Genomic DNA, 72,089 nt, shown 5'->3' on the forward strand with positions numbered 1-72,089 from the left:
ATGATTGTTTTGCTTCTAAATTCCCTTTTCAACAGAAACTTTTATCTTAAACTAAAGTAGTTCAGGCAAATCTTATGTCTGCTTTGCATTGATATTTCTACATATATCTGTGAGAGTTAGTAGCATACTATTGAATGATGTGAATAATTATATAAATTAGCATAATACCCGATTGGTAGGGTATGCTAAATTGATTGCCTTGAAGGCCCTGCTAATGGCCTCACTCTGTTCATACCCTTTGTAGTGTGATTTTGCTGCTCTCTCAATTGAGAGAACACATCACCTCCCTGAATCTATACAGGTCTTTTGACATGCTTTGGCCACTGGAATGAAATAGAAGCTTTGCCATTTTAGTCCTAGGAACTGTAGTGAATGCCTGGACTAGACATGTAAATATTAAAGACCCCGCTGAGAAGAGATGAATATTTTCAACGGACACAATCCTAGTCCAGCCAGTCCCCAGTCATACACCAAACTGACTGCAAGTTCCTGAGCAAGTCCAGTCCACATCAATCACATGAACTGTTTCAGCAGAACCTCTGACTAAGTAATAGACTCAGCAGAAATAAAGGTCTATGTTTACTGCCACTGACGTATAATGGTTATCTATTACATAGCACTATTAGGGAGCTAAATAAGTAATACAGCAATTTTCTTTCTTTCCATGAATAGTATACACTTTCATTCATCTAATTATTCCAAACATCTGTTGATCACCATAGTGGATAAGCACAGAGGTAAGTTCTAAAGTCACAGAAACAATTCTCAACAGTCCTTTCTCAGCTGATATGAGATACAGAGGGAAAAACTAATCAACACATTATAATAGACTGTGGTGTGTGATGTCAGAGGCGCACAGGACCCATGGTGTCCCCATACAGGTATTTAATTCAAACAGGAACCAAGTGGCCTTTCTGGCAGTGACTGACATATTGGAATCTTGAATTAGGATGAGTAGGAACTGGGTTGGTTAAAAAGATGTGACAGAAAAACATTCTTGGAAGCAGTAAATTATTTTCTACATCATGAGAGAGCAAAGGATATTGCAAAAAATGACAAGTACTTAAAATAATGACATATGTGGGTTTAGAAGAGATGATTCTGGGAATTTAAGCAAAAACAGATTCAAGAATAAATAGCATGTGTTCCAAAAGTTCGATCACTACCCTGAAAATTATAGGAAAAAAAGAAGATTATTAAGAACCACAGTTGATATCATTGTTGCCACTTTGCAACTGAAGAGCTATTTATGGCAGCCATGGAGAAGAAAGAGAAGGTCCAAGACAAAAGATAGGGCATAGAAGACCACTGCAGTAACTTAGTACCAGTGAGGCCCAAGTGTATCTGGAGCCATGGAGACAAGACAAAGTCAGAAAGAAGAATGATAACAGAGGCCATAGTTGTGCTAATATTCAAGGAAGGATGCAGGAACAATGAGAGCAATTGAAGGGACTTCTAGCAGACTCAGAGCAAAATGCAGATCCAATGCAACATGACTGATGTTTAATATCCCTGTGTTTATGATAATTTTTCTTAAGCCATGAAAGCCAAATGATGAACTCTTTCTAGAAAGAGATCTAAAATATCGTGGTTTTCAGTTGAAACCAAGATATGGCTCTTGCTCATGGTCTACATTCTTCAGCAGTATCTGCCTGTTGACCTTGTGGCATATGGATGCAACAGCAACAAAAATGAAGTAGGGTAGAAAGAAAATGATGACTTTCTATTTAACTAGGTAGAAATAAAATTGATAAACTCTATGGCTTGAATTCATGAGTCCATTTTACCCTCAATTTAGTTTTATGTCTTCAAAAGCATTGGTCCAATTTTACAGATTTCATAAAAGAAATGTTTCTTTTGAAATTTCAGAGTTGCTTTTTGCTTCAATTAAACCTTGATACCCGGACAACTAAAGCTGTTACCAGTTACCAGGACTAAAGCTGTCCTGCATATCTTGGCCAAGTGGATGCATTCTGCATTTTTCCTTTATCTGTCTTGGATGAATTATTCATTGATTGAACTCACATTTCCAGGAACACAGATGGAAAATGGTTTTAAAAATGTGCCCTTTAATAGAGTGTTCTATTTTTTTTCTCATTAAATGTCTTTGTATAGTCAACTAGGGCTTCTAACCAGCCACAGCTATACTCTGGTGGCTCATTATCACTTTAGGTTCTTTTACTCTCCCATGATATTTTTCTTCTCTACTTGAGTTTGCTATTCCAGTCTCATATTTGAAATCATATTTTTATGTTCTTTCCTCTGGCAAATGAAGAACGTAGAGTAGAACAGTATTTGGGCCTGAGCAAAAACTCAGCTTCTTTCCTTATTTCCCACTATCTTTGCTCTGTTTCTATTCTCCCCCTTCCTTTCATTTTTCATAACACTCAATTATTATATGCCATGTTGTTTAGGGTTTTGTATCCAATTTATTCTTGAGTGTGTATCTCTTGTAAGTGTTTCATCTTTTGAGCCCATAAGAGTACTGCTTTTTTTCATCTTTAATGAAGGGAGGTAAAGCAGAAAGCAAAACATTTTGAAATCCTATACTTGGATTTTAATCCAGACAGCATGTTCTTGCTAAGAAATGAGTCAAATGATCTAAACTATTTTTACTGTTACCAATAAAGTAAGGTAAATAACCCCATTTTAAAAGTGTAGTGGGAGCATAACAGTAACTGTGCATATTTTTAAAAAAGCTTTGTGACATAGATAGCACTTTCCAACACTGTAGAATTGTGTGGGAATGTCAAGGAGTAAAATGAATAGTAAATTCCTAAAATGAACTGAAGTAAAGAAAGGATTTCCCCGCACTTAAAATTTTAAATGACACTTGAAGGATTATAGAAATTGATATTTTTAGAAAAGAGAACTGTTCTAGGAAGAAACTTTCCTTATATCTGGACTCCTAATGGTGATTTATATAGTATTCTTGATATTTAAAATGGAAACATTTTCATTTTTATGATTACATAATCTCTATCTAATATTCCTAGCCTAAGATCATTCATATGTGTATAAACTCTTAAGTAGTAGCAAAGGTTATTTGCTTTCATTATGGTATTTTTACTTTCATAATAGGAACTGTCCTTGCATAAGAAGACTGTATTTTTAATAAAATATCCCTAGTTTTCTTACATCTTCCTCTATTTTTAAACACGTTTTTCACTTCATAAACTTGGCATATATCTTATCCAAGAAAACAGAAAGAATTAGCTATATGTTGAATGAGAAAAAAAGATTAATTTGCTATTTTGTCAACACCATTCTCCAATTTTCTCTTATTTCGTTGTATTCTCCTTGGGAATTAAGAAAGACGATTAAATTATGAAATATGGAAAGGTCTCATTACCTCCTGAAAATAGGTGTAATGACTCAACCTGCCCTACTGGTTGTGCTACCTTAGATATTATTTATCGCAAAGATAAGAGACTGTTAATTTCAAAATTGTGGCATCAAAATGTGGTTACATGAATCATTTGGCTTGCATTGTCCATTCCTGGCCTCCAGAGGGCAGCATCCATTCTTTCAATACCATAGAACATTGATAATAGCTGTTTATCTACCCATCTGTCTTTTTATCCATTTCCTTTAGAGTTTATCTGTGTTCCTGAGTAGGGGCCAAGTACATTCCCACCAACAAAGAAGATTCATGAGAAAAATAAAAAATGCATTATGTAGATATATACTTATTAGATGCTTTCTTTTTATTTATGAAAGAACAAGCTCATTGGGGCCAACTAAACAGGATCCTTCTCTCTGAAATTTATAATACTAAATATCAGCTAAAAATGATCTTATTTCACCAGAAATAATTAAGCATTCCAAAAGATACTGAAAATTACAATAGGTTTTATTTCAAAACTAAGAAAGCAAGAATAAAAAGAAAAACTACTTTTACCAGAACAAACAATACATTTTTCTGAGTATAAAGAATGATATAGGGGCACGGCTTGGATAATACTCAGATGGCCAGAAGTACAGCAAGGAAAACTATGATGCATTCCTTATAAAAGACTCTCTTACACATTTACATGCTTGGAGTTAATCTTTACAGGCCGAGAATTAAATATTTATAAACTGCTGATATTGTTCTAACTATAGAAGGAGTATGTGTTATATTTCGGGAGTAGGGGGGGCCAAATAAATTCAATGAATGAAATTCTTAATGACCTCTCCATTGGACAAGTCATTCAAAGGACAATTCAGAAAGAAAGTGAAGAAGGAAAGGAAAATGGAACAAAATGATCCTTTTCACAAACACATTTCAATTTATGGGATAGGAAGGAACATCAACCTAGAATGTAGCATTGAACACCTAGAGAAGATTCTGGTTCCAGAGGGAAACAAAGACAATGAAAGAGGACTATGTAGAAGATAAAAGTACAGGCATGTTATGAGTAATTATGTATAATCATAGTGATTTAATTTATTCCCTGTTACATTAGAGAAAATAATGTTATTTATGTTTAAAAATATAGGAAATGGAAAACTTTTGAAATGCTATGTTTGCCCACTCACATTTGTCTTCAGTTGTTTGCAAGACCTGCCATATAAACTGTCACAATGATACATTTTTTTTTTTATGGAAGGGGTGCCCAGATTCCTAAAACCCACTTGCAAGAAAATTATTACTAGGGGGAAAGTGGAGAGTGATTGAAAGATGTTCTTAACATTCATGACATTTTCCTTTCCACCCTTAATAAGTAGGAATGAAGCCATGTTTTTGGGATTTTTCTTTAACATGAACACTATATTTTACACACGAAATAAATTCATGTAGAGCCATTCGGGCAGCCTAGGTGTAACAGGATCACCATTTGTCAGAGATTATTACTCTAGAAGGCTCCCTGGGAGAGACATAAATTTGCCCTGAAATAACACATCCCATAATAACAGCAAGGAGCTGTGTCTGCACTCCTCACAGGCTGCACACCTGCTCACAGGGACCTTCCTACTGAGCCTTCAAAGCAGTCTGCTCATTCATGTGGCAATCGCAGCCCTTAGTTAGGAAGTACCGGTGTGAAACCAGATCATCAAATCTCCCACTAGCATCTTATCTTTGATGCATGGAGAGGACAGGTCTCAGTTTTTAATTTGGAAACCTAAATGTTTTAAGACGGCCAGAATGGCCACATGGAAAGACAGCAAGTACTGACTGGAGTCAAATAATCTCAGTTAAAAATCCCATAGTTCAGTCAATGCATTAGCTGTGAAGATCAGTGTCCTCATACAAAGATTGGAAATAATGAAGCCCTCCTTATAGGGTTATGGTGGAAATGATAATTGCCTAGGCAAAGTGTCTAGTGCAGTGCCTGGACAGATTGAGACTTTCCTTCTGTGTTAGACTCAGGAGAACTTTTAGGGCCCAATTTATAGATGTTGTCCTCATACAAGATGACGTAGAACCCCACAGGAGACATAACCCAATGATCTGTGCCATAGCGCTGATCCCCTCCCGTAATGTGTTCCTGCTCACATCGAGTTCATGGGTTGGGGTTATTAAAGGCTGGGCAGAATATAGGGTGATTCTCACCATGGGACTGTAAAGAGCTAAGTGGTCTTTGATGGGGGTCACACCTTGTGTTCATTCAATAACAAGTTCCAAATGACACCTTTCTATCTAGTTCTTGAGCCACTTGTAAGGAGACATGAAGACAAAGTTGTCTCTTTGAAGGTGGAAGAAAACCTTCTTGTTGTTGGGTACTGTTTTAGTTAATTGCATTAATTCTTGGTACCTTTACCCATTGATAGCTCCACTGTCATGTTGTCATTTTGGAAGAGTGATGTAAAGGAGTATACTCATTTACTAAGCTTACATGAATAGTTGGTAAATGCAGTTTTGCTAAAACTTAAATGAAAAGCTAAACTCAGCAATTTAATCCAAATAATGAGCTACCAATTATTTTCAGGATCTTAGAGCCCCTTTGGGTTATAAATTGCTGTTTGAAGATAGCAACTAGTCAATCATTTTCACCACAAAGCCTCTTATTATGTAAAATGGTTTTAATCATTAAAAGTGTTTGGAGTTTCAGAAAGTCAGACAGCACTAAAATACCTAATAATGCAATGTAAGCCAGCTACAATGAATTTCAACTTTATCTGATTCCAAAGAGAAAATTGACTAAAAATATTTTTGGTGGATGAGGATCAGTGGGTTTCCACTGCATATATTATTTCCAACAGGGATAAGCATATGGTTAAGTAGAAAGAGAACTGACTGAGTTGATTAAAATTTTTTTTCTTAGAAAACCATAAATAGAGCTCATGTGGAGAAACATGGCAAGATTTTTCAGGACACTATAATTTATAGAATACATGTGATTATACATATGTAGTTATACATAGTTACATATATAGTTTATATGTAACTATATGTATAGTTCAAGATATATATGTGTATATATATTAAATACCCTAAATAACAAAAATTTAAAACAGAACTATGTCTATGCAGATAGAAAATAATTGGGTAATGGTTTGAAAAATATTGTAATGACACTTTATGGATTATATCTTAGTTAATAAAAGCTATATTTTATTTTGTTAAATTTAAAATAATAAAAGGATCATGAGATAAAACAGAAGAAATTACAACTTTTGGTAAGTGCTTTTACACAGAAGATAAGTAATTTCCTAAAAGATTCCACTAAGATTTGGAAAAGATATGACAAACACTGCAAAGCTGAAGTTACCATTTTTTAAGATCATGTTTAAATTAGACAAGTTATTCCCCACTGAAAATGATTAGAAATTTTATTTTTTTTACTTTTCTGCTCCTGAACATCCCCAAATATTTAAATTTTATTGTACTATTTTATGTTAACATTTGCAACATTTATATTATATGTTCTGTTAACACACTGCTTCTTACTCTCACTTTTAAATGAATTTAACACTAATTGCCAGTCTTTTTTTTTTTTTCAACGAAAGCTTGTCAGTTTATGAAGTGTTTTGATTCATATCATGGATGGCTGGATGTCATCATTGAGTGATATTTTTAAGCAATATTCATGAGTTATATACTACAAGTCCTTGCAAAACTGTGCATTTTATCTTTATTTTGTATAAAATCTCATTTGTATGTAATATTCTGAAAGTATATTAGCTTGTCTTCAATAGACAGTAGACATTATTCCAATGTATTCTAATACTAAATGTTCCTGTGGAGAAAAGATAACACCAATAGGGATTTTTCCCGTGCAACTGACTAGCATTTTCTACACACACACACATACACACACACGTGTGTGTATGTGTGTGTGTGTGTGTAATTAAAATGTTTCCATCATTTAAGTAATTTATTTAAGTAAATTTACTTGGTATCAACATGTGAGACTTTTGTCCCTTGTGATAAGAACCCTTTCAAACTGGAGGCTACAATTTTTCAACTAAATAAATTTTTTTTCCTATGGTAGCTTTAAAAATGCTTTTGTTAGGTGTTATAGACAAACAATTTCCTAGTTGTGTTATCCTAAAAAAGCTGTTTTATATGATTTGTCAACTACAAAGTGAAAGAAAAATGTGAAATTATAAATAAATTATGTTTGATGGTTAGAATATAGCATATAAGATATCTTGGATCACAAACATTTTATTCCAATATACTGAAAAATTTAAATAAAATAACAAACTTACTATATATAAATTAATTAATTACAAATTTAGGGTTTATTCTCTCCCAGAGAGAAATGCTAGCTTTTGCACTGAACTTTATTCAATGTTTTATTTCTCCTTCATTATGAGACTCTAGGGAAATTCCTATTTAAAAATAAACATTATTTCTTCAAGTTTATGACAATAATATGACTTTTTTTGTGCGATGTCTGTAATTATTTTATGAGCATTCATTAACAATCACACAAAATTAGGATTAATTAAAAAAGTTGCAAGTCTTTGGCTGACATGGCGTCATAATTGTATTTGTACCCAACCCATCTATTTTTATTTTTATTGACTGATTTCCTCTGAATCACATAAAGTATTGTAAACTAATGTTACCTTCATAAAATGTCAATAAATTAATAATTAAAAATTTCTTGAAACAACCTATTTCTGAATTTACCAGTTATTTTTATATAATAGCCAATGAAAAATTGTCAATAACAATAAAAACTTTCTTTAATAGAAAACCTAACAAAAAGTTTCCTTTAACTAAATGTATCTGTATTTATATGTTGGGGGGCTGGGGGAAGTCAGGGCTTTCTCATACCCAAGGCATTAGAGAAATCTCACCTTTCAAACCATACTACAGTAGGCCTTGAAGTCATATATATATATTCTATATAGTTTCTATATATATAATTATGTATATAGAAAAAGAAGATACAGTGTAGATGCTTTTTAGTTACAGCTATGTAATGTTCAGTGTTTCTCTGAATATTTGTAAAAATATGCTCATTAATTCCAGAAGAATAAAAGGAATAAAGCATTCAAATCCTCTCTTCAAGGGCATTACCTAACAAACCCAATGTCAAATTAGATGGTGTTTTATAGTTCCTAGAATGAAATTGGAGGATACAGGAGAGTGTCCGGAGCCGTCCGGAGTATGTGCCGTGTTGCATATGCGTGCCATGAGTTCGCTTTACCGTTTCGCCTTCGGAGAACCACAGGTTTTTCCTGTAAAGCACATGAGACTGGGAGGTACGGGGGGAGGAGCTACGAGGGTATAAGAGGAGAACGCGGGGGAGAGAGAGGGGAAGAAGAAAAGAGATTTAAGAGGAGAACCACGAGAGAGGAGAGTGCTGCGAGAGGAGCAGAGAGAAGGCCAGGGAAGTAAGAAAGACAGGGAAAAGTAAAAGAGAAGGAAAAGGAAAAATAAAGAAGCAAACGCTAGCGTCAAGTTGTCAAGCCCCTCATTTCAATCCTCAGCCCTTCTCTTTTCGTGCCTCCGAATCCCGCGGGTCGGGACAGAGAGGAAAAGACAACAGATTTTTACAGTTAATTCTAGACCAGAATATAAAAAGAAAATAAAATAGCAAAGGATATCCTACATTGCACTAACATAGTTTCTTCTTTCATATCTAATGAGCATCTATTTTTATATATCCACTAGTAATTTGAGTATATTTCTTTTTTATTTTTAATTTTAAAGACTATTGCTTAAATGAAAAAGACTAATATGTAACATAAATTTGAATAATCAGAGCAATGGTAGAGAATCAGTTTCCACCAGTTTCTGGGATAATCCTAAACACTGATTTTAAGATATGTTCAACACATCTATCTGCCATGACTGACATGAGTTGGCTTTCTCATCTGGAAGATAATCAGTGATTGATGATTTATACTGCTAATATGAAAAGATAACCCGGAAAATCAGAAAGTCAGTTTCTTTCATGTTCTCAATCTTTCACACAGCAATATGTTTAAGAACATGAATTCTGGAATGTGATGGCTGCAGATTTCAATATCAGTTCTTCTGTGAGTTACTTAGCCTTTCAAAGTTTCATCAGTAAAACAATGATAATAATAGCTAGATCATACATGCATTGTATGAGTTAAGTAGGACAGTGCATGTAAAACACTTAGCCAAACGCCTCACAATTAATATTAGTTTTCATTGGTTAGCTCATAGTTTGAAAGAAGTGATGGATCCTGATTGTGCTGGGTGTTTATCTTTAGGGAACCAAGGCAAAGGATGAGAAAGAGCTGGTCAACTGTTAAGATAAATAGGAAGAGGAAGCCAGCCAAGGCAGGAGAAAGTAACAGATGCTTTAAGAAGTGGAGATACAATGAGAAAAGTATGCAAAGCAATTAAAGAAAAAGTAAGAGATTTACTAAAATCTGGTTATTCATTTTTCTGACTTTAAATTGAAGAATAATTTGCTTATAGTAAAGTGCATAAATCCTACATGTTGAATCTAATGAATTTATATATATATATGTTTTATCCAGGAAACTACAAATATCCAAATCCATGATGCTTAAATCCTTTAGCTAAAGAACCATAGAAATGACATATAATCCATGCACATCTGTATTCTTTAAGTCATTTCTAGAGTATATATAATACCTAATATATAATATAAATAAAAGGCAAATAGTTTTTATGCTGTATTTTTTCAAGAATAACCACCAGCAAAAGAAAGTCTTTAACTGTTATGTGTACGCAACTGTTGTATACTTAACTACATAGAATATATTTTAAATCTGCAGTTGGTTGAAGCAATGGATATAGAGAGCCCACACTACCTCTATAGCTGTTATACACATCCATATGCAAGACATTTCCAGCCCCCCAGATTACTTTCCTTGGTGTAGCCCAATCAAAAACCACCTTTGAAAGGTAGAGTATTTTAACTCCTATCTTGAAATTCATACAAATGAAATAAAATATTAACTCTTTTTTTTTTGGTCTGGCTTCTTCATTCAATGTAGTGTCTATGAGAATTGTCCATGTTCTTGTCAGTTTCCATTACTATATTCCATTATGTGAATATCCCACAATTTATTTATCCTTCTTTGGATGGACTTTTATATCATTCCTCCTGTTTCCACTCCCATTTTAGTTTGAATTAAGCAACCATAAATCATTAGACATATTTGTTTGGAAAATATCCATCAGTGGAATAGCTGAGCTAAGGTGCATATGCATTTCTATTTTTAGTTAGACATTTGTCAAACAATTTCATAAGTAATTGAAACAATTTGCACTCTCACCTACCAATGTCAGAGGTCTGATTGTGCCACAGTCTTGTCAGCACTTGATACTGACCAACTTCAAATTTTAGCCACTTATTTGATTTTGATATATATTATCATTTTAATTTATACTTTCATAATGGTCAATGAAATTGAACAGTATTTTATATTAATCTTGGGTATTTGGATTTCCTTTCTGAGGTGATTGTTGAAACACTATGCCCACTTTTTTAGAGAATTGGGTTACTTTTTGTTTATCAGTTATTTATCATTCATAATAACCATTTGTAATCCATCTCAAATATTGTGTGTGCTATTAAAATGTCTATACAGATACCCCTTGGATATAGCACCATTTCTTAAATTGTATTGGTGCCTTTGCTGTATATCAGGACTGTTGGTTTGTTTCTCAGCTCTTTATGCTAATTCACTTGACTATATATTCTTGTGCCAATACAGCACCGCCTTTATTTCTATATCTTTATAGCAAGTCTTGATTCTTGATCACTTAAACCCACCAATTTTATTTCTCTTCTTTCAGATAACTTAGCTATGCTTTATTTCTTTGATTTTGATAGAGATTTTTGAATCAACGAGTCACATTTCCCAAATCCATTTCTCTGTAACTGTGAGAAAGAGGTAGTCACTGATACAATAGAGATTTACACTATAGTGAAAACTTCCTAGGTTATTATTTAAGTCCCTTAAAATATGCTTCAAACATGTTTTTCCAGTGTTATTTTCCAATTACTATTCTTCATTAACCTCTCACCGGCCCTCACAAGTTAATTTACATCCCCTGCCCCTGTCATTTGACAGCTGTTTCCCCAGCTGGAGTACTCACTCGTCAAGTCCCTTCTACCCATGTAAGCTTCATTTCTGTTTCTGAAATTTCTGTTTCCAGATTTAAAAGGCATTTCCCCAAAGTATTTTTCTCTTCTTCCTCTAGTTTGCACTGAACTCTGGCGCTTTGAATCCCACTCTACTTTTTCTTGAACCAATTATATTTTGCACTAATAACCTATAGCCTTATATTTTTAGGTACTATTTTATGGGATGACTTTTGGAAGAACTCTTACTTTCAAATTGTTTCACCCTTCAAAACTCTTTACATATACTGCTTTTATGTAGCAGGTACTGAATGAATAACTGAAGAAGATGTGGCTGCAGAGCTTTTAAATAAGGATAGTATAGTCCACATTTGCACACCATTTTAGACATCACATTGTGAAATTGAAAACATATGAGACCACTTGTATGACTTTCCTTTCCAAGTGCCTGTTAGAAACTGGGTTGGATGATTAATCTGTGCATCCTTGCCTTGCTATGACTGGTCTCCTCACACACATACGGTTGAGAAAATCAGCCCTTTATGAAGAACTGCAGCTTCATGTGGAAGCACGGGAGCAGGGCTTTTACACTGCAAACTAATCTAATGCAAAGAAGAATGTCCAAACCATTTAAAAACATAAATGGTACATTAAAGAGATACTTCAAGGGTTTGGTTTAAATGTACTATATCTGCTTTTAGAAAAGAACATGAATTATGAAGCCTGGATAAGTCCCTTGAAAATTGACTGAACATTTTGGAAAAAAATACTTTATTTAAAGACCTGGAAATGGAGCCCTCATTATCAACAGACTCGATGTAAAATCTACTTGTTTCCTTTAATTAATAAGAATCTCTTAAAATTTAATTTAAAAACAGACCATGGGGCTCTAAACAGCGTGCTGCATGTGCACCAAATAATATGCAAAAGAGGAAAAATAATCACTTTATACTGTAAGGCTATGATTCACCAGCTAAAAGAAGCCCGTCTTTCTTGTGAGTCTGAGCTAACGGTGAGAGCCTTCAGTGCATGATCCTGGCCAAGTGCTGCTGTGTGTGTCCTATGGTGGAATGATTCTGCTTTGGAAGTTGGCCTTCGTGGACTCTTATCTGTCTAGATAGTTTCCAATCCTTCATTTTAAATCACCCTAATTTGCTCCATAAAAACATTCCAAAAATCATCTTAAAATTAAGTGACTGAAAAATCTCTCTTTTTTAGGATGGTTGAAGACTATATTATTCATCCTGCTAGACTCTAACAACAACAATTCTCTTCCAATGGAAAAATTGGCAGGCATTATGACAGGCACTAGGGATACAAAACCTCACAAAAAAAGTCCATGTCACCATGTGACTCACTTTGGTATTGATTTAATTTCAAAAATCCTCTGGACTGTCTCATACAGCCAAGATAGCCGCTAGGAAAATGTCCTCTGTTACTTTACTCTCCTACATTTTTCATGAATTGAGACTCACCGAACAAAACAATTAGCTACAAACATTTATTAAATTATGTATCAAACACTGCTAGAAAATATGATGAACTTCCTCCCTTCAGGGACTTTATTATCTGTTACCTTCTTAGGATTAATGTAAGACCCATGGCATTTCATAGTGTGGTGTGAGTGATGCCCCTAATTGTTGGGCCGTGCTGACTAAGGACAATTTATGGTTCAACCAAGAGAAAACAGTTTCAAGTTTATTTGAGGTACTCAGTTTGGTACAGAGGAAAAGTTCTGTTTTGGAGTGTAGACATAATGAATAGTTGCATATGTCATAGTCAATTTGAAAGATAGATATTTGATCTAACATCCTAGAATCACAGATATTGATGACAAAGCAAGGGGTGCCATGAAGATCTACAGTCAATTTGGGATCCATCACCTCAAAAATAAGACCTGATAGAATTGAAAGAGATATGTTTTCAGCATAATTTCCACCTTCCTATTATAGTACTCCAGTAAAAGATTACGTACGGTATACCAGTTAGAAAATATTTGTCTTAATGATTGTTTATTTGCATGAAATCTTAGCATTCTGGATTCTGTAAGTGCTCAACTTCCTCATGAAAATTGCCTATCTTTACTTCCACAGAAATATAATATGACTATAGTTTTGAAAAAATATATTCCTCTAATATCACTAATTACAGACTTATTACAATCTTGCTTGCCAAGATAATGAAGGAAATTGTACATGGACCATTCTTAACTTACTTATTGGTGAACAAAAATTCTTTTTCTATCAATGCTGATTTTTCCCCATTGCACTATTTATGGCTCCATTCATTTCCCTGAATGGTTTTTCTATCTCTGGAATATTCAAATTTGCCAGAGAGAATTGTATAGACTTTAGTTAAGGAGAAAGAATAGTGTTTCATATATTTAATATGTATTAATAAAAATGCATTGAAGAGGTCACTGCTAATTAATTTATTGAGGTTATTCCAGGGTAAAGAAAAACAATGGGGTTGGTCAAAGGGGAAAATCATTATTTCTGTTTACTCACCCAGATCATTGTGATAATTAAATACAAGTAAAATGAAACAGGTCATTCCGATTATGTGGAAATTTCACATGACCCTTTTCTTAGGCATCCACAGTGCAAAGACATCTTGAAGAGCTGTCTCACACTCCCTCCAAATAAAATAGTCAGCACATTCATCCTTGTAGGCCCGGAATGTTCTGGGATAACACATATGGTGATAAGTGGCACACCACATTTTCCCTGTGTATTCTCACAATCTCACACTCAGGTCCTAAAGGTTTGTCCTTGTTTTCCACAAGATCCTGTGCAGCTCTTGAAAGCAGAATGTATTTTAAACTCTTGTGATTGTTTTAGTGCCCAGGGTGACAGCCGTGAGAGGAGGTATCGAAGAAATACTCGAAGCTCTGAGAGCTCACTGAGATGCCCTGTTTTGTCTCCTGGTGTGGTTTTCTCCTCCTAACGTGGATCTGACAATGAGCCAGCTGTCTACACTGGTATGTATTTCACACGCCAATCGGCTTATGCCTATGCTGGCATCCTCTCTCCCAAGATCTCTGTTTCCAGTCACGTACACAGGTTGCTTCCTACTAAAACTTGTAGAACCCACAGATCTTGGGTGTCTTTGCTCATCTCTTCTCTACTTTGAAGCAGATTTCACCATTGGGTAGAATTATTGTGCCTTTTAGGATTTCTGTTAGATTTGCAGCACCTCTTATTACTCCTGGAGATACATATTTGAAAGGGTCACTATTTAAAATTGTTTCATGGGAAAAAGCAAAACTCATTTGTATTTCAGAGCTTTCCTGTTCTTGCATCAACTGGATCACAATTGTGGGACTACATGAAATACTACATTGGAATTAAATTCTCTTCAATGACTCATGTGGTTTAACATAAAATAGACTCTAGAAATCAATACACAGCCTAAGCAAAATACTTCCCCAGCTCTTTCCAGGTCCCATCTATTTCAGGTTCCAGAGTAAATAGGGTGAGAAAGTTGTCTACGTAGGGGAAGTGCAGAGAGAAACTGTTACCTTCTATGTATGTGAGGAGGCAAGATATTGGCTCTGTACTCGACCGTGATTTGGGCTGGATGATTGGTTCTGTAGTCATCTTAGTAAAGAGTACTCACTGTGTTCAACTGATCTGAATGGGAAAACCTTTTCTATGTTTGGGAAACCTTTCCTGCTACATGTCCTGTTGTAAGGACAAGCCACCTACAACTATCAAAGACAACAATGCCAGTTGTGTGTCCTCCCTGTCTCCTCGTGGCTGGGATACAATCGCTTGGATGCTTTCTTATCAGATTTTTAATTTGTAGTTGGTAATATAAATAACTATGGTTGATCTTATGGGTTCTAGAAATTTTAGTAGGAAGCAAGCTGGGTACATGACTGGAAACACAGATCCTGAGAAAAGAGGATGCCAGCACAGGCACAGAATTTGCTACATAACAAATCCCACCATGATTTAGTGGCTTAAAATGTCATTTATCTGAGTTGCTGTGGATCCAGTCTCCAGGCACAACTTAGCTGGGTCTTTTGCTTCAGGATTCCCTCCAGGCTGCAAGCAAGGCATCCACCAGGGCTACAGACATCTCAAGGCTCACACGGGGAGCATTTGCCTGTAGGTTATCTTGAGGTTGGTGTGAGGATTCAGTTCCTTGAGGGCTGTTGGACTGTGGACCTAAACACCTTACTGCCTGTTTGCTGATAACTGCATACATTTCCTTACTTCCTTACCACATGGGCCTGTTCAAGGGAGCATTGACAGGCTTCATTGGAGTGAGCAAGAGAAAAAGAGAGAGAAAGAGAGAGAAAACAAAAGTCACATCTTACAAAACTTTATAATAGAATGGCCCACTATTTTTACCATATTCTGCTCACTAAAAGCAAGTCACTCAGCTCTTCTCCCACTAGAGGGAAAGGTATTACATGAGGATGTGAATAACAGGACCTGGGATGGTTGGCAACTTTCCGGAAAATGCTTATACAGAAAGTATAGAGTTTATTCTACTGTGTATTCTGGCAAAGGCAGTCACTTCATCCAGCTTTAAGACTCCAGAAGCTCTAGCAGCAGAAATAATGGCAATTTTGTCCTGAGAACCATTTCTGAGATGTGATTTTAGGTATTATTCCTGGCTAAGTAGTTTTCAAGCCTGATTCTTTGATCTTTTCAAAAACTCCATGTGTTGCTACATCCTTGAATAATTTCCTTTCACGGAAAGTAGCCCATTTGTTTCTGTTGCTTGTTTCTAAGAAACTACATTGATACGGTGAAGCAAGGAGACCCTAGAGTAAGGACAGACTTAATCCTATCCACTTGTCTATGCTGGGTACATGCCTGGTGGAGAGGAAGCAACAATATATATTTATGGAATTATTATTTATTGAATACATGAGAAGTCATCACATTAGGAGGACAAACTGAGCCTGGAAATGGGATCTAAGGTGCACATGAAGGAGAGAGTGTGGCTTAGGACTTGGTCAGGGAAGCTAACTCAGAGTAAATTCCATGACAAAGTGAATTCTTGACAGATCAGAGCTTCCTTTAAATGATACAGGACGTTGGCAGGCCAGATTTAAGCACGCTTTAAGCAGTTAAGCTGGACAGTTTCCTACAAAACTGCATCATGCTAGCAGAGGTAAATTCTATGCAATGAAAAAGATTTCGGCAGAACACCAACAAGTACATTAAGTGAGAAGAGAGGGAGCAGACAGATTGCAGCAAAAGGGACCGCTGAAAGTGGCTCTTGGAGAGATGATAAGAACTTCCACAAAAGCCTGGACACAGAACCCCAATGAGCATTCTAAAAACTCCTCATGTCATTCCGAAGAATGATCTCACACTTGGCATTTGAGTTAGTTTGGATCTTCCTAAGTAGATCCCGAGAAACAAATTCAAATGAAAGTCATTATTTAAGAGGTAATCCCTTGGAAGCACCACAAGAGGAATGGAGAATCCAGGCAAAGGAAGCAAGCCAATAGAGGACGCCATATGGAGCAGTTACTGCGTGGGAAACTGAAGCTTCATCTCACCAGGGAACTCAGGGAGCCAGTGCAGAATAAACATGTTCACATAACTCCACTTGAAGGGTGATTGAACTGGGATATTTATATACTGACCCCTGTTGGTCATCGCTCGAAGTTGTCCCAGAAGACAAAAAAAGCAGATCCAGGTGGCTGGAGAGAGCTGCAGGCAACAAAATGCAGCTTGTACATGATTTATGTGTGTAGGTCATGCCAAGCAATTACTATGTTGCAGCTACCTTCAGAGTTAGAGACTGTTATATTATGTTTGGAGAGGAAAAAATATGGCTCAAAAACAGGGTCTATTTTCTTTCTTTTTCTTTTTTTTTTTTAGGGTCTATTTTCTTAAATTCTAAAATTTCATTAAAAAGAGTGGCACATGGTCACATTATGGAGAAGATACAGAAGAAGGGATAAGAAACTGCCAGTGGCATGTTGTCAATGCAATACGATGCTATAAATGAGGAAAGACCAAAACAGGACTTTAGTGCACCAAGTGCATATTTTGTCTCTAAAGAGATTTGATACGTACAGTCAAGGATTAAGTATAGGAAGATTAGTACCTGGATTCCTGTGGTCTTAAAAATTCACATTTATTCTCTTTGCATGTAATCTTTCTATTTCCAAAATGAGAAAAAAATACAAATTTAATTGTGAGATATTACTTATAAGAGGGAAGATGAACACCGAACTTATATTCGGAGGTTTACTGGGTTGAATAGCATCCTTCCAAAATCTATGTTCATTTAGAACCTCAGAATGTGACCTTATTTGAAAATGAGGTCTTTGTGATGCAGTTAGTTTAGATGAGGTCATACTGGAGTAAGATGGGTGCTAATTCCAATGATCGGTTTCCTTACAAAGGCCATGTGAAGACAAGGAGGGAAGACCAGGAGGTTGGAATGAGACAGATACCAGCCAACAGGGTCACCAGAACCAGGAACCACCAGAAACGCAAAGAAACGTGGCAAGAGTCTTCCCTAGAGCCTTCAGAGGGAGCATGGCCTTGTGACTACCTTAATTTCAGATGAGTCATTTCCAGAACCCTCTGTGAAAAACTCTGTTATTTGAAGTTATCTAGTTTGTGGTAACTTGTTACAACAGTCTTAGACAAACCAATATAACCAGCACCTCAGAACATGACAGTATTTAGAAACAAGACTTTAAAGAGATTGTTGAAATAAAATTAGGTCATATGGGTGGGGTTTCATGTGCTATAACTGATGTCCTTCTAAGAGGGGGTGAGGACACAGATAAAACAGATAGAGGGGCAACCTTGTGAGGACACAGGGCAAAGGTGCCCATCTACAAGCCAAGCAGAGAGGTCTCAGAAGAAATCAAACCCACTGACAGCTTGATCGTGGTTCTAGACTCTAGACCTGTGAGAAAATAAATTTGTGTTGCTTAAGCCACTCAGTCTGTGGTATTTTGTTATAGCAGTCCTAGCAAACTAGTACAAGGGGTGTGGGTAGGGAAAAGAAGTAAAAAGACTTCCGGTTTGTTCCTGACTACACACTTATTCACCCGCATTGGGGCAAAAGACAGTTGCCTGAGTGACTGAAGAAGGGAGAGATTGAAGCACGACACAGTTCTGATAGGTGGTGGGTATTAAGTGTGCCTCTGTGCTGAGGGTATTAGCCCCTCTGTGCTGCTGTCACACTGGCTGGAGATGGGGCAGCTATGAGTCCACATGGCCTTGGATAATGTCTTATTATTTTCTTTGTTTGGGAGTGCTGTTTACATAAGACACAACTCTTATTTAAAAGAGAAAGAGGATCAGGGATGTAATCAGTGGGTAGAATTAAGGAGTTGATGGCTTCCAGCTGACACAGACCTGGGAATCTATGTATTTAAGATTTCTTATCATTCTTACAAGACAGAACGAGCACTAGAGTTTAAGGGAAGACAGACATTCAAGGAAAACAGTTTAAGAATAAATAATGAACATATGGATGATAATTTCCCCTGCAATATAACATCAATGTATTTGAACCTTACTTATTCATATAAGATTTGCAAAAGACCAACCCTCTGGAAATGAAATAAAAAAAAACTAAAGGAAAAATGATTAGAAATCATTTATAAGTATATATATGTGTGTGTTTACAAACATGTTAAAATAGCTATGATGCTATTTTCAAACCAGATAGCTACTGAATCATAGAGATGTGGAAGAAAAATTATTGCGCATAACAGAAGTATTACAATAGTTTTTTTCCCCAAAAGTACCATCCAGTTCATAACAGTAAGATATTACTACTAAAGAATAGTAAAGCTCTTCATATGTTATATATTTTTTATATGTTTTAAAATTAAATATGTCAGAATAAACCTTGCTGAATAAAGTAAGTTTACAAATTTTTTTTTAGGGTAAATTGCATCTGTTCCGGGTTCCACATAACATTTTCATACTTTAATACACAATTGGGCTTATTTGTCATACAAGGTATGAACTATAGATGAAAATGACATTTTTCAAACTCTTCTGGATGAAAACTTATGTTAGAGTCAATTCCAGGAGCACCGTACATATTAAGAACCAGAAAATTTCATTTTAGGATAAAACACCAAAATATTTTTGATTTTTTTAAAAAAGAAAAGCAGTTCTAAAAGGAAAGAAATTAAATCTTTTTTAAGTTTGAGTAAACTCTGGACTTCATAATTTCTCTGACATAGTAACCCTTCAATTATTATATTTCTTCCAGGTAAGATCACCTTATATAAGGATAAAATCAAAGTAAAGGTAATTTATTGTCCACTAAAATTTTCATTTTCTGCCAGCATCCAAAATACGAGATCATATATATGAGCCCAAATACAAATTACAGAGATTAATATTATTAAAATGCAGCAACAAGCAGAATACCTCCCCCCAATATAATAAATCTTTCTGAAGTGTTTTTAGAGACCTTGAAGTTAAACCTGTGATATTATCTTGCTCTCTTAAAAACACTTATAAAAACTATAGTTAATAGAGTGGTTCATAAACATTCTCATGTCTTCCTTCTATAATGACAGAGTAAAATACTATTTTCATTAGATTCTCAAGAGTTAACGAATGTGAAATAAACAAATTGTAAGAATGTGAAATAAACAAACTTGTAAGAAACATGCTTACAAGTCATTTGTGTATAGACATATGCTTTTCCAAGTGTGTGAACAAAATTATACATTAGAAAGTTTTCTATTTCCTATAAAGCAGAGCCTCCATTTTAAACAGCAAGAATGGGGATACAGATCACAGTTTGCTGGATCTTTCTACAACCACCAGCCACTCAGGCCTCCTTCAAAGCTCATACTAGCAATCCTGTCACTTCAGGAGCCAGCCAGGCCAGCTGTTCCCACCTGCATGAACCTTTGATCTTTCCTGCAAGTGTCTTGGGGGAAGCTCAGGGACACACCAGTCACCTGGAAAGTAGGAACTAGACACTGATGTCTGCTCTGGTTAGGTTTTTGCAGGATGCTTATTGTCATGACTTGAGCTTGTTTTGTAAGCAAAGCTCATATAAGAATAAGTCCTCTGGGAATGGAAAGCATGCCCTCCCTTGACTTTCTTTGCTGCAAGTCAGTTTCCATTTATTTAAATTTTTGCATATTTAAGTTTCCTCCAGCTCTGCTTTCCTTCTTCCTTGCACGACGACCTTTTCCAGTGTCCTTCTCTAGACATTTTAAGAGAAGTTCAGAGTCACCAAAAACACATATTTGAAAACAAGGTGCCTGGGTTTATTGTAGATTCTTTCACTCACGGTCAACATCGAGAAGGTTTTTCGTAGTCTGCTTTAATAATCAAAGCTGTATATTTTGATCCTATTACCTGGCAGGCTAGCTCCAATTGTTTCAAACTTATGAAATGCTTATAACCGCCATGACCACTTCCACCACCACCTCGAAGGAGTTTTCTAATTAGGGAAGGTGGCACTATAAGGTTCCAGGTGTGGTCAACACCAATATGACCTTAAACCCTTTTGGTCTATAAATCTTAATCTGTGAAACAGGAATAGAAATGACAATGTCTTTCAGAAACTGAGATATGTTTGGAACCCAAGAATAGCCAGCATCGAAGAACAATCCTTCCAAGAACACCTGCAGCCCTACGGGCAAGGCTCACAAGACACCAGCACACAACCTCTGCAGCCTCCTGGTTCCCATAGCAACCACCCAGGCTCTCTTTCCTCCCTCTCCCCCCCCCAATGTCCTTTCTCCCCCTGCCTTCTTGTGTTCCCTTGCCGCAATAGATCAACTAAGTAGCCTACATTTCCTTGATCATTCACCCCTCCGTTACTTACTGTTTTTACTACCAGACCTAAGCATCAAAAATAGTACACATAGCACTAATAATAGAAATAATGCATTATTTTTAAGAGTTTCCACTAATGTCAATATTCTAATAGGTACTGAACTCTAAGTAAATATTAACTGAATGGTAAAACTGTTATGCAATGGTGAATGACATAAAATTATAGATCTACCATGTTGAACTGTGTGTACAAACTGAAATAGACTATTCCTGACTTAGGTACAATTTCATCAATTGGAAAACTAAGAGCCATATCATATTTTCACTATGAGTATGATATAACTTCTCCTTTCTTTGTGTAAGGTTTATTTTGCCCCCCCTATAATTAATTACCCCTCTGTTAACATAATAAAAATTCAAACATTGTATCAAGCAAAAAGATAAATGTCAAAAGAAAAAAAATGTGGGATATTGTCATTATAGATAAGAGTATGGTGGTTCCTTTAAAAAATTAAAAATAGAACTATTTTAAAATCCAGTGATCTCATTTCTCAGCATATATCCAAAGGAAATGAAATCACTATTTCAAAGAGGTATCTGAACACGCATGTTTATTGCAGTATAATTCATAATGACCATGATATAGTAACAGCCTGATTATCTGTCAATACATGAATAGATAAAGGATATGTGATTATGGATGTATGTGCATGCACACCCCCTACACACACATACACACACACTGGAGTACTATGCAGCCCTAAAAAGGACATTCTGTCATTTGTAATACCATGAAAGAAACTAGAAGTCATTACACTAAGTGAAATAAGTCTAGCATGGAAAGACAAATGCTGTATAATCTCACTTAAATGTAGAACTTAAAACAGCCAAGCTCATAGAAAGATGAATGGTTGTCAGGGGCTGGGGGGAAGGGAGTGGGGAGATTTTGGCCCAAGAGCACAAACTTCTAGCTATGAAATGAATACATATAGCACAGTATTCCTAATTAATAATACTATGTTGTATACTTCAGATTTACTAAGAAAGTTGATTTTAATTGTTTGATCCCAGAAAGAATGGGTAAGTATGTGAAGTAACAGATATTAACTAACTTGATTGTGTGACAATTTCACAATGTATGCATGTATCAAATTATCATGTAAAACATACCATTTTGTCAATTATACCTTGATGAAGAAAAGTGAAATTAAGTAGGCAATGCTGGAAAAGACCATGGCTTCATTTCTTTTACTAGAAACATCCTTGTCAGTAACAGGGATAAAATGGGGATGCTTAGGTTGGCTTGGATTTGAGCATGAAGACAGATGAGGCAGAAGAGTTCTGGCAGAACAAATGGAACTTGCTTGGCTTGTCAAGCTTTCTACAGAGTTAAATGTGGGAGCATTCAGGAATTTCTTATAGTCACACAGTAGAACTGCAGTAAGGGACCCCAGTAAGAAAACTCAGCTGTGATGTGATGGGTGGTTGGCTCTTGTCTCCTGAATAACCTCCTGCTCAAACAGTGTGCTCAAGATCTCATCTTTTGCCAGGGAAAGAACTGAGAGGCTGTTCTAGGATCCTGTGATTTCATTACTTTTGTGTATGGTCATGCCATTCCATATAATTTTCACTATTTTTTATGTACTTTTGCTTTAGAATGAATGGACTGAAAAATTCTATAATTTGACAATAATCTGGCCACACATTTTACGCCATCAGGTTATTCTGAACTCCATTTATCAAATTCTGGAAGGTTGTTTCTATATTCCTATGGGTATTCTGTTAGAGTTGCCAGAAGAATTTGATGTGGGACCCTTCTGACACCATCAGAGATAATAGGATAATAGTCTATATCAATGATTCTTAGTAGAACACAGAGTTTTTGCACGTATAGGGCAGGATTACTTTGAAGTTCCCAGAATCACTTCCAGGAAAAAAAAGCCCCCAAACCATATCCTTAGAGGACTTTTCATCTAGAGGTCACGCTGGCCTCCACTCAGAGCAGCCAGGCTATGGAGACACAAGAGAGAGAACAAACACCAGCTCTTCCCTTCCCAAAGATAATAAAAGTGAAACTCTTAAAAGATGGAATTGATGACAAATGATAGCTGATATTATCTATGATTTCTTTAGTGCAGTGAACTCCTGATTTCATTCAAGAGTACTTTACAGAAGCTTCTCTTAGGAAGTCTAATTATTATATTTGTTTTTCCTTAAATATGCACAAGTAGGGGGAGACCATGCATGGAGATTTATTAGACCTGGCTAATTTTCTATCAGTTAGGCAGGGAATCCAAGACTAGCCACGTGTAGTTCATAACTGGCATTGCCCAAAGACAAAATGTCATCTAGAAAAAGCAAGAAGCATTTTATTCCTTAAAATTAAGTGATGTGATATAAACTATCACAGTACTGTGTAGAAAAAACTAGCAAAAGTCTCAGAATCAATCAGTTCAAGATAATTGTGTTATTAAGAAAGCATTTGCCTGTGTATATATGAAAAGTCATATTTTGTTCAGTCTACAAAGTTTTACAGTGTATCTGAATCATCTAAATTACTCTTATTAATATATAGCTATACTTATATAACATATATAATTTTTGGTTGTATGCTGGATTAATTGCCTAACAAAGTAAGTCCTCTGAGTACACTATGCAAATCACTCTGTAAAGGTCATTTTTATTACCAACAATGGTCAAATCAAACAGGCAACTTCTGGGATAATGTGTGCTGATACGTTCAATACTATGAATATTAAGCCCAACAAGGCCTTTTTTTTAGGAGGCTGAGTATAAATTAAATCAATCTGAGTTATTTGGATTTTCTCAGCATTCACTTATTCCAAACATACTCATTTATGATCTACTGATGCTCATGTAATGACTGCAGCCACCTTCCTTGATAATCCCAGCCTCTGTGGTCATAGAGAATTTTGCATGCAGATGTCCTACACATGGACACATAGGAGGAACTCAATCAATAACCATTATTCTCCCTGATGAAATATTATGGGATCTGTGCCAGGTACAAGATGATCCTCCAGGTCTTAAGGATACAATGATGAAGAAAACAGATCCGTTTGCACCCCTCGAAGAAAGCAACCTCAGAGGGAAAGAGCTCATTTATAAGATACAAGACCACTTGAGCTAGCAGTAACTGCATGAATAAAGCTAATGGGAAAACATGGACCACATCTGATAGAAGTATTAAAGAGGACTGCTTGGAACTGAAGACTGACCAACGAGAAGGAGACAGCCAGAAGAAAATATAGAGTAAGGTTATGTCCAGTAGAATTTGTTGATGCCACAGCCCCATGTTCTGAGGTTTTTTTAAATTTGTTTTTATTATCAAAGTGACCACCCATTATAATAGTAAATAAGTTTCAGGTGTACATCATTAAAAATCAACCTGTTACATATTACATTAAATTCACCACTAAAAGTACAATTCTATATTTCACCTACCATTGTGTCCTTTTAGTCCATTTAACCACCCCACTTCCCCCCTCCTTTTGGTGACCACTAAATGGTCTTATAGTCTAAAAGTTTATTTTTGTTTAATTTTGCTCATTCGTTTGGTTTCTCTATATACTATACGTGATTAAAATCACATAGCATTTGTCTTTCTTCATCTGACTTATTTCATTAAGCATAATAATCTCTAGATCCATGTGTGTTGCTGCAAATGACAGGATTTCATCCTTTTTTAATAACTGAGTAATATCTTATTGTGTATGTGTGTTTATACATATAATATATGCACACACATATTATATATATCACATCTTTGTCCATTTGTCTGTCAATGGTTGTTTCTAGTTCTTGGTTATTGTAAATAATGCTACAATAAACATGGGGAAACATCTATCTATTTTAATTAGTGTTTTTGTATTTTCCAACTAAATACCCTGAAGTGGAGTCACTACATAGTAAGGAATTCCTATTTTTGATTTTTTGATGACTACCCACACTGCTTTCCATAATGGTTGCACCAATTTACTCTCTTGACAACAGTATATGAGGCTTCCCTCACCATGTTCTTTCCAACTCTTGCTGTTTCTTGTATTCTGGATAACTGAGAGACCACTGTTAAGAAAAACATTTTCCATAATTAAGTAATCATTGTGAAAAGCTTGGGTGCTTCTTGTAATTATCCTCAAGAGATGAGGATGCAAACTGGTGGCCCATGACTTAGATACAGGATGCAAAACTGCTTCATTTGGTCAGCAGAGTGTTTGCTTGTTGTTTTGATTATTTTTAGTCCAACTATCAATAATTATGAAATTCAAATTAAAATATTTCTTTCTGACTTTTGATTAGAAACCAGAAGTCTGGAGTCTTGGGACCTGAGTTTTGGCACAGCAGGCATCAGCCATGGCTGTGGATGGTGGCAGCCATTTATCACCACCTTGCCCATCTCTGGGTACTTTCTTCTTTAGCCTCAATGCTGAAGCCAAAGTTCAGTCACTATTTCTCATTATGGTCATGAAATTGGTTTTCTCCATAGCTGTGTTTCCATCCAATGTAGGGAAGGAAAATCTAATGTTAGAGGGTGATAGGTTTCAAGAAAAATGGTTGAAAAATACAGCTTAGCTTTGGAAACAACCCAAATGCCCTAAAATAGATGACTGGATGAAGAAGATGTGGTACATATACACAATGGAATATTTCTCAGCAATCAAAAAAAGATAAACACATGCAATTTGCAGCAACATGGATGGAGCTGGAAGGGATCATGCTCAGTGAAATAAACCAGAAAGAAAAAGAAAAATACCGGATGGTCTCACTCATAGCAGGAATCTAGAAAACCTAAATAAGGGACCAGGAAAAAGAATAACTATAATAAAGAAAAATCAAAATCAACAAGCAACTATAAACCAGATACACACTATGGGGGGGCGGAGAGGAGGGATTGGGGTCAAAATAAGGGGGGTGCAATTGTATGGGGAATATAAAAAAACAAATCTTAAAAAAAAGAGAAAGGAAAAAGGAAAAGAAAAAAAAAAAGAAAAATATACGAATCTGTTTTTATGCCAGTTGGCTAGAATTCAGCCTTTCCTGTTATTTACATTTTCTCCTTGCTGCTATTAGACACTTGAACCAAAGTTTTCAAAATCATGTTCCAATTTTTTTTGAAAAATAAATTACAATGATAATAATTTTAGTTGTTAGAGTGCCTCTGAGGAATAAGCTTAACCAAGCTTATCTGGACTACTTAAACTTGAATCTTAGTTTGAAACTGAACTAAGATTGAAACTAAGAACACTCATCCTCAATGTTCTTATTGATAAATATATTGATTTCTATATATATCAGCCTTGCCATGTTATTCTAAGATTTAAGAGTTAAGGTGTTATAAACAAATTTTTACCCAATTAAAATAATGCAATTAAAAATAATTAAGATCTAATCCATACAAGTACATAGAACATGCCAATGATAAGTACAAAATCCTCATTATTATATGTACAACTTGAAGATTGGCACAGGAGCACTCAGACTTACTAACCTCCCGAGTTATATTCTGAGCTTCTCACAAAGTGGTTAGGAAGGGAAGCAACTGGGTAAGTGGGAGAAAGGGTGAGGAAAGCAGCAACATCAGCTGTGTAGCTGGTGCTGAGCACATATTACTGTTACAACAATCTTGATATTGTAGGTTACAGTGAAAGAAAGAGGAGATGCCAAGAAATTGTGTAATGTGGCAAGGTCACACAACAATAAGAGTCAGGGAGGTGCTGGGTGCAATCTCCTCACAGCCCCTTCTCTGCCATCTTCTCTCCCAGCTAGAATGGTTGTAGATTTATTGCATAACTTCTTTGTGCCATAGAAATGAAAGCTTTTGTCAAACTTGGACATGCATAGGAGTCACCTGCAGAACTCATTAAAAACACCCTATCACGAGGAGCTTTGATTCAGCGGGTGTTCCTTCCATTTCATCTTGAGAAGCACCAATGAACATCTCTCTGGTCTCAGGAACTAATTTTTAAGTGAAAATTGTAGAACATGATGAAAAATTCCAAATGATACATGAAAATAAGACACTATATGCAAATAGATATAACACAAGCTTTTCAAATCTCACAGAAGACTTTAAAATTGTCTCAGATCATTTTTAAGATTGGGATAGAGTTTTGAAGGCAGATGAATATTGATAGAGTGAGATTTAAATAAAATAATTAAATTCCCATAAAAGATCTGGAGCTTGCTTGTTCTTTTTATGCATAGTCAGAAATAGTTTAGGTGGCTTGCTTATTCAAGTAAAGAATATAAGTATGTTTAATTGCACACTAAAATATTAATAATTAAATCTCAGGACTGTTAACTATATCTCACATATAAGCTATTAACATTTAAACATTGCTAATTTCCTCTATACTCTATCTGAAATGCGAATCTTTCCTGCATCTACTCCCACTTTATATTATTTCTTTCCTGGTGAAATCTCTCAGAAGATTCATTACAGAAAAGAGGAGACACTACTGGAAATTTACTGCCACCAGGTTACAGAGCTAGATACAAATGATACAAAAAGAAGACTATAACGCTGTCTTCTCCCTTACTCTAAAGGTACAATGAATTGTAAAGCCTTAACATCTTTGAGTGTCACTGGATTCCAAAATCCTAATCACGAATTCCCAGATTTTTCACAGATATGCCCCCAAATTCAGCAGGTAAGACCCCCCACCAGCTGGATCAGAAACACCCTTTTCCCCTTCCTCAATTTAAAGAATTTCACTTCCTTGCTAGCTCCCAAAACTATTCAAACCAACAGAAACATTCTTCTGTGGGAACCAGAGGGCATCCTGTCCTGAGTTACTACAAAGTTGGCCTCCCACAGTCCCTGGGGTTTCCTCTGCTCCTGAGTACACACCCCAGAAGACCCTACATGGCAAGCAGGACTTTCCTCCCATGGACTGTGAGTCTCTTTTGTGCAATGAGTGTTGAGTGTTGTGTGTCTCTTGTGTGTTGAGTGTTGTGAGTACCACATTTTGAAGTATTTAGGATGGAAATCGCTCCTTCAAAATGGGATGATAGCAAACAATGGAGACAAGGAACATCTGTTAACCTGAAAGTTTTCAAATATTCACTTACTGTTTAAATACCTTTTCTCTTTGGGATTAGCCTGAGGCAAAACCCTGTTTTTATCTTGGGTAGACCTTAGGAAAGAAAGACTTCTCTTTGAAATCAACATGGAACTATACTTGAATTCTATCTCTGATGCTTTCTCATGGTGCTTTGGGAAAGAATCAAATTTTCTCATCTATAAAGCAGGGAAAATACCATTCCCATCATGGTGCTGTGGAGAAGAATGCCCGTGGCATTATACAATAAATATTTAGCAAGGCTTCTAGAATCCAGTAAGAGGTAGAAGTCATAACCTCTTTAGACAAACTGGCAAGTGTGACAAAAATGCAAATGAACACTGGTCATTCTGCATCTCTGTCATAGCGCAGGTGACTTTGAGCTTCAGGTGCCCTTATCTTCTAAAGCTACTGGAAACTAGAGAAAGAAACCACCAACAACAGAGGTTCAGGCTCATTGGAAGAAATGGGCTGCCCCTAAAAAGGAGACAGGTGGTCCTGGCCAGGAAACGAGATCCTGAGTCAATTTGTTATAGTCACCAAATGAATGTAATATATATATATATATATATATTTTAAAAGATTTATTTATTTATTTATACAAGCACTGGGTACAGTCAGAAGTGGGGGAGGGTGAGAGAATTCACCAGAGCCAGAGCAGGGAACAGAACAGGCAGACTGACGAAATACACTGCTGAGGGGAGCAGTGGGCACGGCAGGAGAGGTCTGCGCACAATGTGGGACTCTCACCAGTGTCCAGGGATCGAACCTGTGCTGCAGAGGCTGTGGGCAGCTTCGCAGCCCAGTGCTCAACCGCTGCACCACCAGGGGAGGCCCTGAATGTAATATATTATTAAAAATACAAACATCAATTCCAAAGAGCACCTGTACCCCTATGTTTATAGCAGCACTATTTACAATAGTTAAGCTTTAGAAACAACCCAAATGCCCAAAAATAGATGACTGGATCAAGAAGATGTGGCCCATATACACCATGGAATATTACTCAGCATTCAAAAAAGATAAACACATGCAATTTGCAGCAACATGGATGGCGCTGGAAGGGATCATGCTCAGTGAAATAAGCCAGAAAGAAAAAGAAAAATACCGGATGGTCTCACTCATAGCAGGAATCTAGAAAACTTAAATAAGAGACCAGGAAAATGAATAACTATAAGAAAGTGAAAATCAAAATCAACAAACAACTATGAACCAGAGACACTCTATGGGTGGTGGGGGGCGGGGAGGGGAGGGATTGGGGTCAAAATAAGGGGATTGCAATTGTATGGGGAATATAAAAATAAAATTTATTTTAAAAAAAGGGGGGGTTGTAATTGTATGGGGAATAACAATAACATTTAAATAAAACAATAACATTTAAATAAAAAATAAAAATAAAAATATAAAAAACTTAGATGATTTTTAATTTTTTTACTGTGGTAAGAAATATTCCTGTGCATATCTGGGTATAAATATGTATTTTTTGTTTTATTTATAATAGTTTCTTAAATTTTGGAAAGGGGATAACTACTACTACATCGATATTTAGGAAAACATTTTACATTTTGTAATTAAAGATTATTAACCAAAAATAGCTGAACAATCTAAATCATTGTTAGTAGCATATAATATTACTTATTTACCCAAATTTGGATTAGGATGATTACCATGACTTGAAACCATTTTTTTAGGTTGATTTGCTTTATTATTACTATGTGGAACTTTGGTAATAAATGTAATTCCGCACTTACGAGTTGACAATTCTTGTCATTCAATCCTTTTTCATCTTAAAGAGTCTTAGTGTTTTATTATCAATTTGGAAAGATTCTTTTCATAGTAAAATTACTATATTTCTTGTGAACAGTATCTCCAACCTATTTCTCATCTTTTGTTTAGAATTATGTTTTGTCTTTTTGAAGTAAAAATATCATACCTATATTTAAAACATTTATGGAGGTCACTTGTCCCCTTTTTTAAATTTTGCATGCATAAGAAAGTCTTCCACGCAGATATATGACAAATAATTAATGATATATTACTCAATTTTTCTATCATTTGATTGTTTTTTTGATTCAGTGCATCTGAAATCTATACCTTAGTGCTATACAAGGTAATGTTTATAAGTCTGGCTTGGTATTTGTCAGAGAAAGGATCTTAATTTACAACTCCAAATTCATTTCTCTTTTTAATCTCTAGAGTCTTCACTTTCCCTGTGGCCAAACAGATGGAAAGATTAAAGATTACAGGCAAATGTGAAATACTGTGATTGTTGTCCCTAGTTAACATGTAGCGAGAGTCTGAGATGAAATGACTTCTCTAATATCTTCACATTCTGGTTAATAATTTGACTTTTCCTTGTTTATATCCAATTAAAGCAGAAATAACTGGTAGTCTGAACAAAACATACATAAACAGAAAAAAATTAATGAAACATAGAAACTCAACTTTTGCTAACAGCTGTCATCTATTAAAGGTAATCATGAATGTATGACTTTTAGATTATTAGAAATGTTTTCTAGGAAAATTGCATATGGAATGTGAGGAGAGAGCTGTGTATATCTGGCTAGTTCTGGGGCATTAAATTATAAGATGGGACAGGAAATGATCTTAGTAAATATTATCAATATGAGATAAGCAGAGTTAGAAAGAATAGATTTCCATGGCTACTCTTTAGAGGGCCAATAAGACTTTAGTTTTAGGCAGAATAATCCATTATAACTGATAGGGGGACGTCTCATGTGAATATGCAAAAGCTCACTCCCACCTGATCTAAGAGCAATGAAGACAATTCAAAGCCCAGGGCCCTGAAATCTTCCTCATGTGTCTTCTCCTTTTATAGTTTGACAGAGAAGTAAAATAAGGCTGAGAGCAGGGAAGGTCATAGCACTGGGCAGCCAGAATACACCATCCCTAAGTTACTGATAGGATGGCGCACAACGAAGGGAAGGATGAGGTAAGTATGGTTAGGGAGTCTTGCCTAACTTTCAAAAAATGCTTTTGTTTCATTTGCTTACTTGCTGTGTATTTGTTTATTTGTTTGTCTGTGTCTATGTGTCCAATATGTTCAGAGCCATAGATAAAAGACGACCAATTCATCTGAAACTGCTGCACCCACCAATTAGGCCTCCAGGGCCTTCTATGGCCACCACACATTCAAAGAGTTTGAGGTCCAAGCAGGTACAAAAGAGATATGGCTCTTGCCCTTGTAGATATTTTAAATATTTAAAACATCTAACATGGAGAATAACATAATACATATGCCTGTATCCCCTTGAAATTAAGAAAGTTAATATTCTGCATATTTATTCAAAACTTTGGTTTACAAAAATAAAATCAGAGGCCTCCCTGGTGGCACAAGGAGTTAAGACATAGCACTATGAAGCTATCGGCAGCCTCTGCAGCACGAGTTTGATCCCTGGCCAGGGAGCTACCCACATGGTACAGCAGACCTCTCCTGTCTCTCCGCTGCTCCCCTCAGCAGTGTATTTCAGTCAATCCACCTGTTCTGTTCCCCACTCTGTCTCTGGTGAATCCTCTCACCCTCTGCACCTCTGGCCTGTACCCCAGTTCTTGTATGCATAAATAAATAAATATTTAAAATAAACAAAAAACAAACAAAAATAAAATCATGCAGCTACCAGTAGAGCTGCTTTGACTACTCTAATTTCATTTCCCTTCCTCTCTTCAGGGATGTAATTAATTGTCCTGAAGTTGGCATTCCTCCAATTCTTTAAGAATACACTGCTACCTATATATTTGTTCATGAAAATATGTAGTACAATCTTGTATTTTGGAAATACTGAAATTATATTTAGGTATAAAATAATAATTTGCTTTTTTATATTTCACATCAGATTTTTGAGATAATGCACTTAATATTTATTGAATACCAATTACACATCAGCCATTATTCTAAGTGCTAGAATAAAGCAGTGAACAAAACAACTAAAATCACTGCCCTTTCAAAGTTTATATTTTAGTAGTGTGATCAGACAATAAACAATAAGATATGAGATATCTATTCTTATAGACTGAATTGGGTCCATCAAAATTCATATGTTGCATCCTGAAACTGCAATGTGATTTAATTTGGGCCTATAATGAGGTAATAAAGATTAAATGAGCCCACAGGAGAGGGTCTTAATTCCCTAGAACTGGTATTCTTTTTTTTTTTATAAATAATAAATTTTATTTTTATATTCCCCATACAATTGCAGCCCCCCCCATTCTGACCCCAATCCCTCCCCTCCCGCCCTCGCCCCCCTAAAAGTGTCTCTGGTTCATAGTTTTTTGTTGATTTTGATTTTCACTTTCTTATAGTTAATCATTTTCCTGGTCCCTTATTTAAGTTTTCTAGATTCCTGCTATGAGTGAGTCCATCCGGTATTTTTCTTTTTCTTTCTGGCTTATTTCGCTGAGCATGATCCCTTCCAGCGCCATCCATGTTGCTGCAAATTGCATGTGTTTATCTTTTTTGAATGCTGAGTAATATTCCATGGTATATATGTACCACATCTTCTTGATCCAGTCATCTATTTTTGGGCATTTGGGTTGTTTCCAAAGCTTAGCTATTGTAAACAGTGCTGCTATAAACATAGGGGTGCAGGTGCTCTTTGGAATTGATGTTTCTGTGTCCTTTGGGTAAATACCTAGGAGTGGAATTGTTGGATCATATGGAAGCTCTATGTTTAGTAGGTCCAGAAATCTCCACACAGCTCTCCATAGTGGTTGGACCAGTTTGCACTCCCACCAACAGTGCAGAAGAGTTCCTTTTTCTCCACACCCTCGCCAACATTTGTTGTTGCTAGTTTTTTTTAATATGTGCCATTCTCACTGGTGTGAGATGGTATCTCATGGTAGTTTTGATTTGCATTTCCCTGATGACAAGTGATGTTGAACATTTTTCATATGCCTGTTGGCCATTTGCATTTCCTCTTCAGAGAAGTTTCTTTTTAGCTCTTCTGCCCATTTTTTGACTGGATAATTTTCTTTGTTGTTGTTGAGTCTCATCAGCTCTTTGCAGATTTTTGTGATCAGTCCTTTATCATTAGTGTTGGGTACAAAAATGTAGAACTGGTATTCTTATAAGAAGAGGAAGAGACACCAGAAAACTTTTTTTTCTCCCATGCATGCACAGAGGAAAGACCATGTGAGGTCAATGAGGAGGTGTCATCTGTAAGCCAGATAGAGAGCCCACGTCAAAGTCAAAAGCACCAGCACCTCAATCAGAAACATCTAGCTTTCAGATCTGCAGGAAAATAAATGTTACTTGAGCCACCCAGTGTGAGGCATTTTACGGTAACCTAAGCAGGCTGCTATATTTTAATGAATGCCAACAACAAAAAAAGGGAATTAGAAGTACTAGGGTTCAGACTTGAAGTGGAAATCGTGTGTCCAGTCAGGTCTTAACCAAGAAACCACTCCTGAGGAAAGAACTGAAGAAAATGGAGGAACTGCTTTGGGTTGTCTAAGGGCACAGGGACTGCGAATCAGAGGCTCTGAAGCAGGACTGCATGGGCGTGTTCCAGGAGCAGCGGGAGATCTTGAGGGGAAGGGTGGGAGGAGATGGTCAGAGGCAAACAGTGGCCCAACCACATAGGAACCAACCACGCAGAACTCAAGATGGGAGCTGACATACATTTTAACAAATGTCTTTTTTTTAAGATTTATTTATTTATTTATGCATACAAGAGCTGGGGTGCAGGCCAGAGGTGTGGGAGGTGAGAGGATTCACCAGAGACAGAGTGGGGAACAGAACAGGCAGATCTATGGAAATACACTGCTGAGGGGAGCAGTGGGAGAGACAGGAGAGGTCTACTGTGCCATGTGGGTAGCTCCCTGGCTGGGGATCCAACTCATGCTGCAGTGGCTGGCGATAGCTTGATAGCGCTGTCTTTAACCCCTCTGCCACCAGAGAGTCCCCATTTTAACAAATGGCTTTAAGCCCTCCTGTTGAATATGGGTTGAAAGAGGTTAAAGACAGAAGCAGGGAAATCTTTTAAAAACTTAGTAGCAAAAGCAAAAGATGGTGGTGATGTGGACAGGCAGGTGGCAGTGAGGTGAGCACAACTGATGAGGTTGGAGGTGAATCATGCAGGGTCTGAGCAACTAAAAGAATCATCTTCCAGTAGCAGAGTAAGGAAGACTGCATGGGGAGCAGCTTGGAGGTGAGAGGACCACATCCCAAGGTGTTAAGGTGACATGCTGTGGACTCTGGGTGAATAAATAGCTTGTGAGATATAGAGGATTTGAATTCAAGGAAAAGAGCTAGGCTGGAGATGCAACTTGAAGTGATTAGCACAAAGGTGATATCTACAGTCAAAAATGGAGGCGCTCACTTAAAGTAAATACTGACAGGAAGGAGAAATCCAAGGAGAAGTAATGGAGATGACTAAGCACTAGCTGAGGAGACAGAGGGGTTGGTCAGAAATTTAAGAGGAAAACCAGTTATCTTAGCCTGGATTTTAAATACAGAAAATGCTTCAAAAGGGGGGACAAATTAATCAAAATTGACACATGTAGATCAAGGCCATTCATTTATATCCTGTATAGCTTTCTAGGATATGAATATAATCATTTCATTTTATTCACTCTTGCAATGATAGTCATTTTGGTTTCTGTGATGTCTCAGTTGTCTCAGTAATGTCATCATGAACATCTGTGTGTGTGAGTGAGCATGGATGTAAGGTATGCCCCCATGAAGGATGTTGGGTTGTTGCTCCAGTTTTCTAGATTATCACCACATTGCTTTTCAGAGTGCTTGTGCCATAGTAGCTTCTCCTGGGAGTACATGAAAGCGCACATTCTTACTTATACGTGGTGCTGCTCAATTTATTTTTTACAGATAGATGTGAAATGGTATCATGTTGCTTTATTTGGCATTTGCCTGATAGTCTCAGTGAAAAACATTTTCTATGAAATGTCTATTCATGGCTTTAAACATTTTTTAACTATTTTTTTCCTTGTTAACTTGTTATACTCCTTATGTACAGTAGATACTAAACTTTTCTGGTTACATACATTGCAAATCAATGTTTCTTTCAGTGTGTGGCTTATCTTTTAACTTTAAGTACCTGGAGTTGGACCTTTAAAAAAATACTTCAATGCATATAGCATAGTTCAAATGAATTCATTATAGAAAGAGAGATAAGTTCTGAATTTGACAACTGCAAGGAGAGTGAATTTTCCAGCTGATAAGCTATTATTTCAAGTAGTTAATCAGTAAGCCCCCAAATCAATTAATCTACTAAAAGAGCAAGCCACCATATTTTGAAAATGGAAGGCTAGTTGTGGGGTTGTGTTGTGGCAAGAGGAAAACAAATAATTATCTGTGGAACTGAAGGAGTCCTGGGCAACGCTAAGAGGCACTTGAGGTTGCAGAATATGACTTTACTACAGCTCCTGTCTCTGCATTTGTTTGATTTTTCTAAAGCAAGGATGAGCAGCGAACATGAAGACACAGAAGCAGCACCTGATGAGATTTTTCTTACACCGAAGCTTTCTAGGAGATTGACTAACGGAGAAGGGATGGTCTGGAAGTTGCATAAAGGAATGAGGCCACTGCTGTCCACTGCCCTCACAGGTCCAGTGCCCCCCCACTATTCATATGTTAAAGTCCTCCCCAATGCAATTTGGAGATAAGACCTTCAAGGATGCAATGAAGGTTAAATGATTTCATAAGAGCTGGATCCTGATAGATCAGTAATAGGATGAGTGTCCTTATAAAAAGAAAAGCCAAAAAGCATTTTCTCTCTCCTTCTTCCTCTCTCTCCCTCTTCCTCTCTGTCCTTCTGCCTCCCTTGCCCCCCACACCCCCCCATTCCTCTCTCTTCCATATGAAGACTGCAATCCAAGGAGAGAGGTCCGCCCAGACATTGAACCTGCTGGCAAGTTGCTCTTGCTCTTGGATGACCAGTTTCCGCAATGGCGAGAAAATAAATTTCTATTGTCTAAGTACTCAGTCTATCATATTTTGCTATGGCAGCCTGAGCCGAATAGCAAGAATTGTATATCAAAGGAGAGTAAGTTTTCAGAAGAGGTAAATAAAGGGAGAAATTTTCTGCAACATCTGAAGGCACAGCACAGATTGTTTCCCAGGAAATTGGAACGCAATGGGCAGGATTTTCTTTGTTCCCCAGAGGGCCACAATGACTGTTGATGTTTTTATTTCAGAGTTTGAAAGGTCATATTCTTAAAATTTTAATATATATAATAGAAATATATACTTTTTAAGAATTCCATGTTTGGATTTTGTATTTAGAAATCCACTAGTTAATTTGTCTCACTGGTTTATATTTATGATTTTCATAGTTTTCTAAATGACAAGATATGAGAGTTTCTGGTTGCTGTTTTCAAATATGGTTATAGATATTTTAGTTCCAACAAATGAAAATTTAATTCAATATTTATTATATTTTGGTTTTTGTCACTGTTTTTTGACATAAGAGGGCTCTTAAATACGACTGTAGAAGTAAGTCACTAGAGTCTGGGGAGGGTAAGAAGCCCCCCCGCCCCCGCCCTCCAGAGGTCTGGGGTAAAGGATTATATGATCTTTGTTGGTGGGTGTGGTGTGATGACATAGGACTGAAGAGGTGTGAGCCTACACCTAAATCATATACATTACTGCAAACCAATGTTATGTAGTATCGTAAACCAATGTTACCTCAATAAAAAAAAATAAAATGGAGAACTCTTAATATATTATATATAAATTTTTATGTGACAAATATCACTAATGGATTTGGTGATGATGATTTTATCTTAAGGAAAGTTTTCAGACTTTTCATGATAGATACTTTTACTTACACTTCAATATTAATCTTCTTTTTGCTTTCTGCATTTACCAGTTGTATTCCATGCATGGGCATACACATATGCAACAAGTAATGAAGTTAATACAAAACTCAAAGCCAACCAACCAACCAGCTTGAATAGGCTGCCCCTGATAAAGACTAACAGCCAAGAATGCAGACTCATTACATACCCAGTGGTTCTATAGTTCTGTTTAAAAGAGAGCACAATTGTGTGTATTGGTTTGTGTATAGCACAAACCAGTGCTATTCAAATATTCACATCTTTTCATTGGCATCACCACTGTTATTATGCCTGACTTACATATATATATATATTTTTTTTAAAGATTTATTTTTATTTATTTTTACAAGCACTGGGTATAGTCAGAAGTGTGGGAGGGTGAGAGAATTCACCAGAGCCAGAGTGGGGAGCAGAGCAGGCAGAAGGACCGAAGTACACTGCTGAGGGGAGCAGCGGGCGGCAGGAGAGGTCTGCGCCATGTGGGACCCTCCTCCAGTGGCCAGGGAGCAGCTGGTGATTGAACTGGCACTGCAGAGGCTGCGGGCAGCTTCACAACCCAACGCTCAATGCTGCACCACCGGGGAGGTCCCCTGACTTATATTTTTAATTGTTAGCTTTATCATGTTTATCTGCTTATAAATCAAACACTTCTATTGTTTTTAATCAGCATTATAATATCCCAGGCTGGAAAGGACATTTAAGATCTCTTAAAATGGGATTAGGTATACAATCTTGTGTGTCTATCAGGAATATTTCACTTTGCTAGTAGTTATAGAGCAAGAAAGTCTTCATGTTGCAGCATCCTGCGATGGCTACTAATGATCTCCAGTTATAAAAGGATAATAAGTTCTAACAATTTTATAGAGAGACGCTTTTTCTCACTTAGAAGTGTGGCTTTTACTGTCACATTGTAAATCTATCTTCGATGATAAATATAGTTGCTCCTGAAGAGATTTAATATTTTTCTGTATGTCATGCAAATACTTTACCAAAATCAGGAGTAGGATGATGATCTTGGCAGTAAATCTATCTCAATGTACTATTTTTCGTGTTCTATAAAATGTTGTGAACTTTAAAGCATTTGAATAAATAAATAAAGATTCAAGAAAAATTATTTTGGATAGAGTAAGTAAAAATAACATTTAGGGTTAGAGAAGTCACATGTGCAATTTTGAATTTAAAAATTTTGAATGTTTTATGAAAGTGTGAATTCATTTTTATTGAGAGACAAGAGACATAAAACATACACTGAGTTGTGTATCTATAAGGACTTGAAATGAATAGAAAACAATTCAAAGGTTGATGGTCAATATCTCTCCCCTTGTCCTGACTTGGGGTCTTTTTCTTGTCCTCTGTCAGTGGAATATTAGTGGCATAATTAGTGCCAATGGCTCTGATCAGTGACATGAATTATTTTCCAGTCTTTTTTGTTTGTGTTGCATTTTGCAGGATCTAGAAAGGTTCTTTGGCTCTGAAAAAAGGCCTGCAAAAGGCCAAGAGGGCAACAGAGAATGTGCAGCTTGCAGGTCAGGGAGCCTGTTGCTAGGACACTTGTGTCTGGCTGAGCTGGATTCCTCAGGAGTGGAGGTACCTGGTGAATCTCAAGTCTGCCGAGCAAATGTCCTCTCTTGGAGACTGAAAAGATCACACACCTCCTACTGCTCTGAAAGTGAAGATGGAAGATGTCACAGCAAGGACAAATAACTTCCTATTTCTTCCATTGCTTTCAGTCACATTTTTAAATATGCTGGGGGCCTAGTGGACATGTCCTTGTATTTCACCACCCCACAAGAGCTAAATTAAATATGGCTACACAGAACTACTGCGAAAATTTGTTTAGTCACTTCACTCACTATTATAGCCTGAATTTGGGTGCATTGGTGAAGGATATTCTATGGGGGCTATACCTGAGGGGGAGGGGGGAAGCAAATATTGTTTAAAAATGAACAATGAGGGTCTCCCCAGTGGTGCAGTGGGTTGAGTGCAGCGCTGTGAAGCTGTCTGCAGCCTCTGCATCACTGGTTCAATTCCTGGCTGGCCAGGGAGCTACCCACATGGCATGGCAAACCTCTCCTGTCTCGCCTGCTGCTCCCCTCAGCAGTGTCTCCATCTGTCTGCCTGTTCTGCTTCCTGCTCTATCTCTGGTGAGTCCGCTCACCCTTCTGCACCTCTGGCCTGCACCTCTGGCCTGTACCCCAGTGCTGTATAAATAAATCTTTAAAAAAAAGTAAAAATGAACAATGATGTAAAAAATAAATTAAAAAATATAACCTGAATTCATTCCTTTCAGTTAAGAAAAAGTAAATAGTAATCTCAGTTTTAAAAGATAATATTATTATCATAGCAGAAAAGTATGAGATAGCCTAGCAGTGCCTAATTAGAGATAATGTGTTTAATGTGTTTAATTAATGAGGGTGATTACCTTGTTAGGACATGTAAAAGGTAGTGTTCACATTGTCTGTCTTTAATTCCTAATTATTTTGGCACCATCAGCTGTACATTTCCTGAATGTTCCATCCTAAGTTAAAATGATTTATTTCATTTTTATGCAATGAGAACTGGGCACTAATCTTTCTCAGAAATATTTTTGTGAATTTCCTTATTCTGATGTAAAATTCTAAGTTCTAATAATCTTAAGCATGAATAAAACAACAATTAAAGCATGGTATTTCCTCCAAATTTATAGTTAATTCTTTTTCATAAGGAAGTGACATTATATTAAGAAAACAAATTGCAAACATTTTCTTCTACTTCTACCTCTTTCTGGGCCAGGAAAGAAAAGACAATAGTATGAGCAGACAAAATGTTGACTCACTGTGACTGATAAGCTTGTCACGTGAGAAAAAAAGATCATAGGGAGGATGCCTGAGTATGTTTGAGCTTGTTCCTTGGCCATGAGAAAGAACCTCTTCAAATACTAGAAGAGTGGTCATGTGGCAAAATAAGACACTAATTTAGTCTTCATGAATATATTCCATTTTTGATATGGAAATTGCTCACATTATAAGATTAATAAAAACATCCAAAGAACACCCAGAGTAACAATACTTTTTTGTCTTTTAATGGTGTTCTTAAGTCGTTTATTGACAGTAGATAAAAAAGTTGGGCTTATTATTTAGAAAGTGGGAATTGACAATCTCCTCATAGTCCAGTAGACTTACACTTGATAAAATCCTAATAATAGACATTAAAAATTAAGCTAACAGCTATGATTATTACTGATATATATCAAGTCTCTGCAAGAGGATATTCTCCCAGCATGGAAAGGTCTAGAGGGTCAAAAGAAAAAGACATTCTTTGTCCATTGATAAATGATGAGCTTTGATTAAAGGCACCCATTTGAAGATAAAAACAAAACACAGCCATAACATCAACAATATAATAATGAAGAAGACCTACGTAAAGACAAAGCAGGAAAACAAAGGAAATTATTACCCTAAAAGCTGAGAATATGACACCAGGAATCAGAAATTATAACAATAAAAGGAAATTATAACTGTTTTAGACTCACAGCATGCAAAATAGAGAGTCTATGGTAAGGGGATGAAAGGAATGCATAAAGAACAGACTAATTTGGATACAATAAAACAGGATGCTATGCAATAGGAAGTGGCTGAGAAAAGGAAGATTAGCAGAAAAAATCAAATGCAATAAAAGAATTAAATTCACATTGGACATTGCAATTGTTTGAAAAATCAAATCAGTAATAAAATGAAAAAATCAACTATTTTTCCAGAACATAAGAAAGATAACCAAGAGATTAAAAGGAATGGTGTGGGAGGAAAAAAAAAAAGATAGATATGGGAGATAAATCATGGGAAACTAATTTCAGGTGCTTTAAGGGGGAAAACAATTTGAACATAAGTAAATTCTTAAACAAGCAAACAAAAAATTTGAGTAAGTATGTGAGTAAGTCAAAAGAAGTCATATCCTGCTCTGTATACAATAATTGCAGATCCCCCTCTTGTTACCGGCCCTTGGGGGTGAATTCTTTCCTTACTCAGAATCATTTGTAACATTAAAATTAGACTGACACTTTCTTCACTGATCAAGGAGGGGTGGGAAAGGTGTGCTCATACTGAGGAGATGCTTTCTTCCTGAGCAAGGGGATTTAGGGGTCCTTTATGGGGGGGGGTATCGCACTTCACTGTCCTGGGTTGGGGCTCCAGTGGTCATGAGCCAATGACCTCTTTGAGCACTCCATACCTGTGCACACATCTCTTACTGCACACACCACCTAATTGTCATCATGACACCTGCTGATTGGGTCCAGTCACTTAGGGGAAGTAGGGAAATAAACCTTTCAGCCCTCTGTTTGGTCTTGTCTATCTTGCTGGACCATAGACTTCATGATGTTAGTCACCATGCAGGCTTTGCTCACCTATGGCAATATTCGGTTGTCAATAAGTATGTACTTAGGAAAACATACATGAATGAATGTGAGTCCTTCTCGTGCTTGGTTCATACTTCGTCAGTCAATGAACAAATTTGCTTAAATGAAAGTGAGGAGCAACAGATAAAAACTGTTGTAGATAAAGACAGAGAAGGCATGAAAGCATTAAAAATGTGAATCATTTCCTAGATAGATATTCTTGGTGTAACAATTAGGAGCTTATTCATGGTCAGATAATCTGGGTGACATATTTCCATAGCATAAAGTTTATGTGCATAAGATTAAATTCATTTCATAATGTATCACAGAATCTTGGTTAGATTAGAAATGTTTATGTTTCTAAGGCTAGAAGCTCATTGAAGGCAAATCTTAAATGGTGCCCAGGGCAAGGCATTGAATAAAGAGTCTCAATTAATACTGGTGAATCAATAAATGAGTTAATAGTTGCCTTGAAGTGGTCGCGGCTGTAATTGCCTATTTGATTCGAAGTGACTTACATCTAATGACAGATTTCGATGGAAGCAATCTTGCCAGGGGAAATTGGCTGCCATCACTGGCTAAACTCAGCTGACTTTAATATTTTTGGCTTTTCCCCAAAATATTTATAGTTTTCTTTTCACCTTCAGTGATTACCATTCAACATGGTTCACAGAGGTTAAAAGCATTTACCCTAGCACATATACAGTATTGCTGTCAATGTCTTGAACCATTTTTTTCCAAATGAGGGTATGGCAAATAATCTTTCAGCATAAATTACATGCCCTCTCCTTTTATTTCAAACATTTTTACTGGGAGCATCTTACACTGCAGACACTACCTTTGGAGGTGATTTAGTGGGGTCCTGCAGGGAGGGATAAGAAATGTGCCTCCTACATTTCTTTGTTTTCTTCTTTAGGGATTTGCTTGCTATACATGCCCCCCAGATTTCCTTTGATTGATTGATTTATATTTTTTATTCTACAGTGAGAGAGAGAAAAGTCTAAAATACTTCTGACATATGACATGGAAAATTAAGTAGTGGCATTACCATTCTTTTTTTTTTTTTTTTTTTTTTTTTTTTTTTTTTTTTTTTTGTCCTTATAATTTTTTTTTTTTATAAATTTTATTGTTATATTCCCCATACAATTGCAGCCCCCCATTCTGACCCCAATACCTCCCCTCCCGCCCCCGCTCCCGTAAAAGTGTCTCTGGTTCATAGTTGTTTGTTGATTTTGATTTTCACTTTCTTATAGTTATTCATTTTCCTGGTCCCTTATTTAAGTTTTCTAGATTCCTGCTATGAGTGAGACCATCCGGTATTTTTCTTTTTCTTTTTGGCTTATTTCGCTGAGCATGATCCCTTCCAGCGCCATCCATGTTGCAGCAAATTGCATGTGTTTATCTTTTTTGAATGCTGAGTAATATTCCATGGTATATATGTACCACATCTTCTTGATCCAGTCATCTATTTTTGGGCATTTGGGTTGTTTCCAAAGCTTAGCTATTGTAAACAGTGCTGCTATAAACATAGGGGTGCAGGTGTTCTTTGGAATTGATGTTTCTGTGTCCTTTGGGTAAATACCTAGGAGTGGAATTGCTGGGTCATATGGAAGCTCTATGTTTAGTAGGTCCAGAAATCTCCACACAGCTTTCCACAGTGGTTGGACCAGTTTGCACTCCCACCAACAGTGCAGAAGAGTTCCTTTTTCTCCACACCCTCGCCAACATTTGTTGTTGCTAGTTTTTTTAATATGTGCCATTCTCACTGGTGTAAGATGGTATCTCATGGTAGTTTTGATTTGCATTTCCCTGATGACAAGTGATGTTGAACATTTTTTCATATGCCTGTTGGCCATTTGGATTTCCTCTTCAGAGAAGTTTCTTTTAAGCTCTTCTGCCCATTTTTTGACTGGATTATTTTCTTTGTTGTTGTTGAGTCTCATCAGCTCTTTGCAGATTTTTGTGATCAGTCCTTTATCATTAGTGTTGGGTGCAAAAATGTTCTCCCAGTTGGTGGGGTTTCTCTTTGTTTTTGTTATTGTCTCTTTTGCTGTGCAAAAGCTCTTTAATTTGATATAGTCCCAGCTGTTTATCTTTGCCTTCACTATCACTGCTTTGGGTGATGTGTCTGTAAAGATGTCTTTGATGTGCAAATCACGTAGTGTTTCGCCTATATTTCCTTCTATATATTTTATGGTTTCAGGTCTTATGTCTAGTTCTTTAATCCATTTTGAGTTGATTTTTGTGTATGGTGTGAGGTGGTGGTCAAGCTTCATTCTTTTGCATGTAGCGACCCAGTTTTCCCAGCACCATTTATTGAACAAACTTTCTTTGCTCCAATGCATAGTCTTTGCTCCTTTGTCAAAGATTAGTTGACCATAAATCTGTGGGTTTATTTCTGGATTTTCTATTCGATTCCATTGGTCTGTATGTCTGTTCTTGTTCCAATACCATGCAGTTTTGATGATTATGGCTTTGTAGTATAGTTTGAAGTCTGGGAGTCTGATGCCTCCATTCCCTTCTTTTTTTTTCAGGAGAGCTTTGGCTATTCGGGGTTTTTTGTGATTCCATATGAATTTCATCAATAATTGTTCTATTTCTTTGAAGAATGACATTGAAATTTTGATTGGAATAGCATTGAATCTGTATATTGCTTTTGGAAGGATGGCCATTTTAATAATGTTTATTCTTCCAATCCATGAGCAGGGGATGTCTCTCCATTTCTTTGTGTCTTCTTCTATTTCTTTTAACAGTGTTTTATAGTTTTCTTTGTATAGGTCCTTTACCTCTTTTGTTAGATTTATTCCCAAATATTTGATTTTTTTTGTTTCAATAACAAAAGGGATGGTCTTTTTGATTTCTTCTTCTTCAGATTTATTGTTTGTGTATAGGAAGGCTACTGACTTTTGCGTGTTGATTTTGTATCCTGCCACTTTACTGAACTGATTGATGAGTTGAATTAGCTTTTCTGTGGAGTTTTTGGGGTTCTCTATGTATAATATCATATCGTCTGCAAATAGTGATAGTTTGACTTCTTCTTTTCCTATTTGGATTCCTTGGATGTCTTTCTCTTGTCTTATTGCCCTGGCTAGGACTTCCAGTATTATATTGAAAAGCAATGGTGAGAGTGGACATCCTTGTCTTGTTCCAGATCTTAATGGAATTGCTTTCAGCTTTTCACCATTGAGAATGATACTGGCTGTTGGCTTGTCATAGATGGCCTTTATGATGTTGAGGTATGTTCCTTGTATCCCAAGAACTTCAAGGGCTTTTATCATGAATGGGTGTTGCACTTTGTCGAAAGCTTTCTCAGCATCTATTGATATTATCATATGGTTTTTATATTTCTTTTTGTTGATGTGTTGGATAACGTTGATTGATTTTCGGATGTTAAACCATCCTTGTGCCCCTGGAATGAATCCAACTTGGTCGTGGTGAATTATCTTATGGATACATTGTTGGATTCTGATAGCTAAAATTTTATTGAGGATTTTTGCATCAGTGTTCATTAGGGAGATTGGCCTGTAGTTTTCCTTTTTTGTGTTGTCCTTGTTCGGTTTTGGTATTAGTGTAATGTTGGCTTCATAGAACGTGTTTGGTATTGTCCCTTCCTTCTCAATTTTTTGGAAGAGTTTGTGAAGGATAGGCACTAATTCGTCTCTGAATGTTTGGTAGAATTCATTTGTAAATCCATCAGGTCCTGGGCTTTTGTTTTTGGGGAGGTTTTTGATTACCATTTCAATTTCGCTAATTGTAATTGGTCTGTTTAGGTGTTCTATTTCTTCTTTATCTAGCTTTGGGTGATTGTAGAGTTGTAGGAATTTGTCCATCTCCTCTAGATTGTTAAACTTGTTTCCATATAACTGTTCATAGTAGTTACTGATTATTCTTTTGATTTCTGCTGTGTCCATTGTGATTTCTCCTCTTTCATTGATGATCCTGTTTATTTGTGCTTTCTCCCTTTTTTCCTTTGTGAGCCTGGCTAGGGGTTTGTCTATTTTATTGATTTTTTCAAAGAACCAGCTCTTGGTTTCATTGATCTTTTGGATTGTTTTTTTAGTTTCAATTTCATTTATTTCTGCTTTGGTTTTTATTATTTCTTTTCTTCTACTGGTTTTGGGGTTTTCTTGTTGTTCTTTTTCTAGATCTTTGAGCTTCGAGATTAGGTTGTTTCTTTGCGTTCTTTCTTGTTTCTTGATGTGAGCTTCTATTGCTATATATTTTCCTCTTATTACTGCTTTTGCTGCATCCCATACATTTAGGATATTGGTGTCCTCCTTGTCGTTCAATTCAAAAAATTTTTTAATTTCTTCTTTGATCTCCTCATTAGTCCAATGGTCTTCCAGTAGTGTGGTTTTTAATCTCCATGAGGTAGGAAAGTTCCTTGCCTTCTTTTTATGGTTTATTTCTAGTTTGATGCCTTCATGGTCAGAAAAGATGGTTGATATGATTTCAATCTTGGTGTATCTGTTGATGTTTGTCTTGTGCCCCAGTATGTGATCGATCCTGGAGAATGATCCGTGTGCGCTTGAGAAAAATGTGTACTCCGTTTTTTTGGGGTTTAGTGTTCTATAGATGTCTGTTAAGCCCAATTGCTCTAGGTCTTTATTTAGAGCTTTGGTTTCTTTACTTATTTTTTGTCTTGTTGATCTATCCATTGATGATAGTGGTGTGTTGAAGTCTCCCACTACATATGTGTTTTCTCTGATGTCTGTTTTCAGAGAGGACAACAGTTGTCTGATATATTTTGGTGCTCCTTCGTTTGGTGAGTATATATTAATGAGTGTTATTTCTTCTTGAAGTATTGTCCCCTTGATCATAATGTAGTGACCATTGGGGTCTCTTTTTATCTTTTTGAGTTTGAAATCTGTTTTATCTGATATAAGTATAGCTGTTCCTGCTTTCTTTTTTGGTCCATTTGCTTGTAGGATTGTTTTCCATCCTTTAACTTTGAGCCTATTTTTATCTTTTGTAGCTAAATGTGTTTCCTGGAGACAGCAAAAGGTTGGGTTTTGTTTCTTAATCCAGGCTGCAACTCTGTGTCTTTTTATTGAAGAGTTTAGTCCATTTACATTCAGAGTTATTATTGATATGTTAACATCTGTATTTGCCATTGTGTTTGTCTTTCCTTTGATTTTATTTATTTATTCTTTTAATAACTTTTTTTTTTGGCCTTCTTTCATTGTTATTCGTCCCTTTGAGGTTCTGGCTTTAGGACTCCTTGTAGTATTTTTTGGAGTGGGGGTTTAGTTGCAATGAAATTTCGGAGTTTCTGTTTGTCTGGAAAGGTCCATATTCTTTCTTCAAAGAGGAAGGAGAGCTTTGCGGGATAGAGTATTCTTGGTTGGCATCTGTTTTCTTGGAGTCTGTTGACTATGTCCCTCCACTCTCTCCTTGCCCGTAGTGTTTCTTCGGAGAAGTCTGATGTCAGCCTGATTGGTTTTCCTTTGAATGTTATCTGTTTCTTCCCTCTTGCCAGCTTCATTATTTTTTCCTTGTCCTGGATTCTTGGGAGCTTTACTATTATGTGTCTTGCTGTATTTTTCCTTTCGTCGTGGAAGTTTGGTGTTCTTCTAGCTTCTTGTATATCAATTTTCAGCTCCTTCTTCACATTTGGGAAGTTCTCTTCAATTATCTCTTTGAATATTTTCTCTGTTCCTACATCTCTCTCCTCTCCTTCTGGTATTCCTATAACTCTTATATTTCCTTTCCTCATGGAGTCAGATAGTTCCCGAAGTCTTTCTTCGTTCTTTTTCCTTCGTACTTCTCTTTCCTTTTCTGTTTTGGTTCTTTTTATTTCTATGTCTTCAAGATTACTTATTCGTTCTTCCATTTCATCTATTCTGCTTTCATTGCTTTTCCCAGAATTCTTTAGTTCTTCCATTAATTCTTTGATCTCCTGCATTTCTTTTACTTCCCTCTTTAGGGACTCAATTTCTTTCTTCTGACCATTGTTTTCCCTCTCTAGGGACTCAATTGCATTCTTCTGATCGTTGATTATTTTTCCCTTATCATTGTTTTCCTTTATGACTTCTGTTAGTTTTTTAATCACGGCAATTTTAAATTCTCTTTCTGGAAGGCTCAGAAATTCTTCCAAGTTATTGTCTTTGCAATCTGGGGGCTGGCTTTCTTTTTGTGGTGTGCTTTTTCTCTGGAGAGTTGCTAGGTTGCGTGTGGTTCTTCTCTTCCCTACTGTCTGTTTTCTAATTTGCCGTATGCGTTGGGACACTGTGTAGTTGGGACTGGCCGGCATCTTGGGTGGGCTTCTCTGTTCCCCTCTGGTTCTTCCAGGAGTCATCTGTCAGTTTCAAGCAGTCTTTACTGGAGAAAGGTCCCTGTTCTAAAATGCCGATGTAGGGACACACTCCCCTATGCGCCTGGTCTGCCCCGGCGGTGGGTTCCTGCTCCCCTCTGGGCTTGGACTGCAGGCCAGAGGGGGTCTGGCGTGGGCGAACTTCCCCCGCTCACCTCTGGCTCCTGAGGAAGCCTTCTGCAGGTAGTCTTTACTGAAGAAATGTCCCTGTTCTAAAATGGTGATGTGGGACACACTCCCTGCGTGTCTGGTCTCAGGCACACTCTTCTGCGCACCTGGTTTGCCCCAGCTGTGGGTGCTCGCTCTCCCTGTGGGCTCAGACTACTTGTTCGGAAGGGGCCCGGTGTGGGCAAACTCCCCAGCTGGCCACTAGCTCCTTCAGGAGCCTCTGCTGGCTTCAAGTCGCTAGGTGGTGCCAGAGATCTCTCCTAGAGCCCTTGGGGAGCTGATTTTCCACCCCGTGGGACAGGGAGCAGAGCGGGGATGGTAGGGTACACCTCAACGGCTTTGGGGTGCTGTGTCTGCCTTGTGCCCCACCGTCGTGGGGAACCCACGCCCCTAATTTCGTGCCCCGGGTCTCTGTTCCAAAGCCCTCAGTTCCAGGACGCGGGCTGTAGCCCAGATCAGTGGGGCGGGAATGGCGCCTTTTGAATCCTGCTCCCCTGCCTGGGCGCCTTGTTCCTGCTCACTCAGGATGGGCCTCCGCCGTCTCCCCCTAATTTCGTGCCCGGGTCTCAGTTCCAAAGCCCTCAGTTCCAGGATGCGGGCTGTAGCCCAGATCAGTGGCGCGGGAATGGCGCCTTTTGAGTCCAGCTCCCTTGCCTGGGCGCCTTGTTCCTGCTCACTCAGGGAGGGCCTCCGCAGTCTTCCCCTAATTTCGTGCCCCGGGTCTCAGTTCCAAAGCCCTCAGTTCCAGGACGCAGGCTGTAGCCCAGATCTGTGGCACGGGAATGGCGCCTTTTGAATCCAGCTCCCTTGCCTGGGCGCCTTGTTCCTGCTCACTCAGGGAGGGCCTCCGCAGTCTCCCCCTAATTTCATGCCCCGGGTCTCAGTTCCAAAGCCCTCAGTTCCAGGACGCGGGCTGTAGCCCAGATCAGTGGCGCGGGAATGGCGCCTTTTGAATCCCGCTCCCCTGCCTGGGCGCCTTGTTCCTGCTCACTCAGGGAGGGCCTCCGCCGTCTCCCCCTAATTTCGTGCCCCGGGTCTCAGTTCCAAAGCCCTCAGTTCCAGGACGCGGGCTGTAGCCCAGATCAGTGGCGCGGGAATGGCGCCTTTTGAATCCCGCTCCCCTGCCTGGGCGCCTTGTTCCTGCTCACTCAGGGAGGGCCTCCGCCGTCTCCCCGCAAGCCTAGGTCTCAGGCGCGGGGACCTGGGCAGCTGCGATCCGGTCCGGATCCGCGCTGCTTTCCGCACGCAACCTTACCGGGTGGCCGGGGCTGTGTGCTGGTGCTGGTCTCCTCCTGGGGGGCGTGGCTCTCTTTAATGGCGCCTGGAGCTCACCTCCGCGGCGGATCCTGCAGGGTTCGCCTCTCCCGTTCACGGGGTGTGGTGGCTGCAATAGTTCCTTTCCACTCACAGTCCCACTTGCTGCGTCCGTTTTTCTTGTTGGCCGTTTTGGTTTGTTGCTTCCCTCCTTTCTGCCGGTCGGTCGGAGAGTGCCGACTTTGTGGGCGGGGGAGGGGAGCAGGGTTCTGCGCTTCCCTCCCTTCTCGTCCTCTTTTATGGCAACTTTCTTCTTCGGGCAGTTTGCTGGAGTCGTCCGTTTATCTTCCGTGTCCCAGTTCTCACTGGGACCTGCCGCTTTTCCTCCCTATTAACTTTTTTTAATGGGAGATCTTACTCGCAGCGTCTCCTCGCCGCCATGTTGCTCCGCCCCCCGGCATTACCATTCTTGATTAAAGTAGTGCTAGGAAGTTCTCAAAGGGTATGCATCCATCTTAGAGAGCAGAATAGGCTTTATGAGGAAGACCATATAAGACACTTGGAAAGACACTTTATATATGTGCCTTTATTTACTTTTTTAAATTTGTTATTGAAAGTAACATTGCATTGTAACAGGTGTACATCAGTGAGAACCAGCACCTGGATACACTGCATTAAGGCCACCCCTAAAAGTCCAATTCTGTCCTTCACCCTATATTGTTCCTAATTTACCCCCTTTGTCCCCTTCGCTTTGGTAACCATTAATTAAGACAAGTGACTTTAAGTGAGTGACTACATTTTAACTAAGTAAGATGCAGAAAGGATGCCTCTCCTGGGTACCTATGAACCTAGCACCTTGGGAAGCGCACTTGGAGAAGGATGAAGAGGCCCTTCTTATAAGAGACAAGACAAGTCTCATGTTCAATCTTCTACCCATTTTTTCACTCAGGATCTCAGGGCCCTGACCTTCCTTTTTATTTAATGAAAAACTTGAATATTGTATCTTGAGGGCCTAAAAACACATCTTCCCTGTTTTCTTTACCACATTTATCTCAGTTTTGATCCTTACTCTTAATGGAAGAAGGAGAGAAATACAGATTTCTTAATGCCATCTCTCTTCTGCTCATTTATCACTTAATTTTATGTTAATAGTAAAATTTATCATCACCCCATTTCACAAGCCCCATGGTAGCACTTTAACCTGTTTTTCTACAATAAATTAGAAAAGTATAATTTTCTACTAATTTCCTTTTATTTCCTTTTATTACTCATCTTCCTCACTTCCCTTCTAATTAACAACCAATTTCTGATCCCCAAATAGGCTTGACAGATCAAATTTTGTTAAGATGGTGAAACATCTGTCAGCCAGTCATCACTTATTGGGCACCAGTATGCTGGGAACTAGAGTTGGTCCTGGGCATTTCAAAACCCTGCCCCACTTTCATGAGAGAAAGATTACACAACGCATATCGTATTAATATTAAAGGAGAGAAATCAAACTTTGATCTGCTTTGTGATTTGTTTAAATCTAAACATGAAGACAGAATCTATTCTAAATATATATTACTATATATTAAAAGAGGCATTGTAGGTGGTTGAGCATTTACATTATTAAATTGAATCATATTTGTGAACACCTGCCCAATCTCCCTCGCATTACAGTGAAGTTTTTTGGTGTCTGTCTTTTTTTTTTTTTTTTTTTGTCAGCACGAATTTACAGAAAGGAAGAAGAAAAAGCAGCTCTGAATTTTCTGTCTCATAAAGAGAAGATCCAGTATCTTGCAGTGACATAAAAATTGCAGTTAGATTAGTGGAGTGAAGCTTAGGCTGCCAAACAACTTACTACCATGGATATTCTTAAGTCTCAGCTTGAACCCTGAATGAAGAGGCCCCAAAGTCCTGGGCAGTATATGAAACCTCTCTCTAGAGTCCTAGCAGGTAACACAGGGCACTGGTGTAAAGTCCTGGTACACCTTGTGCCTGCTCTCCTGCAGACGGTAACAGCAGGCCTTCTGGGAGGAACAGAACTACCTCTGATAAAGGAACCAGGGATCTATTCTGAGGGTCAGGGCAGCCAGCTTGCAGAAACTATTGCCGTGCACGGTAGGAAATGATTGTAAGTTGATGGTGAGTGTGCTTTTCCAGGCATGTAGAAGGGTTTTAGTACTGCAGGTGCAATTACCACTTAGCAGAGAATCAGCACCCTCTTACCGAAATTAGAACATAAAATGAGTCAGGCTGGTGGACAAATTGCGGTACATGGCCCTGCTGTGTTAGTGACCTATATTCACTTTCCAAACTTGCTATGAAGCTTCGTATCTGAAGCTAGCAATTTAGTGGAGGGTGGCAAAGAAGGTAATGCGTTCGAGAGAGAAATGGGGAGAATTTAGATTTATGATATCTCTTCAGCTATCAAAAAGTCAGTTTAGGATGTGCAATCAACCTCCATCTTCAAACTTTTCGGATAATCACTCGGAAAGGAGTCAGGACTGCAAGCATGTGAATGAGGAGCTGGCACCCTGGGTAGGGAGACACAGAGCAGGCAGGACACGGTCGGGAATTTGAATGCTATTAAAAATGGCTGGACAGAACACCTAAGTGTTTGGAACAGAAAACAGAAAAGCAAGGTCTCAAAAATGCTTTTCATGGATGAAATATTAAGGCTTTAATGGTGAGATTTAGAATAGGCTATGGAGTTCAAGAAATTTCCACTTTCCTAAGAGTGGTCTTCATCTGAGTCCACTTGGTAGATGGAAATGAGCAGAGAATCAGAAGAGAATTATAAAATGAATTTTGACTGAGAGAAATGATTAAAGCAATATGATGATTCATCTAGAGCTCATGTTTTTCTTTTGTATGACATGTTTTAGTTTTATTAGTCTTTTTTTTCCGGGAGAATAGGAGTCTTCAAACTGTATGAACATGGACAAAAAAACAAACATAAAGGAAATAGGAAAATGACAAGGTGCCCAAGTTCACCGCCATAGGGGAAAAAAAGGTTATAAATTTTGTCTAGTCAGAATAAGTTGGCTTTTCTGCATTAATGCTAATGTGATAGTCGTTTAATTTTCAGAACTTGAACTCAGATTAAGTTTTACACATCAAAGTCACCTGATTGAACCCAAGTCAATAAATATTGACTAGGCACCATTCCAGATACCAGGACGGGATAGAAAACATTTTAAAGGACTTTTTGAAATTTTCAGTCATTTCTTGTCCAGAAAAAAAGAAAGAAAGAAAGAAAAGAAAAAGAAAATCTCTTTGAGGACAATGTTCGGTGCGATGGTGGGTAAGAGACGGGCTGTGACAGCAATTGGCAGAGTGCAATTTCAGAACACACTTTCAGTGGTGATTTATTCAGCTTTGCCAGCCAAGAAGGTAAAGTTTTAATAAATAAAACATGATAAATGCTCTCAGACTTAAACACTCCAGACTAAGGAGCAGAGTAACTGAGGAAAATATAGAACATGAGACTATTAAAAGATGAGATGGAATTAGAGAGCTGGTGGTCCCACTTAGGGATCCTGGAGGGAAAGAAAGATGAAGATGACCCGTGGTCAGTCTTTCAAGGAGAAGGTGGTGAAAGCCGAGGAACTAGCAGAGGACTTGTTGCTGGAAGGCCCTGGGAGGTCTCGAGGCAGAGGTGAGAGACCTCAACTCAGAAGAGTCCAGGCTCCAGCTCGGCTGGGACAGAGGTGGGCCCATGAGCCGTGGTGATGCACAGCCAGGGCGCACACCCCAAGGAGAGGGTGCGGAGCTCAGAGTCGCCCCCACGGGGTTTGGGTTTCTCATTTTATGAGTGTTTTAGTGGGAGATTTTATCAAGGGGTGGAATATTCAAGTTGGGGGGGGGCCGGGGAAGTGGATTTCCTGGAATTGTGCTGCTGCCCCCATGTTCGGCCTTACTGGGGCATTTTTGGAAGGGTCAGGGCATTGGGGGTGAGTTTTTTAGTATTATAATGAGCTTCCAGTAAGGTCTGGAGGTCACGTTAGGTCGGACCTGTCTCCCATCTTGGTTTTGACTGGTTTCAACCAGTTTTTATCCCATACTGTGGGTGAGGGGGCAGTGTTTCTCCCTTGTCCTGCAAGCTGCTCCTGGCCTGTCCCAGACAAAGCTAGAAAGGGGCTCTGTGTGTGTGTGTGTACATGTGCGCATGTGTGTGGTGGTGCTCTTTATATTGTCTCTGTATTTTAAATGTGAAATTTGGGTATTGAGAGACTGAAGCCCCAAGGAGGAGATAATGCGAAGGAAACTGGGAACAATTAAAGCCCTAATAGGCTGTGCTGCTGAACGTGGAGCCTGGTTTGTGGGTGGTAATTCTGCATTAAATACAATGTTGTATTTGTTGTAAAATTTGTAATATTTTTAATGAAACTGTAGGATTTTTAATTAAAAATGTTAAGAAAATTGAAAATAATGCCTTAAGACATCAGAGGTGCAAAGACGCAGTAAGACCAAGAACTGGGGATGAAAGACGATGTGCTCTTGGAGGTGAAAGAGTCCTTCCTAAGTCTGGGAGGGAAGGTGATCCTTCTTGAAGTGGAGGAGGCCTCTTTCCTTTCTTCCTGTGACACCACGGGGGCTCAGGCCTGATGGTCTCCTGGCCGCAGAGGCTACGGGGCTGATAAAACTACACCCGGGAGCACAGTAGAAGGGGGATGATTTAGAAACTGCTGACTAAACCAAAAACTATACCCCAGGAGCACCTGTGCAGTGCACCCCAGGAAGGGACGGAATGCACAGTTCCCCCACCCCATTCAAATCCAGAGCCCCCACAATTTCCTCCCCATTGTTTCTACCCAGTACTCTGCCCACCCGCACCTCTTTCCGGATTTAATTTCATTCTATCATTAAGTAAACTTTGCATTTGCTTCTGCTAAAAAGTTCTTCTCATACCATAGTCAAGGATCGAGGAAACACCAATCCAGAAACTCCAAAAACTGACAACAGAAGGATGTACAGAAGGAAATACAGAGGGGAAATATAAGGGGAAATTGGACCAGTGAGTAGAAGAGGAAGTTGACAAGGTTCATGTGATCTGAATTCTCTTGGTAAAACAGGAGGGAGGGGATTGGAGCTAAATTTCTAATTTTGGATTAGAATAAAGAATCCATTTTGATCTCACTCCGGGAGAATTTAGAGAGGGAAGCTAGTTTGATTAACACTGGATTTGTCTTCATTATTTATAACACTGCTTTCTTATGTGGTACATTTCCTAAACTGCTAAGTCTTCAAGTCTCAGAGGGGATAAGGGAGGGGGAGGGGACATGGAAAGAAGGCCATAGGGTATCGATCAGCAGTGGAGAGTGAGGCATAGGTCCATAAGGAGGGGTGAAGTTGTACTCCCCAAATTATATCGATATGTAAATGTAGAAAATCAGTAACAATTGAGAAGAAAAAATAAATTACTTTGAAAAAAGAGAATTAATAAAAGCACTCATAAGGAAGGGGAAAATTCTTAAAATTCTATATCATGTTGCAATATTGTTCATGTTTTCATTATCATTTCAGAATGTTAGTGAGTACCTCAAGTAGAAAAAATATGTGAGTTAACTTTTTATAAAACAATTGTTCATGGTGTGAAAAGAAAGGGAAAATCCTAGCATTTTAATTTCAACAGGAGAGTGGGACTCTGGCCTAAATCCAGATGCTTGCATGTATGCATGCAAGTATTGCATAGACAGATTAATATTGTTTTTACATTTTAGGTAATATAGTGTGTCTCAAACCATCCCGAATAGTAGCATTTCTTCTAAAACTTTCATCACCAAGTAAAAATTCTGATTTTTTTCAGAAGAGTAAACATCTCTAAAGTGCATCCAACAATTTATAACTGATTTAAACAATTCAAATATGTATAAGAAAATTTTGAGAAAGAAAATTCTGTTATTCTTTATAACAAGCAAAGAAATACTTATATGGTTATGTCGGTTTCATAAGATCAAATGATTACTACTCTTAAATGATTAAGAGTATACAAAATATGTACCCTTCTGTAAATCTTCATTTGGTCCCTTACCCAACTATTTGCATCACACTTATTTCCATAATTGCCTTGAACCTTAAGCAGTTCGCTTCCTTAAAGAAGCATCTCTCAGAGGTTTTGGTAATGGTGTTAGAAACTTCACTGGCTCACTGGCTAACTGAAATAGATCATCTTCCATATGTGGTGTTATTCTACAATTGTGATTTGGAGGAAAGGGCCAGGTGTGGAAATAGAAAGGAAGTTGAAAATCATGACAACATATGTTTTCGAAATTAATGAGCATCTATTTTTTTTTTTTCGGTCTTAGCTTTGTGCTGAACTTTTAAAAGATTTTTAAATGAAGCTTGCTGCTTTAACGAAAGTTTTTATAGACTCAAAAAAGGCAATGTTTCCCCTCTAAGAGCATCAGTTGCTTTCAAAGGCTGGAGAAGATCCAGTGACTTAGTGCCCTCATCCATTCTGTCCTGGGAAGGGGTGGTATGTGGTCAAGAGAAAATGGTTGTTATAGAGAAGAATCTCCATAAAAAGAGGAGGTGCCAGGTTCCCTGCCACACCTAATGAAAGCTGGAGCTAGGCAGCAAGAAGCTTGGAGCAGAGCGATATGAGATGGAGGGCCTGCTTGTTTCTCAGCTTGGGACTTGCAACAGGAACTCAGGGACCGTGGAAGGAGACCTATGACATTGAGATATACAGAGACACAAGGTTGGGGGATACATGGTGAGATGCCCATGGGGAGATTGACAGTGGCAGCTTTTATCTTGATTTCTATTTTATTTTTGTTCCTTTCCTCCAAAACTTGCCTTGCCCCTTTTGTCCCTCTCCTATGATTCCCTGCCAGGAGGTACGTTAGACTTGTGGCAAGCTCTGAGACCTCAGTGGCCCCACTTTTGGCCAACCCTGTTTGGCTGGGCATCTACCCACAGGGCATGGGCAACTTTGCGTGTTTTATTGGGAAACTATTGCCCCTTCTCTTCTTCCCTATCTATGCACACTATTTTATTAAAGTTTTTTCACACTAAGAGTGCTCTTTCTTTATGCTGTAAATGGCAGAACCCCTTTAGAGTATGCAAATTTGGGGGCCAATGGGAACCCTTCATTCTGCCCACCAGCAAGACTACGTAATTGTGTGCTAGTTACCTAAGACTGCCTAACAAACTAGACTGACTGAATTAAAAACAACAGAAATTAATTGTCTCCATTCCAAAAGCTAGAAATATGAGGTCAGGGTGTCCTCAGAACTTCCAGGCCTCTCTTCCCGGCTCCATCTTCTCTTGTCTCTTCACACGGTCTTACCTGTATTTGTGCCTCTGTGTCTAGAGTTCTCCTCTTTAAGGGGTACCAGTCACATAGAATTAGGGTCCACCCAATGGCCTCACTATAACTTAATTACTTCTGTAAAGAGGCCATCTTCAAATAAGATCACATTCAAATTGGGCTTCAACATATGACTCAGAGGAAGAGGGGAAAATTCACCCATAACAACTTGCAAATATGTGAAATATTGGCTGAATCCTATTATTTAGTTATCACAATGACTTAAGAGAGAAATCAAACAGATTGACTCTGTGTGTGTGTGTGTGTGTGTGTGTGTGTGTGTGTGTGAGAGAGACAGACAGACAGACAGATAGACAGACGGAACCTGTATCTATTAATCTATTATAAGGCATTTGTAAAAGATAAGTCGAAAAATGGCAACATAAACACTGATTTGTAAATGTAATAGTAGCCAAAAAAGAACTGAACCTATAAAAGTGGTTTTCTCTGAGGTCTTAGGTCTGAGTTCTTGGGGTAGATAGATACTGTTGAATGACTTCACTTTTAAAAATTATTTATTTGGATTTTAATAATTTTTAATTAAACTAAAGTTTTAAATTCCTGATGAATGTGAGATCAACTAGCAGTAATAATAAAATAGAATGTCTTAAAAGGTGAAGTAAGGTGACTCACTGATAAAAACTTGTATGATGTCTCCACTTGGGTAGTTAGCCATTGATAGTGAAAGATGGAACACTGTAGGACCAGGGGATAGAGCTGCCTATTTTCACAGCGAAGGTAATGTGTGCTAGTACTGGGAGACAGAGAATAAAACTGAAAATATAGTCTCAGGATCTGAGAATAGAGACTGAAGCAGTAAGTATCCTAGGAACATCATTCACTTGTTATATGGCTTTTGAACAAGACATTTAACCTTTCCTGCAAATATTGTTTTACTATCTGTAAAATGGGGAGACTATAACCACTTCCTTTGATTTATAATGTTTTCTCAACCATTTGATTTTGAAAGAGTCTTTATATATGTGTGTTGTGTGTGTATACTTGTGAGTGTGCGTATATATATATATGTATGTGTGTGTAGGTATGTATGTATTTATACTTATTTTGTTGTCAGATATAATAAAATTTGTTGCCATACTATAATGAAATCTCCTTTAAAGGATTCTGAAGCTCAGAAAATCTCACCCTCCTTTTGCTACTACAAGGCACAGTTCCTGTCACTTGAGTCATGAATAAGAATTGAAAAACCATGACCCACTAGCAGGAATTAAAACAGCAATGGATTGCTTCTGGAAGTCACTGACAAAACAATTCACAAATGACCCCAACTCTAACTGCTGATTGATTTAAATGAGTTCCATATTGACTATGGAGAAAAACAAACAAACAAACAAACAAACAAACAAAAAAACACATAGATGCTCAGTGAGGCTCTATTGAGTCTATTCCTGCAGTGAACCCCCAAATTGAATTTGGAGAAGCTCTTTTCAAGGCATAATGAGCCACCTGCCTCCAGCTATAAAACTCAAAGTGAAAGGAAAAGCAGCTCACTGAACAACAAGAGGCAATTGTAGCATGCGCAGCAGGGTCTCTGCAGAGAACTCGATCTTTTGTGTAATGTCACCAGCCTTTCAGGGAATGGGAAGCTCTGTCTTCAGTGAGTTTATATCTGATTGTTGTGCTAAGTGTTATCATTTACTTTTTTATGCATCATCAACTTAAACAAAAAAAATGAAGGCACAAATTTTATTTTTGTGCAAGTCATTAAATGTTTACTACATGTCAGTCACCAGAGTAGGGGTTATAGACCAAAGTGGGGGGAATAGGCAAGAAGGCTAATTAAGATGGAAGTTCTCAAAGCAAAAGGACTCTTCAGGCAAAGGAACGCATCCTGATGAGTCATTAAGAAAAAGCAGGGTTGCAATAAGCCATCTATTTTTATGGACATATGTACTGAAAATTTTATTTTGTTTTGCTAAGCCCAGGAGCGGTTTTCTGAACAGTCCGTGCCTCTTAGAAAGGGGGAGAAGAAAGCAGAATGCACCCTCCCTTGATGTGAAGAATGGCCTCATCTTGTTCTCCAGGACAGTTATTCTACCTTTTCTGTCCCAATGCCATTTTCATATTATTTAGTTTTCTTAATTCTCTCCAACTTTAGCATGAAGGTAAACCAACATGTTTCTCATTAATAAGAGAAGACCTATTTCAATTTTAAAGAGTGCAAGTCTTATTACTTTTTGGGGAAATAAAAAAAGAAAGTTAAAGTGAGTTTTCAAAATGTAATTTTGATGGAGTTGGCTAACTTTCGAGTATTTCAGGGTAAATACCTTTAGGCATTGATTCCCCTGACCTGGACTCCTATTCACCAAAGCAAGGATTTTTATTGTTATTTTAGTGTTTTTTTTATGCTGTTATTTTTGTTTCAAAGAAGAGATGTAACCTAGGGAATCCTTTGGGAAGATAACCTTGGCAATGATTAGCAGATATTGATGGCTGTAAAACGTTTAAGTAATTGGGTATCTAGGTGATCTGAACTAGATAGAAGATAATAAATGTGATAAGATAAGAGCCAATATAAAACACATTATAGGGGCCGAGTCAACAGAACTATGTTTTATTTATACTGTTTCATAGTCTGTAGCACAGTTTACTGTTTTATTCTAGCACTTAGAATAATGATTGCTATATAGTAGGTATTCAATAAATCTGAGGACTGCTTTGTCACTACTCTTATTCTCCCTTGTATGTTTCTGCATCAAAAATGTGTATTTTTGATTATAAGCAGAAAATGATCATCATTGATTCCGTTGTCCATAGAATGCATGTATAGTGTGCCCAGAATAAGTTTAAAAGAGGAGAAATGAAGGGGAAGCTGTAGTGTCCCATTTCTCATACTGTGATCATGCAGATTAAAATTAAATAAGAGGGGGCCTCCCTGTTGGCACAAGGGGTTAAGGCGCAGCACTATGAAGTTATCCGCAGCCACTGCAGCATGAGTTCGATCCCCGGCTGGTCAGGGAGCTACCCACATGGCACAGCAGACCTCTCCTGTCTCGCCTGCTGCTCCCCTCCACAGTTTATTTCACTAGATCTGCCTATTCTGTTCCCCACTCTGTCTCTGGTGAATCCTCTCGCTCCCCTGCATCTTTGGCCTGTACCCTAGTTCTTGCATGTGTAAATAAATAAATCTTTTAAAATTAAATTAAACAAGAACCTTAGAACATTAGAACATTAAAGGTGGAAGATTTGAGAGTTTTGTAGTGAATGCATCCTTCTCCACTATACTGACATCCTTTGTAGCTGAAGTCTCAGACAGGTAAAGAGGTTTGCTAATGTCACCAACCTAGTGAATGACAAAACCAACCTGGCATGCTTTCTTTGTGTGTCTGTGTGTTGGGTAAGGACAAGAGGTTTTCTATGGCTGGTGCCTATGTAAGGGGACTGGATGTGTCACCACATCCAGTGGTGAAATACAAGCTGCAAAGCACAGCTTTCAAATTAAACATAAGGAAAATCCAGATACTCAATTCTCTCAGTGTTTCAAGTCTTTTGATTTTACGTTCACTACTATTTCAAGTGACTTTTATTCCTCAGAGAGTAAGAATAATCAAGGCAGTTTTCAGTTCTATGAGATTTATAGTTCTATTTTGCCTTTTGAATTCTAAACTGTGTTAGAAAAAAAAAGGTGACACATCCAAAATTTTCTTGAAACAAAAAAGGGAAATAATCCACACTTTCTTCATTTGCTTTTCATCTCACCTGCTTTTGTGTGCCTTCTTTTGGCAAAAACATTCAGTTGAGATAGCATCATACTCTCTATCACACGTTGTGAATTTGCACAAGGAGAAAGGAGATTTGGAGCAGGAGACTAGCAACAAGATAAACAGGTCCTCACAGTGTAAGATCCCATTTTCAGGTAAATGACCTTGTTAATGAAGAGACCGATATGAATGCCAGAAATGGCTTCAACCAAATCCTCCACAAATCCACTCTAAATTTAACTTTCTATAAAAAGTCTTCAAATTTTTCCATAACCTATTAAAACATTTTAATGAATATCATTTTGAGATGGAAGGAGGCCATTATAGTGAGCATCCATTGTGTGGGGAATTTACATTAATAGCTAAAAAGGTATTGGTTTCTTGCTCCTTAGCAACTGCCAGTAATTTCTTGTAAATTTTTTCCCGCTTTAAGATGACCTTGTTCTTTTCCTCCCTAATTTACAGTCCCAAGGGAAAGATGGTGTGAGAAAATGGTTATAAAAGGGGCCAGCTTAATCAATGTGCTTATTGTCAAACTACCATTCAGGAAGAAATGATTAAACTATTCCCTTGCACTCTCTATATTGTTCTGAATAAGTGGTATTGAGGTATTGGGTTTTGAAGATTGCCTTGTTCTGACAAGAAATAGCAATAATAATGTCTGACATTTGTGAAAGTGATTCCAGGCACGTTCCAAATGGTGTACATGTGTTCCTCATCTATACCATTATAACCACCCTGCAAGGTAACTGCTGATGTTATTCCCATTCTACCTGTCAAGAAAAGGAGGCAGAGAGAAATTTGACATGGCTATGTAACCACTAAATCTAAAATATTTTTAGAAAAAGGGGATTTAATTGCTTTAAATCCAGAGGTTTCTCTTACTGGATTATATATAGGTTCCATTGTCCAACCTAGCATTCATCCCAGCTAATCTCAAGATGGAGATGAGTCCAGATTTTAGCAGCTCTATGGAGTTGATGAATACTCAAGTCCTGGAATATTAGAGTTTAAATGTTTTCTAAGACTCCTGTGTTACAAGACCCCATTTTACAACAGAAGCTCCTGGGAACAGGTATGAGAGTGGTGCATAGAAAGAACTAGAAGTAGCACACAGATCTAGAAGTTGTAGCACACAGATCTAGAAGTTTGCTTCTGCATTGAATTCCAGAGTATTTCAAGAAAGGGCTCCCTTATTGAATATTTGGATAACTTCCTTGTAATGGTACCAAAAAAACCCCATTTACATTCGGTAAATGTTAGCTATCACAGAACAGGCAGCACGTTAGTCTGTAACTTAAAATTATTCCTATTTTATAGGTTAGAAATCTCTGGTGTTACAGATGCTTTTCCACCTGCTGTAACAGATGATGCAGTGCTCACTGAGATCCCCCTTGGAGACTGAAGGTTGTACTCTGCCCTGAGAGTTGTCAAACTGAACAGAGCTTCCAAGGTCAAGCCACCTTCCCCCCTGCCAGCCCATGTCCAAAAAATGCAGAGGTCAGGTTCAGCTTTTCCAGCCTCTATGCTACCTGTGGATGGTAGAGGTGCCTGAGGCCATATTCCTTCTGCGGGACAATCCAACTTTAATCTCTGACAATCTTGCTTCCTTTACTTTCCTTCCCTCCTTAGGCAGCCAATTCCCAAAGCCCTTCCAAGTGAAGCCTTGCAGTCTAATCTCATCTCAGAGTCTGCTTTTAGACGAACTGGATAGGAGACACTTGGGTATGAGACATTTCATAGAATTATGAATTAAACAATTTTCAGCAGAGGATAAGAACAAGTCTACAGATGTAAAAAACAAAACCATAAATTTATATAAATATGCACCAGTATATATTTCTACGTTGTCTCAAATATAAACAAAAAAAAAGAGAGAGGGAGAGACTGAACCTCCCTCCAATCTCCTCTCTCTGATTTTCCATCCCTGTCTCATGGGAGCGGATGCTCACAATCAAGTCACTAGCCAGGCAGCAGGTCCAGCCCCTCAGCTCCAGCCCTGCCCCTCCCACAACACAAGCAGATTAGCTCCTGCCCACTGCTCCACCTGCTGGGAGCCAGAGGGATGAACTGAGGGGTCTTGGTCCCAAGATGGGAAGGGGCTCTTGAGACCCTCAGCTCAAGACTGAAAAGAGGACTCCACAGACAGCGGTGAGGACAGGCAGGAGTCAACATTTTCTGATTAGTGAAAGAGAAAGGAAAGAGAGAGTTCCAGGGAGAGCCTTCGGAGCGAGAGACTGTAAGGTGCCAGGACTAGGGTGTTACATGGTTCTTAGTGCTGTGGTTTGAGAATAAAGGAATTAAACTTTCCTGGCTGAGAAAACAAGGGGCGTGGACTTGGCTAAGGTATGTCTGTTGCTGCTGGTTGTGAGCACCCTTCAGCTGCAGCGGGCTCATGCACGCTTGTGACCGTGCCCAAGATGGACACCGCGTGTGGGCCCTGTGCCTACAGTTTGACCAGTATGGTCTCAAGGTCTGTGACTCCCTTTCTCTGGGTCTGCAATGCCTGTTGTTCCCATAGCTGCCAGCTTGATAAATTGTGTAAAGATAGTTCAGAAATGGTTAAAAAAAAAAGATGAACCAGGGAAACTGATGGCAGTGGATAGCCCAGCTAGAGTCATCAGGCTTCTGTGTCTGAAACAGCCTGTGGGAATGGGAACAGCAACATTTTGTCCTTGAGTCCTGTGCTGTGTGCGACACAGGACCCTTCCTGTGTCAATCAGAGGATTAGCCCGTGGAACGCATGTGTTTGGCAGTGCTGTTCCACGCCCATTGTTATTAAGACAGAAGTTGGCATTGGTGGGCCTCCATGTTTTAGTATTTCAACTGTCCTATGCATGAAAATCGAGAGGGACCCTATCCAGTTTGAAACAATCATGTGAATGCTCCAGGATTTCTAGGCTGCTCTATTGATGAGGAAAACTGTCTTAGAAACAAAAACACTAGCTTGCCGTGACTCAGGTCCTTGGTATTTCTAGATGTGTATGCTTCCTTATTTGACATAGAAATAAACCTTGAAATACTTCAACAGGCTTGCACAAGAAAAACTTATTAACGAATTTCAGCTGCTGTAATGTATCTTTCATGGTCAGGCAGCTTTGTGAAGCAAATTGAAGTCGACTCTTGTCAGCTTGGACATATTTTCATAATTCTTATTTTGTGCCTATTGTTCCTTGTTAATCTCCACAGTTCTAAAAATTGACAGCAGTTACCTGAATAATCATATTAATTATTATCATAAGGAATATTGCTTATAATTTAGTGTAATTGCTTAGCTCTAGAATTTTCTATGAAGCCAAAGGGATTTTAAATGAGCAGCAGGAATAGGTTATAGAAGTTAGGACTTTCCCCAAATTTCCTTCTGGTCTTCTCCAGTCTGCAAGAATTTAACTAATATACAAATTTTAAATTGGTTTCCACTGGTAAACAGTCATGTATGTCTAAGAATATTTAAGAGCACTTGCCTTTCTGTCATACGTCTACCTTCTATACAACTCTGTTTTTTCCTAGACACTCAAATTCCTACTTTGCAAAGTGCTGGTTTCATCTGGACATGGACAGAAATGTTGTGTGCACATTGTAGTTGGATGTAATAAATTCAGAGGGAAAGCTGAAAGCTTAACAAGTGAACACTATCAGTAAGAACAAAACATATTTTAACAAAAAGATATTTGACTAATAAGGGATTTAGTCAGTTGTTGTAGAATGAACCTTTCCTTCCTTATTCACAAATGGAAGCTATACCCCCCTACGTGCCTGTATTTGGTGAGAGAGCATTTATAGGGGCCACACAGTTGGATCTGATTGGTATCCCTGCATGGGGCAAAAGAGGCACTGGGGTGTGTGTGCACAGGACCTGGCCATCTGAAGACACAGTGAAAAGGCAGCTGACCGCAAGGCAAAGAGAGAGGACTCAGGTGAAACCACCCCTACTTACACCTCGATCTCAGACTTCCAGTCTCCAGAACAGTGAAACATTTCTGTTGTGTAAGCCATCCGGTCTGTGGTATTTAGCTATGACAACCCTTAGCAAACTGATTCAGTGATGCATCATTATTTCAGCACCTGTAGATACTCCACCCAACTGAGTGAGTGGAAAACCCATGGGAGATCTGAGAATATCACCATATTATCTGACTAATTCACAAAATCTGCCACAAGCCTAAGTTACCTATGTCAGGGTGCTGCATCTCTATCTTGGAAAGTGAGTTAAATGGGTTTCACAAGTCAAGACCTATTTCTATAGAATGATTTGCTCTTTTTCTCAGTTTTCCTGCCAGGTAGGCTTGGGTGGTGCTCCTTCTTTGGTTGCAGTCCAGACTTTGCCCAAGAGGAAAACAGTGTATGCTCCCTACATGGTGCCTGGGTGGAGCAGGATAGCTCAATGCCATGTGACACATGAGATGGGACCATTCCTATGGGGTGCTAGTCTGAGCATGTCACCTCCAGTATTTTCACACAACTTAAATCAAGTTAAACTTAACATGACTCATTGTTTTCGTTAATAATTTTTGAGGTATTGTTGGTGTATAGTATTGCATAAATTTCAGGGGTACATCGTTATGATTCAACATCCGTATGCTCTACATCATAATCATCACCAAAAGTCTAGTTCCCATTGACCCTCTTATCCACTTGACCTCTTACCCACTTCACTTACCCACCCTTTTCACCATTGTGGATTGGTTACCTGTCAAGTCAGAAATGTAATTTGATTTTACTGAGGATTTCTAGAACTGTATCTTTCTGTATCAGACACTCTTAAAACACAAAAATAAATGATGATTATCATAAATAACAATTTGTCCAGTTGATTAGCACTCATTGGTTCACACAGAGCTGAGAGTGCAAAACCCCAGATTTTTGCCCTGGATCTAGTTACTATTTTTATTTACCTTGAGGAAACCATGAGCTTCCCTTTGGGTCTTAGATTACTCATGTGAATCTCACGGGGTACATTTAGGTTGTCTCAAGTCCTGAAAGTTTATGATCTTTTTTTAAATCAATGAAAGAATTTCCATGGTGCATTAACATTCAGGTAAAAAAAGCTGACCCAGATTTGGAGGGGGAGACAACTATGAGAAAAATTAAAGCACTGAAGCACTATCTTGCAAATTTGAAGCTTGGTTTGTAAAGAACTCACACAGAAAGGGAATTGCACAGGATTCAGCATAAGAAAAATATTCTAAGCTATCAGACCTATCATTTGAAATGATTTTTAACAGTCTGGTAGTGCAATTCAGGAGCAAAGCTTGAGCCAGTAAGTCACTTCTGAGGAGTCCTGAAAAGTGTTATCTTCAATGGCACAAAATATGTACTGTATAGATTATTTGCCAAAATTCAATGAACTGCTCCTTTTCATGCTTGTGCATGGAAATACAAAAGTGAAACTGACTTAAAATCAAAATGAAACAGACTCACCGATTTCTGTTGACCTAGATAATTTAGTGATGGCACAAGCCTGAAGCTTTTTTTTTTTTTTAAGATTTATTTATTTATTTATATATGCACTGGGTACAGTCAGAAGCATGGGAGGGTGAGAGAATTCACCAGAGCCAGAGGGGAGAGCAGAGCAGGCAGACTGATGAAACACAATGCTGAGGGGAGCAGCGGGCAGCAGGAGAGGTCTGTGTGCCATGTGGGACCCTCACCGGGTGGCCAAGGATCGACCGGTGCTGCAGAGGCTGCAGGCAGCTTCGCAACCCAGCGCTCAACCGCTGCGCCACCAGGGAGGCCCTGACCTTGATAATCTAAACAACAGAAGTGACCCAGGAGCATATGAGAAGCAAATGAAAAATATTTTCACCCAATATTTGAAAATACTCTATGTGTCTTTTCTGATACTTCCCTGCAGCTATAGCAAAATTACTTTTTCTAATCACCCAAACTTGAGTCCTAAGAATTGTCTATGCCAACTAAGATAAAGATAAGATAAAGAAAGAAGGGGCAGATCCCCAAAGAAGGGGATCCTCCAACAAAACAAAACCTGGCACATTTTGTATCCACAGCTGGTGTCTTCTTGTCCTCAGTTATAGGATATTCTATTTTATTTTTTCAATCTTTCCACCCAGATCTATTTTCACCAAAACTTGTTGTTCCTCATTTCTTCTGTCTCCTTTGCACCTTTCTTTTCTCTATTTCACTCTAGCCACCACCACTTTCTTGAAAGTAGAACTTCAATTTTACTCATTTCTTTGACCACTCCAAGAATGTGTCAGCAAGTTATTATTGAAATACCCCTTCAATCATAAGCTTTTGCCCCCAGATAAGGGTGAGGTATTCCATCTCCAACAGGCTAAAACCCAACTTGTTATGGGAGTATTAAGGGTACTTGTTACCATGAAGTAAACTAACTTCCCAGTCTATGTCCAACCCCGATGCTCTCTACCTTTCAACCAACTGAATTAGTCTTCCTTCTGGGAACACTGACCTCTCCATCATTATAGTTTGGCTGCTGTTACTGACCTGTACTTTAAGCTCATCGAGTTCCTCTATTTAATTTATCTAGGTCTCCCAACCTCCAAATACCCACCTCAAGAAACACCCTTCTTTCCAAAGGTTTTCCCTTTCTAACATGGCATGAGGAGGATGCGCCCTTGTGTGAGATACTGTCGTGAATTATACTCATCATTGTTGGTTATTGTTAATAATGATAATAATAAATAGTAAAAAATCTGCCACATTTATTAATTAGTACTGTGAATCATCAGTTGGTCTCATATTCTTGTTTCTACTACAATATGATCTCTGAAACTTGATTTTATTATATGATTATATTATATTTTCAAGTTAGAGAAAATTTTATTTTTGCACTTACTAAACCTAGTTAAAATATTTACTAAATCTCATTTTTAACATGATTATTAGCTGCTAATAGGTCCAGACAGTTGGGAGTTGTGTCACAGGAGACTGGTTACTTCATAAGTATATATTTATCAGAAATTAAAAGTGGAATATTTTATAAATTTTTGTTTGATATGTTTATAGATGTTTCTATGTATTTATATATTATATAGTCCATATATTAAATATCTATTACTATATTATTTTATTAATATATGTGATACATTACTTAATAAAATTTATGGAATAAACTTTACTATGAAATAAACAAAATTCATAGTCAATAATTTTTATTATAAAAATGAATCTATTATATTATGTACTATAATTTATTGTGGTAATGGTTGTACAACTCTAAATTTAATAAATATTTACTAACTACTTAACACAGGTGAATTTATATGTGGTATATAAATTATATTCAATACAGCTGTTAAATCTACATCCTCATTCCTAAACATGAGTTTCTTAAATATCTGTTCTTAAATTAAAAAAAAAAAAAACATCAGTCCACCATTTACCTGACTTTCTGCCCATCAGCCTCATGAAGTGTTTGTCTGCACATAACCAATACTATACCCATTGCTATTATTTTCTATCTCTTCACACTTTTTAAAAAATATCACGGTGATTAAAATATGCATAGAGTTTAAGCAGATTTCCCAGATATCCATTCATCATATTTTCTATCATGACCAGATTGAAGTGCACCATGAGGAGAATGGAGCCAAATTCATCAATGTTATAGACACGTGCACACATGCACATGCGTTGGCACTAAGGTTCCATTTGCTTTAGCAGGTTTTCATTTAAATCTGCCATGAAGAGATCTTGGCAATTTTATTTATTTTTTTTCTTTTTTTTTAAATAATAAATTTTATTTTTATATTCCCCATACAATTGCAACCCCCTTATTTTGACCCCAATCCCTCCCCTCCCGCACCCCACCCCCCATAGAATGTCTCTAGTTCATAGTATTTTGTTGATTTTGATTTTCACTTTTATAGTTATTCATTTTCCTGGTCCCTTATTTAAGTTTTCTAGATTCCTGCTATGAGTGAGACCATCCGGTATTTTTCTTTTTCTTTCTGGCTTATTTCGCTGAGCATGATCCCTTCCAGCGCCATCCATGTTGCTGCAAATTGCATGTGTTTATCTTTTTTGAATGCTGAGTAATATTCCATGGTGTATATGTACCACATCTTGATCCAGTCATTTATTTTTGGACATTTGGGTTGTTTCCAAAGCTTAGCTATTATTTGTGCTGCTATAAACATAGGGGTGCAGGTGATCTTTGGAATTAATGTCTCTGTGTCCTTTGGGTAAATACCTAGGAGTGAAATTGCTGGATCATATGGAAGCTCTATCTTTAGTAGGTTGAGAATCTCCACACAGCTTTCCATAGTGGTTGGACCAGTTTTCACTCCCACCAGCAGTGCAGGAGAGTTCCTTTTCTCCACATCCTCGCCAACATTTGTTGTTGCTAATTTTTTTAATATGTGCCATTCTCACTGGTGTGAGACGGTATCTCATTGTAGTTTTGATTTGCATTTTCCTGATTGCAAGTGACATTGAACATTTTTTCATATGCGTGGTGGCCATTTGTATTTCCTCTTTGGAGGAGTTTCTTTTTAGCTCTTCTGTCCATTTTTTGACTGGATTATTTTCTTTGTTTTTGTTGAGTCTCGTCAGCTCTTTGTAGATTTTTGTGATCAGTCCTTTATCATTAGTGTTGGGTGCAAACATTTTCTCCCAACCGGTGGGGTTTCTCTTCGTTTTGGTTATTGTCTCTCTCTTTTTTTTTTAATAATAAATTTTATTTTTATATTCCCCATACAATTGCAGCCCCCCCATTCTGACCATCTTACACCAGTGAGAATGGCACATATTAAAAAAACTAGCAACAACAAATGTTGGCGAGGGTGTGGAGAAAAAGGAACTCTTCTGCACTGTTGGTGGGAGTGCAAACTGGTCCAACCACTGTGGAGAGCTGTGTGGAGATTTCTGGACCTACTAAACATAGAGCTTCCATATGATCCAGCAATTCCACTCCTAGGTATTTACCCAAAGGACACAGAAACATCAATTCCAAAGAACACCTGCACCCCTATGTTTATAGCAGCACTGTTTACAATAGCTAAGCTTTGGAAACAACCCAAATGCCCAAAAATAGATGACTGGATCAAGAAGATGTGGTACATATATACCATGGAATATTACTCAGCATTCAAAAAAGATAAACACATGCAATTTGCAGCAACATGGATGGCACTGGAAGGGATCAAGCTCAGCGAAATAAGCCAAAAAGAAAAAGAAAAATACTGGATGGTCTCACTCATAGCAGGAATCTAGAAAACTTAAATAAGGGACCAGGAAAACGAATAACTATAAGAAAGTGAAAATCAAAATCAACAAAAAACTACGAACCAGACACACTTTTAGGGGGGCGGGGGTGGGAGGGGAGGGATCTTGGCAATTTTAGACAGAAGGAAGCAAATTTAAAGCCAAGTCTTCCTTTGACAAGCAGCTGGATCATATGGCTCATGCCAGCCATAGTCTCATGGACAATGCCACCCAATTAATGCTGAATAGTTCCCCCCGTCAATACATTGTCAGCTTGATTCATTTCTAATGGAACCTCCTGGGTCTTATATTATTGCACACGAGGGATCATCACTATCTCTGCTGAAGGTTCTGACCATGGGGCTGTCCGGACCCCTTGATCCGGGCTGCCCCCTCAGCGGGGTGCCATGACTAGTGTCTCCCACAGCCCATGTCATATCAACGCCCTCTCGATATCACATCGCATCTCTAAACAGTCCGTGTGAAAATTTACTGAAAGTAAAGTTTTAAATTTAAGTAAATACATATCTTTGTCCTCACAAAGCTCATTTTTATCATTCCTCTGCAGACAAGAACCTGACTCTTCTCAAGTAGTTTCCCTGGTCTAAGTTTCTTTCTATTCCTTTTGCTGCTTACAACTTGCAAATATATGCATGTGAGTATGTATTCCTTAATTACCACCACCCCCCATAACATTTTAAATTTCACTGCTCAGGGAGGTGATGCAATGAAAAAATAAAAATGAGTTCAAAAGTTGGCATTCTTTTCTAATAACTCCATCTTGAAACCACAGACTCAGGACTATACCGTCAGCTCAGCTGCCCTTGCTTTTTATCACTTTCTTCTGACTCCTTTGGGTCTGCATGAGAGCAGTGTTGAAAGAGAAGTGGAGGAAGGAGGAAGTGAAGAAGGAAGTCCTAAAAGAGATGAAGCCCATCTACTTCACTTTACTTTCACTGGACTGTCCTCCCACCTCTGGTACCGAGCTAAGGTCGTCACACCTGGGAGCAGTCAGGAAATAAACACTGCAGTGAAGCCATATATAAATACTGTGTATAAAAATCTAATCAAAGGTGGACCTTCTGTAGCTACAGTTTGAGTTTCCCAAAATTATAGCATCAAACCAGGGACTGAGTTGTGCCCCAAACAACTTGATTGCAGATCTTTAATTATACCTCAAATAAGAAAAGGTGTTTAATGTCTTAAATTCAAAACCATTGTTGAAAAAGTACTGCAGAAATTTCCACAGGAAAAACGTATTCGTGGAGAAAAGTGAACAATGTATATAACTTACTATGCTGTCCACAACATACGAACAGCATTATGTCATCTAGGTACAGGGAATTCTGGATATATGACTTACTATTTTCCAAACCACAAGATGTATTGATGTAGCAAAGCTAAATATCTTTCAAGATTAAGATATATTGAAGGTTTTCTATCAAATTACAAAACACATAAGAAAGCAGATAATAAGAAAGGTTCTATTTCTGTGATAAGAAACAAATATTTTGCACTGCTGTATTATTGAAATATGTGACATTGTTTTCAAAGAAAAAACATTCTGCAAATTGCAACAGCGTTCACATGTAAAATCACTGAAAATTGCATAGTTTGATTATCTAAAGAAATCAAGTACAAACGATAAAATGAATATACTTGTATTTAATTGGAATATAGTGAAGGTTAATGAAATCAAACAACCTTGAATGGGTGTAGGTGATGGTTAATATACCACATAGAATTTTTGAATTAATATTAAAAGAAAATGACCTGATTCATTCTTGTTTATTCCAATATTCAAACCAAGTGAAACTCCTGGGAATTATTAGAGAGACAAATTAAAACAACAGATGGACTTTCAGTTGCCTGCATAAGAATGTCTTTTCACAAATCCTCCTGACAATTTCAGAGATTCTAAGGTGTTCTATTTAATTTCAAATAAAGAGCATTACATTTTTTCTCCTTACCAGGCTGTCAATCTCTGAAGGCCCCAAAGACAATGATTTGAAAACACCATAAAAGTATTTTCCTGGGCCTTTTATAAGGCATATCTTGTGAGAGAGGTAGACGACTTGCTATTTTTTTAATGATATTGGAAGAAAAAAATTTAAGCAATTTCTACCTCTCAAATTAGAATCTTCATTTTGGGTATTACACAGAAGCGTTCAGTTTTACCCAATACAATTTTGGCATGGATTTTAAAGAGAAACTACTCAACTGTCTCTTTATTTTAAATAATTTAAAGTTTTCTTATTTTATGGATCACTAAGTTGAACAGTCAAATAGTGACTGTGGTGGCACTTGACTATAAATGTTTTGCCCTTACAATCTAGAGTCAGGCAATTTTGTTCTACATTGCTATTGAAGATGTATTGTATAAATAAATATTTAGGTCACTCAATTACCTAAATTTTTTAAAGAATTTTTTTTAAGATTTACTTATTTATTTATACAAGCACTGGGTACAGTCAGAAGCGTGGGAGGGTGAGAGAATTCACCAGAGCCAGAGCAGGGAGCAGAGCAGACAGACTGACGAAATACACTGCTGAGGTGAACAGCGGGCGGCAGGAGAGGTCTGCGTGCCATGTGGGACCCTCACCCCGTGGCCGGGGATCAAACCAGCACTGGAGAGGCTGCGGGCAGCTTCGT

Source organism: Talpa europaea, assembly GCF_964194135.1.
Source record: "Talpa europaea genome assembly, chromosome: 13".
In the NCBI taxonomy this organism is placed as follows: domain Eukaryota; kingdom Metazoa; phylum Chordata; class Mammalia; order Eulipotyphla; family Talpidae; genus Talpa; species Talpa europaea.